Source organism: Oncorhynchus kisutch, linkage group LG18 (assembly GCF_002021735.2).
Source record: "Oncorhynchus kisutch isolate 150728-3 linkage group LG18, Okis_V2, whole genome shotgun sequence".
NCBI lineage: Eukaryota > Metazoa > Chordata > Actinopteri > Salmoniformes > Salmonidae > Oncorhynchus > Oncorhynchus kisutch.
Window position 1 is genome coordinate 39,748,701 of NC_034191.2, and position 71,114 is coordinate 39,819,814.

Below are 71,114 nucleotides of genomic sequence, written 5' to 3' on the forward strand. Positions count from 1 at the left end.
TGTGTAACAAGCTGTCATAACTGTTCCGCCCGCTAGGGACGTTTTACTTTATGAACGTAATTTGTAATCAAGTTATGATTAAATGTGTGTATGTGTAATTCTGTGTGATTAGTTAGGTATTTAGTAAATAAATAATTAAACCCAATTTTGTATTGCTGATTCAACTTGTTAGCCAGGGTTCGTGCAGATAACATTTTTTACAACTTTCAGATGAGACTGAATTATGCTATTGATGTAAAATATTACTAGGTCTTTAAGAGTTTATTTGGAAGATAACAGCTCTATAAATATTATTTTGTGGTGCCCGACTCTCTAGTTAATTATATTGACATGATTAGCTCAAACAGGTGATATTAATTACGGAGAAATAATTTTATAGAATAGCATGTCATATCACTTAATCCGGCATAGCCAAAGACACAACACTGCCATAAGCAAACAAGAAAACTCTCACCCAGAGACGGCGCACCTAGTAGTCAGGGACTTTAAATGCAGGGAAACTTAAATCAGTTTGACCAAATTTCGATCAACATGTTAAATGTTCCCCTCTTTCCACTGGGATTCTCTGCCTCTAACCCTATTACAGGGGCTGAGTCACTGGCTTACTGGTGCTCTTTCATGCCGTCCCTAGGAGGGGTGCGTCACTTGAGTGGGTTGAGTCACTGATGTGATCTTCCTGTCTGGGTTGGCGCCCCCCCCTTGGGTTGTGCCGTGGCGGAGATCTTTGTGGGCTATACTCGGCCTTGTCTCAGGATGGTAAGTTGGTGGTTGAAGATATCCCTCTAGTGGTGTGGGTGCTGTGCTTTGGCAAAGTGGGTGGGGTTATATTCTTCCTGTTTGGCCCTGTCCGGGGGTATCTTCGGATGGGGCCACAGTGTCTCCTGACCCCTCCTGTCTCAGCCTCCAGTATTTATGCTGCAGTAGTTTGTGTCGGGGGCTACGGTCAGTTTGTTATATCTGGAGTACTTCTACTGTCTTATCCGGTGTCCTGTGTGAACTTAAGTATACTCTAATTCTCTCTTTCTCTCTTTCTTCCTCTCTCTCGGAGGACCTGAGCCATAGGACCATGCCTCAGGACTACCTGGCATGATGACTCCTTGCTGTCCCCAGTACACCTGGCCGTGCTGCTGCTCCAGTTTCAACTGTTCTGCCTGCGGCTATGGAATCCTGACCTGTTCACCGGACGTGCTACCTGTCTCAGACCTATTATTTGACCATGCTGGTCATTTATGAACATTTGAACATCTTGGCCATGCTCTGTTATAATCTCCACCCGGCACAGCCAGAAGAGGACTGGCCACCCCTCATAGCCTGGTTCCTCTCTAGGTTTCTTCCTAGGTTTTGGACTTTCTAGGGAGTTTTTCCTAGCCAACGTGCTTCAACACCTGCATTGCTTGCTGTTTGGGGTTTTAGGCTGGGTTTCTGTACAGCACTTTGAGATAGCAGCTGATGTACGAAGGGCTATATAAATACATTTGATTTGAGAGGCAGTAGCAGCAGCAGCAGGAGGAGAAGTAGGAGCAGCAGAAGCAGGAGGAGAAGTAGGAGCAGCAGTAGCATGGGCAGGAGGAGAAGTAGGAGCAGCAGTAGCATGGGCAGGAGGAGAAGTAGGAGCAGCAGTAGCATGGGCAGGGAGAGGTAGGAGCAGCAGTAGCATGGGCAGGGAGAGGTAGGAGCAGCAGTAGCATGGGCAGGGAGAGGTAGGAGCAGCAGTAGCATGGGCAGGGAGAGGTAGGAGCAGCAGTAGCATGGGCAGGGAGAGGTAGGAGCAGCAGTAGCATGGGCAGGGAGAGGTAGGAGCAGCAGTAGCATGGGCAGGGAGAGGTAGGAGCAGCAGTAGCAGCGGCAGGAGGAGGAGGAGAAGTAGGAGCAGCAGTAGCAGCGGCAGGAGGAGGAAGAGAAGTAGGAGCAGCAGTAGCAGCGGCAGGAGGAGGAGGAGAAGTAGGAGCAGCAGTAGCAGCGGCAGGAGGAGGAGGAGAAGTAGGAGCAGCAGTAGCAGCGGCAGGAGGAGGAGGAGCGTCAGGGCAAAGAGAAGGAGGAAGTGATGGTGAGGGATGTGGTCAACCACAAGCAACTCAGTGCTCCCTCACAGTTCTGAGCCACAAGCCTCTGTCAAGAGACGAGTCCCACCCCAGAAACCAATTACTCTTTTCGAGAAATGGGGTCCTTGTTGTAGCAAGGAAGGCATCGGAGCGTCCACCATCAACACCACCCACCCAGGACCCTATCCACGCCCCTCTGGATGAGGACAAGCTTTTTTTTCCTTTTTTTAATGCTTCCCATCCATGAAAAGGCTGACCATTGTCAAAAAAGCAGCTGTCAGGTTCCACATCCATAGGATAATTTATTAAGCAGAGGCCAAGTAGGTGTGTGTGTGTGTGTGTGTCTGGCCCCTGACTATAAACTTCCGAAATTAAAACTTAAGAATCAATGATTTGAATGCTTACTGAAGGGAATGGAACAGAAGCAATGTTAGTTTAATGTAACGCTTGGCTACCTCGTGGTGATCACTCACTGTCTGAAATGTTCATTAAGGATTAAAAGGATACAATTATTGCACTGTAATACACTATAACCTGTTACAAGTTATTCTGCCTTTTTTTTTTGCAGTCTTCAATGCACATCTGGTGTGTATTATAAAAACAGATGGGGAACTGATGGAGGATACAGACATCTATGTTGACACAATAATAGAGAACTTATCTGCGAGTGGTCACTATCTGAGGGAGCTCAGGGAGCAGCACATAGCCAACAGCGTCTGCTTAGAGGTGATGAGACACTGCATAGAGGCATGGCAGCAGACTGGACGGGCCACTAAAGCACTACTGGAGTGAGGGAGCTTTAGTTGGCTGACCATGAGGCTCTTCTGTTACAGGGCACTAGGTTAGTGAGCTTTGAGCATGTGACGAGCAGCCCTCGGTTTCCCCAGAGCAACGGGAAGGTTTCCCCAGAGCAACGGGAAGGTTTCCCCAGAGCAACGGGAAGGTTTCCCCAGAGCAACGGGGAGGCTGAACGAGCCTGTCAGACGGTCACAAACCTGCTGAAGAAGGCTGCTGATCCAAATGACGGGGCACTTGACAAAAGTGCTATTTGTATTAGTTTTAATTCACTTTACACGCCCGTTACATGCAGTCAGAGCCGGGAAAATGGATCTTAAACGTCAACAGTGTATCATCATCGTCTTGTGCGTATCATCATGTCCTACCAAAACATAATCAAATATTTTGAGCTTGTTTAGAACATTCTCTATTTAGCCAGATTAATCTATTTTAATAGTACCAGAACATATATTTAGAGCTTGTTTAGAACATTCTCTATTTAGCCAGATTAATCTATTTTAATAGTTGATATGCTGTTGCAATCTACAGGAGGAGGCATTGAGGCAACACTTGCCTTTCTTTAGTTTTACACCCTATGCACCATTCTGGAAAGGTCTGTAACAACAACAACAACAACAACAACAATGTAACATTGTAACAGCTTCCACTATATTATAAACAATGTAACATTATCGTTCTGTTTTGATTAGGCCTGCCAAAGTATCCTTATTCTTGTACCATATCGGGGGTTTTGCAATGGGGTTGTGTTTCACGACTAAACAATACAAGTAATTCTAATCCATTCATTCATACACTACCTGCCCTCATGTCTAGCTAAATTCCTTATTAGCAATTGAGCTATTTTGTTCAGATCATTTGAAACCCAACAGGTTTTTTAAAACCAGAATATTGACTATCAATCACAGCTGGATTTAGCCTGGATTCAAACCCGGGACTGTAGTGTCACATCTTGCACTGAGTTGCAGTGCCTTAGACCACTGCGCCACTTGGGAGCCCCAAGTATGAATACCTTTGACATTTTGCCACAGCTTGTGTAAGAGGAAACTTAGAAGAAGCTGTTTTTTTCTCTCTTCATCAAGACAATGTTAACAATACTGTCATTCAGTTGCAATGTAAGTAGGCCTCTCTTATGTTCTACAAGTTAGGATAAAATACAGTTATTTACTGAACCGTGTAGAATATCATATAGCAAGACAATGATTACCCTTCCTCTGACGGGAATTGTAGGATGGTATACTGTCAGTGCAGGATATTTGTATGATAGCATTACTGTATACAAGATGCTACTTTATTGAGTAGACAGTAATAGCATGGGAAAACCTGTTGGGGGAGGAAGTAGTAGCCTCTGGCCCTCAGACAGGAACAGATCTGGAGAGAGCTCCAAGTTGTTTTCATAACATGTCTACTGTTCCAGGGTTGACGGAACACTGTGACCCTCCGGTTAAACTCAACATCTCCTGGTACCTAAGGAGCTCCCGCTGCTTCGACGAGGTGTTCGGTCTTGACGTGAGTTCCTCTCTCGTTTGGAAACTAACTGCACTCTGAATGGGCTCATTCATGCTGGACATTCACACTGTCCCTGTTGCATTCCATAAACTCCAGCATTTCCCTTTTTCAGCTAGTTCCTTGTCAATTTAACAACGGGCAATGAAAGATGTTGGGTCTCGATAGGGAGCGCAGTGTCATTCATGTTTTATGACTGTTTGTGAAAGACTTAAGTTTATCATACCTGTTTGATTTGCAGCCTCTGAAGGCAGGGAGCTACTTCAGGACGACAGATGTGAAACAGGAAGGAGGAAGTGGGTTCTATGTGTTCCACAAGTACCCTGCCATTGAGTGCAAACAGACCATGACCCACATTGAGGTACAGTATGTGGCAATGGAGGGTCTCATAAGAAAGCATGGTGGCACTTTATTTTACAGTACCTTACAGAAATATCCCGGGATTTACATGGTAAACTTTTATTTACACAGTAAAGCCAGACTCTACAGCAATGCCACATAATGCAATATTCAGAGCTGCATGTCTACATTCTGCAAGATTAATAACACATTAATGACCTATGCGTTAATGATTTGTTTCTAAATAACAGCACTTCGCTAGTAACTAACTTCCTATTAAATGGCAGGTAGAACCAGTGGAATAAGTACAGGGAAATAAAGTGTTGGAAAAAGCATACTGCAAATACCACAACCTCATTATGTGTTCCACCTCACTCTTTCATGTCGTCTTCCTCAGTGTGATGATTTGAAGTATTTTCGTACAATGCAGCTCATGGCGAGGCTATATTATGGAGGTGTTCATGGCGTATCATTGTCTAATTGTTGCTACTCTGCTTTGTTTTCTGTAACAGCTCTCTCTCAACAAGTTTGAGGAGCCGACTAGGCTTACTGAGCCAGTTCACGAACAGGTCAGTGGGCTAAAGCAAGACAGGTTTTGCATACAAATCCTTCTATATACATACATCTTTTATTAAAAATGAGATACAGGTGATCTGTTTTGTTAGATAAGTTGACAATAGAGCATGCGTGTGCGTATAGTAACACAGTAATTCACCAAGGTGTCATTTGAATGACTGTCTCTGGGATGAGGTAAGAAGCAGCGAGGAGGTAAATCAACAACTCAAACACCCTCTGATATCAAATTTACTGAGCAAAAATATAAACGCAACATGTAAAGTGTTGGTCCCACATTTCATGAACTGAAATAAAAGATCCCAGAAATGTTCCATACACACAAAAAGCTTATTTATCTGAAATTGTGTGCACAAATTTGTTCACATCACTGTAAATCTGCATTTCCCTTTTGCCAAGATAATCCATCCACCTGACAGGTGTGGCATATCAAGAAGCTGATTAAACAGTATGATCATTACACTTGTGTACCTTGTGCTGGGGACAATTAAAAAAGGCCACTTTAAAATGTGCCTTTTGTCACACAACACAATGCCACAGATATCTCAAGTTGAGGGAGTATGCAATTGGAATGCTGATTGCAGCAATGTCCACCAGAGCAGGGCCTAATGATTTATTTATTTTATTTCAATTGACTTATATGAACTGTAACTCGGTACAATCGTTGAAAGTGTTGCATGTTGCATTTATATTTTTGCTCACTATAAATAGATAAAGTGTTGATGCGATGGGTCAAGCTTAGAATTAGCAGTCAGAACTTAAGCCTACATCTACAAAGTGATAAACCCAGTTAAATTCCCCTCTAAACTTACCTTTAATTTATGAGTGATTGGGTTTGCCTTGACTTTGCCCACCAATCTTCAAGAACAGAGCACATCCGTCACCTGTTTATTCATTGATCTCCCCGGTCCCTCAGCATCATCGTTGAGATTCATGGTCTTTCAAGGTCCGCTCTGTCCCCAGTCGATGACATGCCCCGATCACCACCTACTCGCCGCTCTCTCGTTGCTCTCACATCATCAGTCGCTGTTCACTGTGCTTCTCCTTTTTCCCATGCAGTGCGCAAATAAATATACTAGGCAGCCAACATTAGGCTATTAGTCGGCAGAGGTGGAAGTCAAGAGTGGTGCTGATGAATAACTCAAATTTTATTGGTCACATACACATTAAAATAAAATTTGAAATTTGAAAATAAAATGGTTGACATTAATTGTTGACCAGTTGAAGAAGGATTTTATTGAAATGGATAACACGATTAAAGACAAAGGCACAGCTTTACAAATAGCTGTTAATGATGATGGCATATTCAATGAACTGATGAAAACTAACCAAGCGCTCCAGGACAAGTTGTCTACAGAAATAAAGGAACTTAAAATTAAGAAATTCAACAAAGACAAAAAAGACAAGGCCGAGGATAAAGTCTACTTCTGGAGAAACCCTGACAAGGGAGGTCCTGCTCCTCCTCTCCATGGCAGACGCAGGAGGGATGCCGCTTACTTCTATCCACCCCCGTCTGACCAACGCTCTACAACCAGCGCCTCATCGGCTTCCAGTGGTAGTTTTTTATTCAACGAGAGACTGGACGGACGGAAGGGCAGGGGTGGCCGCAGGCACGCGCATAGACGAGATGCCGCACCCGACGGGGTAAGAAGGAACGACTTTCAGAGGCAGAGGAGACCGTTCAAACAGTCCCAGAACCCACGGGACTGAGAGTCTTTAATTTATCAAGCACGATATTGAGCCCTGCCCATGTCTCTTTGCTTAAAAAAGGGTTATCTTTTGTGCCTACAACCCAGTGCAACGATTTTGATGTTAAGGTAGACATATTTAAGTTTTTTTTTTTTTGAAACATCCGTTTAAGGGAATACTTTAGCTCCCCTAATTCTGGCACTTCTATTGAACCAGTAGGTTGCTCTCCTGCACATACTCCGACTCCTTTTAGAAGCTAGAATTATTTTATACCTCCAGCCAATCGCAATCACTCTATCGAGAAATATTGCAGACTTGTGGAAAAAGATGTTGGACATCTCCTTAAGAATAAACAGGGGTCCAAATCTTTCCATAATTTACCTGATGAAAAACAAGCTTTGCTTGATTTACAATCCGATACGTCAGTCCTTATTCGTCCTGCTGATAAGGATGGGTCGGTTGTACTCATGGATAGGACAGTTTATGTAAATAAGTGTCGTAGACAGCTGCTTGACAACACCTTTTACAAGAAACTCAGAAGTGACCCCACTTCCCAATTTCAGAATAATATCTTTACTGTCCTAGATGGTTATTTAAGTTCTGGTCAGATAACCAAAGAAGAACATGACTTTCTGGCTATTCAATACCCTAAAATTGCCACTTTCTACACATTGCCGAAATTACAAAAGAATGTTACAAAACCTCCAGGGCGCCCTATTGTAGCGAGCATTGATGCAGTAACGGCCTCTCTATCTACTTTTGTTGACTTTTTTATTAGACCACTCGCAGAACAGCTCCCATCCTTTGTAAAGGACACAAGCAGTATGATCTCTATCATTGAATCTCTTGATGCTCTCCCTGAGAATACCTTGTTAGTTACTTTTGATGTTGAGTCGTTATACACAAATATTCCACACGAGGGCGGTATTGAAGCTATGGAACATTTTCTTCTGCAACGTGACCCTAAATGAACTATTTCATGTTTCTAAATTATTTCTTTATTCAGACGAAGGGTACTGCTATGGGATCCCCCATGGGTCCTAACTATGCTAAGTTGTATGTGGGTTACATTGAGAGTCTATTTTCAATCCTCTCAAAAATGTTCTTGTCTAACATCATTATTTGGAAACGGTATATTGAGGATATTTTTGTTCTATGGAGGGGTGATGCAAAACATCTCCAGGTATTCCATGCTTTTCTTTACTCCTGTTCTGATCATTTGAGATTTACTATGCAATCTTGATACACGTCAAATCACTTTTCTTGATCTTCTGATCTTGTGTGAAGATAATGTTCTTTTCACTGATCTTTACAGGAAGCCTACTGATCGTAACAGTTTGTTGAGGGCTGATAGTTGTCACCCACTTCCCTTGAAAAATAGTTTGCCCTTACAGCCAATTCTGTCGAATCAAAAGAATTTGCAAAAAACAATCAGATTTCGACAGAAATATGGCTGAGACCAAAAGAAAGTTCAAGGAGAGGGGCTACAAAAATGATCAGATTAATATTGCCATTGAGAAAATTCAAAAACGAGACATAACCTTTTTCAAGGTCAGTCTCGCAAAAAGACGCATTATTGTGTTCTAACTACCCGCTATTCAAAGCGTTCTGAACAAATTAAGGGAATCGTTCACAAACATTGGAACATTCTAAAATCCGATGAAAGTCTCGGTAATGTGTTTTCGGACCTTCCCTTGGTCGTATTCTCGCGGGGCAGAAATCTCAGAGACCAATTGGTACACTCTGATTTACCACCCCAAGATATTCCTGAACAACGCCCCTTGCGCCCCTACTGGATGGAAATTACAAAATGTTATGGCTGTGCTCAATGCAATGGCACTTATAAACGTAGATCCTTCAAACACCCACAAACAGGGAAATCGATCCCAATTAAAGGTGTTATTACGTGCTCCACTAAGGCAGTTATTTAAATTATAACTTGTCCTTGTGGTAAAAAATTATGTGGGTAAAACAAAGCGCGAATTAAAAGTACGTATCTCAGAGCATCGTAGCACCATTAGGTGTTAACTTTACTTACCAGTTGCGGCCCACTTCTTGGAGGCAGGCCACTCGATTTCGTCTCTGCGTTATATTAGCATCGAACATGTCACCCTCCCTAAGAGAGGGGGTGACCTTGATAATTTATTGTTAAAACGAGAGGCTGCCTGGATCTAACTTAAAGACCCTTGCTCCTTTCGGTCTCAACGTAGACTTTGATCTGAAGCCATTCTTGTGATTATTGTGACTTTGCCATTGTAATTGTTTGTAAGCTTGTGTAGTCGAAAATGAACTTATGATCGTATGCTATCCATTTGTTGTTTGTATGCCATTTTAATATTTGATCAATGATATTAGGCCAGTCTTGGCCATGATTACAGACACCTGTGTCTTTTGACACTATATAAACGAGTCATCCTGCAGTGTTTGATTAAACCCTGATGAAGACAGCTTGGCTGTCGAAACGTTGGTAATTACATTTTTGCATCCGAGCTCCTAGAGTGTGCGGCACTCTTTTATTTTCACATACACATGGTTAGCAGATGTTATTGCGAGTGTAGCGAAATGCTTGTGCTTCTAGTTCTGACAGTGCAGCAATATCTAACATGTAATCTAACAATTCCACAACTACCTAATACACACAAATCTAAGTAAAGGAATGGAATAAGAATATATACATATTTGGATGTGCAATGATAGCGCGGCATAGGCAAGATGCAATAAAATACAGTATATACAAATGAGATCAGTGGTGCAAGATATGTAAACATTAAAGTTAATTAGTGATACATTTTATTAAAGTGACCAATGATTTCGAGTCTGTATGTAAGCTGTAGACTCTGTTAGTGGTGGCTGTTTAACAGTCTGATGCCATTGAGATATAAGCTGTTTTTCCGGTCTCATCAGTCCCAGCTTTGATGCACCTGTACTGACCTCTCCTTCTGGATGGTAGCGGAGGGAACAGGCAGTGGCTCGGGTGGTTGTTGTCCTTGAGAACAATCAACTTTATTATTGACTTGGTTTTCAAAAGTCAGTCAAATAACCACAATACAACAAACATAATAAAGTAATCTTCAAACATGAGGTCAATTCTTTAATGAGCAAAAGCAGAAAATGTAGAAATGGTAATGAGACAGCTGCAAGTATTGCGTAACATTGGCCCTTTATTGAGCACTAGAATGTATATATTACATAGCAGTACAGAATGTTTGACCAAAAATGTGTTGCCAGACAAAAAGGAAAACAGAACTACCTTTTTATATTTTTTTTCCATTTGGACTAATGGAGAGAAATTAGATTTGTGCTTTTCCCGGTGTTGCTGCAAATGCTGCCATCTAGTGATGAATTTAATTAACATTCATGACTGAACGACAAATGAATGTTGGCAAACAATAACAATGGTACTTTGAAATAAAAATCTTCAGGAGAGAGAGAGAGAGAGATGAATGCAGACTTGTTGTAGGCTTTCCCCTGATGCTTTATGAGTGCATGGTCAACTGAAGCCACTGCGAAGAAAGCAAAACACAATACGAGGTGTGGTTATTTAGGTTTCATTTCAGTGTCTATATCCATTCATTAATCATAAAAATGGTCCCTAAAACACACTGTTTAATTGCAGAGGAAATAGTGAAAACTAATTTACCTCCTGGATGTTGACTTTGATCTTTCCATTGTTATCTTTGTCCAGAGTCTTGAAGGCTCCTGAAAATGCACAAAACACTATTACTGAAGGGTAATGAAAAGTAAATAGTCTGAAAACAAGAACATAATCGGACTGAGCAGGGGAATGTTGAGGATTCACTTACGACACATGGCGTCCAGTCTGACCAGGCACCCAATGAAGTTGTCAAAGTCCATGTTGCCCTGTTCATCACTGTACCTGCGGACGATCAACTGGAAGAGCTGGTCGTTGAGAGGGAAACCTGCACACGGACATAACAGGAGAGAGAGAGACAACAATGAGACCAAACACGTAAATGTAGGAAAAAAGCTAGCTTTCATCAGCATTTGTTGTCACTTATGACACTGTTATAAAGGCCTTATGATGACAACGAAATATGCAATTCCATGTTCCAGTTGTCATGATTTCTAAAGCCCACATGCAGATTTGAAGGCAGCGGACAGCTCTCGTGAGGAGATGACCCCTGAGCAGTCTGCGTCATTTGATATGTAGATGCCCTGCAACAGAGGCGGAAGTAAGGTCACACCGAGAGGTCAAAGTTAGCAGCACCTTTTATTAACATGACATTATAAAAACAACATTCTTACAGTAGTGGAGTAAGAGGACTATTGGAAGTTGTTTGGGGTGTTATATGAACGCCTTGCAAATACATGTAAATCAATTGTAGTTCAAGGTGCCGATTGTCAAAAATAGAACTGAAACTCACCTGCCATTTCTTGATGTTGTTCCATAAAAACTTGAACTCGTGGAAACCGAGCTTCCCTGTGCTGTCACTCTGTGTGCTCAGGGTTAAGGTAAACAAATAAAAATCAACTACTCTGATAGTATAGTGTAGTATAGTCCTCCATCCTAATACAAACACAGATGTGGAAGGATACGTCCATGACAGCCACCATGCCCCTGCATGACTCGATGCTAAAGCCGTCAGTCTTCAGGTCAGAACCTGAAATTAACACAGACAGACCACTGCTTCAATACAACAAAGTAAACCATTCCATGGAACCAGTCTTGTACAAGAGGAATCTAGATATGAGTAAAATGTGTGTGTGTGTGTGTGTGTGTGTACAGAGAGCACATAGATACAAAAAGGCATGCATAGACATGCTGTCGAACAAAAGGTACATGCAAACAGAGGTATAAATACTATAAAGAATGCAATGACAAGAATACTGTAGACACGCATGGTGTTTGTGTAAGAATAGGACTCACGTTTGCCAATGATCCTGTTGAGGATGTTCATCAGTTCAGTGGGGCTCACCTCCATGTCCTATAATACACAAAGAGATCCACAGGTAAATATGCCTACATGTATTTGCGTCACAACTCAGCTCACAAAAGGACACTGAAACAAAATGTTTTTATTGAACCTTTATTTAACTAGGCAAGTCAGTTAAGAACAAATTCTTATTTACAACGACGGCCTAGGATCAGTGGGTTAACTGCCTTGTTCAGGGGCAGAATGACCGATTTTTATCATGAAGTAATAAATGATAAGTCATTTCCACAGGTGTTTTATGGGTACAATCATGGACCAAATGCATAGTTCTCTGTATTTGTGTGTTTACGTGACATATCAGAACAACCAAAGTGATGGTAACAACTTCAAAACTTTGGCAGATACATTTGCAGCAGGTACAGCATGTCTTTAGGTTTCATTCCACATGCAGCGTGTGTTCCCTCCCCTTATGAGTAAAGCCTCAATGAGGTCGGCTAGTCATCAATTTAAAAAGTCAATCGTTACCAGCTGACCATACCAGTAGAACATGTCTATGATTCACACAATCTACACCCCACCCCATCCACACAAAACTAACCAGGCAGGAGAGCCGCCATGTCAGACAATGGTAGGAGGCACATAGCGGAAGAACCAGTCCCACTTCCTGTCCATGGAATAAACCAGGGTTGGGTTGTCATCAAAACTCCCCCACTGCCTGATCCAACAGCAGTGAATCATTGTGAGTATAGCTGTAGAGAAGGGGATTGTCTGTGGAGCCCTGGGCTTAAATCACCATAACCAATGGGGTGGAATCAATGATTTAAGCCAACTGGAGCTCTTTACTGTACTCTTCCAAAAGGCTTCTATTGGTTGGCAGCAGTGCAATGACAGAGAGCACATTTGAAGCCTGAAATTCACCATGTCTGAATAGATGGATGAATCACATTCTGAAGACCGGCTCCAGATGAAGCAGGGTGAACGGGTGGAGGGAAGGGTTTGGAATGCAAACAAGACTTAACTGGGATACAGGGTTTCACAGATTGTGCCAGTGTACCATCAGCCAATAAATGAAATGACCATCCATGCCATGGCTATTTGGCTGCGCCTACTTCAAAAGACAATACACCACACACACACACACACACACACACACACACACACACACACACACACACACACACACACACACACACACACACACACACACACACACACACACACACACACACACACACACACACACACACACACACACTACGGTAACTTCATTTCCACTGGTTGTTGTTCTGCACTCCATTACACTAAACCACTAACGGTGGGTTAATGGACATTATTTTAACAACTGTGTGTTGTCCTTGTGGATATCCACATAATGAAAACAGCCTCTTTAAAACATTCAACAAGTTGCCCAATTAAACAAATGACACACGTATAGCACTGTATTTGATGGCCAAAAGCCTAAGATGAATATCTCTCAATGACTCATAGTTAGAATCAAGCATGAGAGGCATTGTTGACTTGACTTATCTGGGCTCGTCTCTGAACAGGATAGGAAAGGTCAGTAGGTTCAGAGGTGAATAGATATGAGAGTAGTAGGAGGGAGTATGTTGAAAAACAATAAGTACTTACATCCCCAGCGAGTTGCTGGAACACCTTGCGAAACTGTCTCTCCTCGTCATTTTCATTCTGCTCCGCGTAGGCCAGAGGTCTGCGTGGTGGGGGCTAGGACACAAACACAGAACGGGTTCTGTTAGCACGAACACACATCCCTCTTCACTGCAGTCTGGCACACACACACACACACACACACACACACACACACACACACACACACACACACACACACACACACACACACACACGGCTAATTTGTTCAAAAGAGTAGTTTTACTTCTAAAATGTTCACAAGACTATGATGTTCTGAACTTGTGATGAAAGAAAATAGGCACTAAAAGGTTTTACTCACAGGATCTGATGGCACAAATTGACTGGGGTCGATGTTGCTGTTGGAGAATACAAGGACCTATTTCTATTTAATGAAAACTGTGTGCAAAGTCATGAATGAAGTCAGTATGCTGACTGTATGTGTGTGTGTCAAAAGGAGTTTTGTTAGTGCAAACAGAACCTGTAGTGCCTACCTCACAACATCCAGGATGCCACCAATGAGTTTTTTAGCCAGAAACATCTTGATGAGGGACAGCGGGGGGAAATCTACAAAAGTCAAGAGAGAAAAAAAATCATCAAACATCTAATCGATTAAACAAAAAAGGCGACAACAGAGAAAGCAAGCTATAATACGGTATGTCCGGCTGAAAAAAAAATGTGCTATTGGTTTTGGTGCTCCCTCTGAAAACTTTCTCACTGGCCTGTATTGGCAAGCAGCACAAACAGACAAAACACAGACAAAACAAACCAACATGAAACAGTTAGATAAACGTATGAAGGAAATCAGATTGCCTTAATTTGAGAAGAATACTTACAGGGATCAAATGCTTCGCTGAAGTCGGCAGAGACTGACGTGATGGCACTCCTATTGGGTACAAAAAAAACTGTTTTGCAAGGAGTTCTTTTTCAATGCATCAGAACTCCACACCCCTGCCCAGTAGAGAAGTGCGCACCATAGGGAGAGACAGTTCGGGAATGGCTCTGGGTCCTATAACCCGTAGCGCGATGTCAAGAATTACTGTCATTTCCCTATTGATGACATTACGGATGAGACTTATTCTGTACATTTTAAGGACACTTTTATTATGTTTGATTCCCATAGATGTAACACAATGATGAAATGAGGGAACATCGGCCTAATGTTCAGTGCATTAACTGATGCTGTTTTACACACATATTTCATGTAGGATTTCATGCCGTATTAAATGTTAGCTAGAATGGAATTTTTCCATTCGATACATAGACCGATTGGCATAACCTACAAATTGCATGCAATGTAGATGTCTGAAACGAGGGGAAACGTTTGGGGGAAAAAATAAGCTACACTGTGTTCTCCCGTTTGGTGTCCACGGAAGACCGCCTACATGGTTATGTCAGACCAAGGACCGATGCAGGAAGGAGGAAGCAGGGGCGAAGTTGTCGTGTGGCTGCTTCCTGGTACAAATGGCGAGCGCCATGAAAACAGGGTTATTGACATGGGACTTGACAAAAGTGCTATTCTTATTCATTTGTATTCACTTTACACGCCCGTTAAATGCAGTGTCAGAGCCGGGGAAATGGACCTTGACCGCCAACAGTGTAAGTTGTCTTGTGCGTATTGTATCATGCTATCAAAGCATTATCGGTAGCCTAGAGACCCTATGATATCTTGTTAAGAACATTGTTTAGTTCAGCCAGATGAAACTATTACAACAGTTGATATACTGTCGCAATCTTCGGAAGGCATTGAGACGACGCTTGCCTCAGTTTGACGTTTTATGCACGGTTCTGGCGATTACAACAATATAACATTGGAACCGCTTCCACTGTATTATAAACAATGTAACACTGTATCATTCTCACTTGATTAGGCCGGTCAAATGATCCGTATTATTTGACCTTATCCGTGTTAGTCAACATGGTGTTGTTTAGAACTAGTCAATACAAGTATTAATAAGTGATCTGATCCATTGATTCATAGACTACCTGCCCCTGGGCAAATATGACGTATTGGCTCACCATCACGCCTACCTACATATCTTAATAAACTATTCAGCTATTTTGTTCAGATCATTTAAAACCCAACAGCTTTTTAAAATCAGAATATTGACTATCTAAATGTTGTCAAAATCTATTGCAGTACTCAGATGTTTGACATTTTGTCACCGCTTGTGTTACAGGAAACTACAAAGAAGCAGAGCTTTTTCCTCTTCACCAAGACTATGTTTAACAATACTAGCATTCAGCTGAAATGTAAGTAGGCTATAACCTCTTATGTTCTGCAAGTTAGGATAAAACTCCGATATTTACTGAACCTTTTAGAATATCATATTGCAGGAACATGATTGCCCTTCCTCTGACTAGTATTGTAGGATGGTATTCTGTCAATACAGGATATTTGTATGGTAACATTACTTTATACAATATGCTACTTTATTGTGTATACAGTAAGAGCGTGGGAAAACCTGTTGGAGGAGGAAGTAGTAGTGGGAGGAAGTAGTAGCCTCTGGCCCTCAGACAGGAACAGATCTGGAGAGAGCTCCAAGTTGTTTTCATAACATGTCTACTGTTCCAGGGTTGACGGAACACTGTGACCCTCCGGTTAAACTCAACATCTCCTGGTACCTAAGGAGCTCCCGCTGCTTCGACGAGGTGTTCGGTCTCGACGTGAGTTCCTCTCTCTCTCGTCTGGAAACTAACTGCACTCTGAATGGGCTCATTCAGGCTGGACTAAATGTACCTGTTGTATTCCATAAACTCTCTGGCTTTTCCTTTTTTCAGCTAGTTTGATGTTCTCAATTTAACAACCGGCCATAGTGTCTTGATGGGGGGGGGGGGGTGTCATTCGCTTTTTATGATTTGTTTTATGACTGCATAGACAGTGTGGTTTGTGCAAATACTTAGTAACTTATTAAGTTTATCATACCTGTTTGATTTGCAGCCTCTGAAGGCAGGGAGCTACTTCAGGACGACAGATGTGAAACAGGAAGGAGGAAGTGGCTTCTATGTGTTCCACCAATACCCTGTCATTGAGTGCAAACAGACCATGACCCACATTGAGGTACAGTATGTGGCAATGGAGGGTCTCATAAGAAAGCATGGTGGCACTTTATTTTACAGTACCTTACAGAAATATCCCGGGATTTACATGGTAAACTTTTATTTACACAGTAAAGCCAGACTCTACAGCAATGCCACATAATGCAATATTCAGAGCTGCATGTCTACATTCTGCAAGATTAATAACACATTAATGACCTATGCATTACTTCTTTGTTTTTAAATAACAGCACTTCGCTAGTAACTAACTTCCTATTAAATGGCAGGTAGAACCAGTGGAATCAGTACAGGGAAATAAAGTGTTGGAAAAAGCATTATGTGTTCCACCTCACTCTTTCATGTTGTCTTCCTGAGTTTGTTTGTTCACTAAAGTGTGACCTGAATATACAGCTTGTAACTGATCATTAGGAAGTGTTTGTAATTCTGAGTAAGTGTGTTCGTATACAATGCAGCTCATGGCGAGGCTATATTATGGAGGTGTTCATGGCGTATCATTGTCTAATTGTTGCTACTCTGCTTTGTTTTCTGTAACAGCTCTCTCTCAACAAGTTTGAGGAGCCGACTAGGCTTACTGAGCCAGTTCACGAACAGGTCAGTGGGCTAAAGCAAGACAGGTTTTGCATACAAATAGAGCATGCAGGTGCATATAGTAACACAGTAATTCACCAAGGTGTCATTTGAATGACTGTCTCTGTATCCCCCTGTTTTAGCCTGTCACTGACAAGGACCAAGCGATAAGGAAAAGGAGCAATGAGGATCCAAAGGAGGTAAATCCATAATTCAAACACAATCTGATATCATAATCAAATACAGTGCTCAAAAAAATAAAGGGAACACTTAAACAACACAATGTAACTCCAAGTCAATCACACTTCTGTGAAATCAAACTGTCCACTAAGGAAGCAACACTGATTGACAATACATTTCACATGCTGTTGTGCAAATGGAATAGACAACAGGTGGAAATTATAGGCAATTAGCAAGACACCCCCAATAAAGGAGTGGTTCTGCAGGTGGTGACCACAGACCACTTCTCAGTTCCTATGCTTCCTGGCTGATGTTTTGGTCACTTTTGAATGCTGGCGGTGCTTTCACTCTAGTGGTAGCATGAGACGGAGTCTACAACCCACACAAGTGGCTCAGGTAGTGCAACTCATCCAGGATGGCACATCAATGCGAGCTGTGGCAAGAAGGTTTGCTGTGTCTGTCGGCGTAGTGTCCAGAGCATGGAGGCGCTACCAGGAGACAAGCCAGTACATCAGGAGATGTGGAGGAGGCCGTAGGAGGGCAACAACCCAGCAGCAGGACCGATACCTCCGCCTTTGTGCAAGGAGGAGCAGGAGGAGCACTGCCAGAGCCCTGCAAAATGACCTCCAGCAGGCCACAAATGTGCATGTGTCTGCTCAAACGGTCAGAAACAGACTCCATGAGGGTGGTATGAGGGCCCGACGTCCACAGGTGGGGGTTGTGCTTACAGCCCAACACCGTGCAGGGTGTTTGGCATTTGCCAGACAACACCAAGATTGGCAAATTTGCCACTGGCCCCCTGTGCTCTTCACAGATGAAAGCAGGTTCACACTGAGCACATGTGACAGATGTGACAGAGTCTGGAGACGCCGTGGAGAACGTTCTGCTGCCTGCAACATCCTCCAGCATGACCGGTTTGGCGGTGGGTCAGTCATGGTGTGGGGTGGCATTTCTTTGGGGGGCCGCACAGCCCTCCATGTGCTCGCCAGAGGTAGCCTGACTGCCATTAGGTACCAAGATGAGATCCTCAGACCCCTTGTGAGACCATATGCTGGTGCGGTTGGCCCTGGGTTCCTCCTAATGCAAGACAATACTAGACCTCATGTGGCTGGAGTGTGTCAGCAGTTCCTGAAAGAGGAAGGCATTGATGCTATGGACTGGCCCACCCGTTCCCCAGACCTGAATCCAATTGAGCACATCTGGGACATCATGTCTCGCTCCATCCACCAACACCACGTTGCACCACAGACTCTCCAGGAGTTGGTGGATGCTTTAGTCCAGGTCTGGGAGGTGATCCCTCAGGAGACCATCCGCCACCTCATCAGGAGCATGCCCAGGCGTTGTAGGGAGGTCATACAGGCACGTGGAGGCCACACACACTACAGAGCCTCATTTTGACTTGTTTTAAGGACATTACATCAAAGTTGGATCAGCCTGTAGTGTGGTTTTCCACTTTAATTTTGAGTGTGACTCCAAATCCAGACCTCCATGGGTTGATAAATTTGATTTCCATTGATAATTTTTGTGTGATTTTGTTGTCAGCACATTCAACTATGTAAAGAAAAAAGTATTTCATAAGAATATTTCATTCATTCAGATCTAGGATGTGTTCCCTTTTATTTTTTTGAGCAGTGTATATACAAAATGTATGAAAATGTAATGTAGATGCATTTGAGTAAGGTAATCGGGTGCTGTGATTTCTCAGCCTAGCAAAAGGCCTCCATATCGGGGAAATCAGGTGAACCACTATATTTTTCTCTTTTAGGCACTTGCTGAGAAAAATGCCCCCGTCAAAGCAGAGGCAACTGTGGCCACGGGGAAAGCCCCAGCCCCCGCTGCAAAGAAAGAAGTGGTGAGTGTTTCCATGCCAGAATGAAGTTATGTATGGCTTACATACCTGTTTTCTAAACAAACAGCATGCCTGGATATTGATATACTAACACACTTTCTTTCATTGTCTTTCTTAATTTCTTGTACCGCTGGGGAAACATTTGTTCAGCTAGCTACTTCCTAATGTTCTTTGACTCATCTGCCTGTTTCTCCAAGACATAGAGATCCTATAATGTAACTCTATGCTCCTAAACTCCCCAGCACCACTTTCAGGGATGCAAACTAGTCACCTTTCGGCGAAATTCGTAGTTTTAAATCCAAAATACAGTGGGGCAAAAAAGTATTTAGTCAGCCACCAATTGTGCAAGTTCTCCCACTTAAAAAGATGAGACGGGCCTGTAATTTTCATCATAGGTACACTTCAACTATGACAGACAAAATGAGAGAAAAAAAATCAAGAAAATCACATTGTAGGATTTTTAATGAATTTATTTGCAAATTTGGTGGAAAATGAAGTATTTGGTCACCTACAAACAAGCAAGATTTCTGGCTCTCACAGACCTGTAACTTCTTCTTTAAGAGGCTCCTCTGTCCTCCACTCGTTACCTGTATTAATGGCACATGTTTGAACTTGTTATCAGTATAAAAGACACCTGTCCACAACCTCACAGTCACACTCCAAACTCCACTATGGCCAAGACCAAAGAGCTGTCAAAGGACACCAGAAACAAAATTGTAGACCTGCACCAGGCTGGGAAGACTGAATCTGCAATAGGTAAGCAGCTTGGTTTGAAGAAATCAACTGTGGGAGCAATTATTGGGAAATGGAAGACATACAAGACCACTGATAATCCCCCTCGATCTGGGGCTCCACGCAAGATCTCACCCCATGGGATCAAAATTATCACAAGAACGGTGAGCAAAAATCCCAGAACCACACGGGGGGACCTAGTGAATGACCTGCAGAGAGCTGGGACCAAAGTAACAAAGCCTACCATCAGTAACACACTACGCCGCCAGGGACTCAAATCCTGCAGTGCCAGACGTGTCCCCCTGCTTAAGCCAGTACATGTCCAGGCCTGTCTGAAGTTTGCTAGAGAGCATTTGGATGATCCAGAAGAAGATTGGGAGAATGTCATATGGTCAGATGAAACCAAAATATAACTTTTTGGTAAAAACTCAATGCTGAGTTGCATCCAAAGAACACCATACCTACTGTGAAGCATGGGGTGGAAACATCATGCTTTGGGGCTGTTTTTCTGCAAAGGGACAAGGACGACTGATCCTTGTAAAGGAAAGAATGAATGGGACCATGTATCGTGAGATTTTGAGTGAAAACCTCCTTCCATCAGCAAGGGCATTGAATATGAAACGTGGCTGGGTCTTTCAGCATGACAATGATCCCAAACACACCGCCCGGGCAACGAAGGAGTGGCTTCGTAAGAAGCATTTCAAGGTCCTGGAGTGGCCTAGCCAGTCTCCAGATCTCAACCCCATAGAAAATCTTTGGAGGGAGTTGAAAGTCCGTGTTGCCCAGCAACAGCCCCAAAATATCACTGCTCTAGAGGAGATCTGCATGGAGGAATGGGCCAAAATACCAGCAACAGTGTGTGAAAACCTTGTGAAGACTTACAGAAAACGTTTGACCTCTGTCATTGTCAACAAAGGGTATATAACAAAGTATTGAGATAAACTGTTGTTATTGACCAAATACTTATTTTCCACCATAATTTGCAAATAAATTCATTAAAAATCCTACAATGTGATTTGCTGGATTTTTTTTCTAATTTTGTCTGTCATAGTTGAAGTGTACCTATGATGAAAATTACAGGCCTCTCTCATCTTTTTAAGTGGGAGAACTTGCACAATTGGTGGCTGACTAAATACTTTTTTTTTGCCCCACTGTATGTGACTTACGTGGTTCGTGTAGATCCGATGAGAAAAGTTTTGTGGGAGGGTTTGATCACTAGCTGTAAGCGAACGAGTTATGCGCGTTTGGAGCAATACTGGCTGTATCCAAGGCTCAGCCAATCGTTCACATAACAACAGAATGTAGCACACGACTGAAGAGAGAAGAGAGACAGGGGTGAGAAGGTGATGAAGCTTACTTCATGAGCTGTAACCGAAAAACAACTGGCATTTGGAAAGTTTGAGGTGAGGGAGAAAGTGTGGTGGAACAAGTAAAGTCAACTCACCCCATTCCGTACAAATGTGCGCAATCGCAACATTCAAACGAGGCTGCAAAGAAAACTAATGGGACTGTTATGACTGTGTTGACGTCAAAATCGGGGGTGTGAACTAGGTTTCTATTCAAGTGTTGATCGATATGGTAATGGCTCTATAGTATTGGAGAAAAGTTGAAAAAACGGACCCTCCGTTACATCTTGACGTGTCATGTCGTAACGTACAGCACGCATAAAGCAACTATTTCTGTCTTACAATCTATCTCCACCAGGTGTAGCACTTCTATCATCCTTTTAAAAACAAGAAATGGACAGTGACGGGGGTACGGGGATACCTAGTCATTTTTTTTGTCATCATTGCATGCGATCATCATTCTCAAAGCCCCTGTTAACTTATAAGATCACTTTAGCACCGCCCCAAAAACCCGATTTCAAATTCGACACAAACCTTCAAATAGGTATGTAATGACACATTATATAAACTCTTTATAGTATTTTATTTACATTTTAAGAGGTGATAAGTTGGACAGATCGAGTGGGGAAAAAAACAATTTCCCCACACAACATTTTTGAAAAGACCCGATTATGCAGAAACGGGCAGCGTTTATGTCATGTAATTGATTCTGTTGGAAAGGGGAGAAATGTTGCTTTACAATGGTATTGACATTACAGTTTATCTGGAAGTATTACGTTTTTGGAGCGCTAAAAAATAAGGGCAATTGTACGGACCAAGGCGATGTACGAGTTTACGTTATCTGTTGCTTTTATACATGTCTTACTACTCAAAAGTCGTCTTAATTCTCACTCAAAAAACTCCCATGGTTTATTTTTCAAATTGGCATGTTTTGTTTTTAAATGTCTGCGCAAGAGTGAAAGTTGTACTTTTGCACATGTAACACACTGCGGCTGAGGAAAGGCATTACTCCCAATATAAGTGAACCCCAAAACAATGTAGTTCTCATATTTGCGCCTCTTCGATGGTCCAACATCCCTGTCTGTTGTTCAGTGCTTTCCCGGGTAAGGGGGCAGTAGCTCTTCAGCTGCATCCGGTTTACAACTGTCAGTGTCCATGCTAGCTGTGCTAACAATGTAGAATTACTGATGCTAGCATTGGATGTGCTCGTGGAAGCAGAGCAACTTGTGTCGTCGACAGGTGCAGGTGTAGTACTGCTGGTAGTAGCAGTACCAGTAGAGCTGGTATGTGTCTCTTGCTTTTTTAAAACCATTTATCCATTTTCGAGCAAACGGAATGAGCATCAGCTACATATGGACCAGTAGTGGAATTCCCGCAAGAGAGTAACGTTATTAGCATTGTTAAGTATCTCGCTAGCTGGATCGAATTTTTCGTTAGCCAGCCACATTAGCCAACTTATCTGATCAAAATTGAGTTTATGGTGTGAAAATGTGCTTGCTAATAAAGTCAGACAACTAACGTTAGCTAGCTAACATTACAACATCAGCTGAGCTAACATTAGTAACCTAACCAATTCGCTGTAGTATTAACTGGTATACGACTCCTTGCCGCTCCTCAAGTTTTAACGCGTTAGTTGCTTACTGGACCCTGGCACTCTGTGTGAAATATTGACTAGTTAACTAAGATAACGAATCAAATCAAAATCAAATCAAATTTATTTATATAGCCCTTCGTACATCAGCTGATATCTCAAAGTGCTGTACAGAAACCCAGCCTAAAACCCCAAACAGCAAGCAATGCAGGTGTAGAAGCACGGTGGCTAGGAAAAACTCCCTAGAAAGGCCAAAACCTAGGAAGAAACCTAGAGAGGAACCAGGCTATGTGGGGTGGCCAGTCCTCTTCTGGCTGTGCCGGGTGGAGATTATAACAGAACATGGCCAAGATGTTCAAATGTTCATAAATGACCAGCATGTTCAAATAATAAGAAGGCAGAACAGTTGAAACTGGAGCAGCAGCACGGCCAGGTGGACTGGGGACAGCAAGGAGTCATCATGTCAGGTAATCCTGGGGCATGGTCCTAGGGCTCAGGTCCTCCGAGAGAGAGAAAGAAGGAGAGAATTAGAGAACGCACACTTAGATTCACACAGGACACCGAATAGGACAGGAGAAGTACTCCAGATATAACAAACTGACCCTAGGCCCCGACACAAACTACTGCAGCATAAATACTGGAGGCTGAGACAGGAGGTGTCAGGAGACACTGTGGACCCATCCGAGGACACCCCCGGACAGGGCCAAACAGGAAGGATATAACCCCACCCACTTTGCCAAAGCACAGCCCCCACACCACTAGAGTGATATCTTCAACCACCAACTTACCATCCTGAGACAGGGCCGAGTATAGCCCACAAAGATCTCCGCCATGGCACAACCCAAGGGGGGGCGCCAACCCAGACAGGATGACCACATCAGTGAATCAACCCACTCAGGTGACGCACCCCTTCCAGGGACGGCATGAGAGAGCCCCAGTAAGCCAGTGACTCAGCCCCTGTAATAGGGTTAGAGGCAGAGAATCCCAGTGGAAAGAGGGGAACCGGCCAGGCAGAGACAGCAAGGGCGGTTAGTTGCTCCAGAGCCTTTCCGTTCACCTTCCCACTCCTGGGCCAGACTACACTCAATCATATGACCCACTGAAGAGATGAGTCTTCAGTAAAGACTTAAAGGTCGACACCGAGTTTGCGTCTCTGACATGGGTAGGCAGACCGTTCCATAAAAATGGAGCTCTATAGGAGAAAGCCCTGCCTCCAGCTGTTTGAACGAACTAACCACTATCTATTAACTAATGTTTTCCCTCTACAGAATATGGATAATTTTCAGAATGAGAGAATTAGGTGACAATGAGGCGTCGCTTGGTAGACAAGTGGATTCAGGGATCAAGTGTAGCTGGAGCTGGGCCTGGCTTAAGCTGGATGCCACTATAGATGTGGAAGGAACACCACACACTTTCCTTCTTTCTCACTTTTACTGGCACATTGTAGAACAGATGTCCACAGGCAGAAAGTGTACAATGTAATAATATACAGTGTAGCCCAAATATATTGTTTTTGTTGTGTTGAACATGACAGTAACGTGTGTGTGTGTGTGTGAGGGGGATTATACTTTTTTGTACTCAGTAAATGTTACTTTTGCACACATGTAGCCTTGTGCACTTGATCGACGTCTATAGTGGCCATTAATGATAGAGCAAAACTAGAATGCCTGTTTGTTTCATGCTATTTCTACTTTAAGATATTTTTTTCCCCAAGTGCAATATTTATGTGTGTGGTCACAAGCGTTCTATTATAAAGGCTGTCATGGCTAACTGCAATATTAGTGTATTGTTTGCAGTAAAGTCTAGGCAGCAGATAACATTGGGTTGCTTTCTTTACATTTTTTTTTAGCTGTGAGTTAGGTTCACATTAACCACTTTTTTTTATTTTACACACAGAGACTGATCATGTAGATCATGTTATTTTGTTATTTAATTTGTTAAAACCAGCATTTCCCCCCGAGCAGGGATTTTTTTTGTGCATGTTTCAGTGCAACAAAAAAAAAAGTCACGTTTTTTGGGCCCTCAGCAGTTTGCATCCCAGCACTTTGATGCAGTGGCCCAGACCTGGGATGATGGCCCTTACATGTTCATCGTCCACATCCAAGAGATCAAGAAGAGCAGCGCTGCCACTGACTCTGTCCCAACACAGAACTGCAACATCCAACGTAAGGATCTCCACCACTCACATGAATCCTGAGTCCAATACTTTAAAACTACATTAGCTAATGTTACTGTTATGTTCTTCACCCCCTGCAGTGCAAGTCAGTATGAAAGGACCCCATGACTACATCTCAGCTTCGGAATGGCCTCTTATGATCGTAAGTAAATTCTGCCATGATAAGTTGTCTACATGGAAAACACTCTACATTACAGCTTCATTACATGTAGTATGATACATACACATAGCATCTAAGCTGTGTGCCTGTAGGACATAGCTTATCAGACACTACAGACTCTCTAGTTCCTTGCCAGCTCAACTAACTGTCCCTTTTGCAGTTCTACATGGTGATGTGTGTCATCTATGTGTTGCTGGGCCTTCTGTGGTTGGGCCTGTCAGCCTGCTACTGGAGAGAGCTGCTCAGGATTCAGTTCTGGATCGGCGGGGTCATCTTCCTGGGCATGCTGGAGAAGGCTGTGTACTACGCCGAGTTCCAGAGCATCCGCTACGACGGCCTCTCAGGTCAGGAGGCGGAGACACACACCCGTACAGAAAATCCCACATGATTTCACATGTGGAAGAAAGTGTTTTTGGAACACTTCACATGTGATCATGTGAAATTAATGTGGTTTTTCTGTACAGGCAGGGGGGGGGGGACATATTTGTCTGTACTGGGCCTTTTAAGGGAGTCTACGTGTGGTTTAAGTGCACATTTTTCATGGACACACCTAAGCACACATCTATGCTTTTCTAGCTAAATCCTCCTGGTGGGCATGGTTGGAATTGGGTAAGGCGCAGTAGATCCTAGTGTGGTGCTAAAAGTGCTGTTGTACTCTGTTAATAAGCATTATTTGTGTTCTGTGTCTTCCCAACAGTCCAGGGGGCAGTAGTGTTTGCGGAGGTCCTATCAGCAGTGAAGAGGACCCTGGCCCGTGTGCTCGTCATCATCGCCAGTCTTGGTTATGGAATTGTCAAGTGAGTCAGTCCCTTCATAACAAGTCAAGAAGACTATGGAGAGTGTTAAACTCTATTGCCAATTCTCTCCCTCTCTCTTTCTCTCTTGCTGTCTATGTCTGTCTGTCTCTCTCTCTCTCTGCCTGCCTGCCTCTCTCTCTCTCTCTTTCTCTCTCCCTAGGCCAAGGCTTGGTGCATTGTTACACAGGGTGGTTGGGGTGGGACTGCTCTACCTTATATTCTCTGTTGTCGAGGGAATCCTGAGGGTCAATTCGGTAAGTCTGGTCTCTCTCCTTTCTGATCAATAGGCTATCTCCAGTATTCCCCCAAAATATATAGTCCACCTGCACTATCTGTAACTAGACTCTTCAACCACGTTGGTAAGTTTTTGATATGGAGCTAAACCAAACAATGCCATGATGCCCTTTGTTGAATATCTTCATCTTTGGTCAAAGGATGCCAGGAATCTTGTGTGTGTAGTAGTACCGTCATTCCACTGTCAGTGTTTGCCTGTCTTTCTCACAGGGTCAAGGGGGCAGTAGCAGACTACTGTGTGACATTGTTCTGGCGTTCACTGACTCGTGTGTTGTGTGGTGGATATCCTTTTGGAGTGGTCAGCCATTACCGGAGGCCTTCAGTCTTGCCTGTCTGGCAGTCAGCTAGTTAGTCTAGTAGTCACTGTATGTAGTTAGTCTGTCAGTATTAAGAGCTCTTTTTTTCAGACTCTTTTTTTGTTGTTTCTCTCTCTCTGGGCATGCTTGTATTGAGTTGTGTTTCTAAAGCTTACTCTGATATCCTCCCTTTTACCAGTGTCTCTCATAATTGATCAAACCAGTTTTATCCCAACCCTCTTTGAGCAGCAGTTTGGTTCTACACCTTTTGGTGTTTATCTATCTGCATGGCTGCCTGAAGAGTATGTGATGGTGATCCCTCCCTCTGCCACTCCCTCCTTTTCTGCTGCCCCGCTGTGTGTTTCCGTTCCTCTCCCTGTCCCTTTCAGGTTGAAGATGATCTGGTGCTACTGGCTGCTATTCCTTTGGCTGTGCTCGACACTACCCTCTGCTGGTGGATATCCTGTACTGTACCCCTCTGCACAGCTCTCTCCATCCCCCTCTGCCTTCCTCTCCCAGCACTCTCACTTCTTGTAATCCCTGTGCGCGCCAGTGCCTTGGTGGTAGTTGGCGTTAACCTTTCTCCTTCTATTTTCGCCTGCCTTTGTATCAAAGAAGGGAATAACCCAGAAGGGAATATTTCCACAAAATATGCTCCGCCTCACAAAGACTAATTTAGACATCAGAGGGAGCCATAGTCGCATGGATTAATTACATTTTTAATTACAGGGCCACTTATATCAAGGCTATCAATAACTTCATTGTTTTATTCTCACCGACGATAATTTTCTCCTGCAGTTTGACAGAACAGTATTTTAGTGGATTCAGTTAGTTAGCCAGAAAACCAGTTAGTATAGCGATGACTAAGACCATACCAGGTTTTCCAGCCGTGCTTAACCTGGCTATAGAGGGCAGAGGGGAGCTCAACTCCTGAGTAATGAGATAATGGCTGACTACCCTCAGACACTTACACCCTTACAACCTGATTAGCTTGGGGTTACGTTAGGGTATATCAGCTCAGTTGACAAGGTAGGCAAACTCTTCTGTGTTGGTTATGTTGACAGTCAATGGAAGAAGACTGGTATTATTGGGTAAACTGTTTCTGTTGAGAATTGTATTTCAAAGGTGGGCTGTTTGTTAGTGGGGTGTGTCCTGGGGTTATGTTGGAGTCCTTGACAGCCAATCACATCTTTATCAGCCTGGCTCAGACCATGAAGCTCCTTCGCCTCCGAAGAAACGTGGTCAAGCTCTCCTTGTATCGCCACTTTACCAACACCCTCATATTCGCCGTTATTGGTAAGGAGCTGTCTGCGGCTGTGCTACTGCAACCACTTAACAGAGACATTTCATGCATCATGTACTATACACCCTGGTGTGCCCATGATTACAAACATTCACTAATATATTTGGCCTGTCACTGTTTTACTCTGCAGCCTCAGTCATTTTCATTATCTGGACGACAAAGACCTTCAAGTTTTCAAAGTGCCAGTCGGTGAGTCATGTTTGTTTACTACATTACTTAATAAGCCACGGGTGTCTGACATAAGGCCCGCATCCAGCCTGTGTGTGGCTTCAGTAAAAATAATAAACTAAATATACTTAAAAATGTCTAAAACCAAAATCGAAACTGGGTAGAAAGGATAATGGACCTACTTTGTCCAGCTCGCTAACAATCACTGAAATGAAAGCTAGACAGACAGGGAGTATCGAAAATGATATTTTTTCTTGCACATTTTGATGGCGAGGAAATGTAACCAATTTTCTGTGCCCCGTTGGTAGACCAAATCCGAGAGGCTAGCGTACATACACACAGTTGACCTCTAGTGAACTGGTATTTGGCATTCGGAAGATCGTCTTTCTCTTCCTATCTCTCTCTTATTCACTCTCTCTGCTTATCTCTCTAGGACTGGAAGGAGCTGTGGATAGAAGATGCCTTCTGGCGGTTCCTCTTCTCCACCATCCTTCTGGTCATCATGTTCCTGTGGAGGCCTTCGGCCAACAACCAGAGGTTAGAGGTCACAGCTAAACAGTTCAACAAATCAACACACGGCCAAAACCCTCTCAACCCTGTCACAAACCAAAGTCGTGTTTGATTTCGAATCTAGGGATTGAGGCACTGGCTAGGATCCTTCAGTGTGTCACCAGAGACATCTGTAGCAAAGTTAGGTTCAATTCAGGACATGAAATTGCAATCGAATGGAGAAATCCGATGTCCAAATCAACTCAAATGAATTGAGATGGCGTTGAGCCCAAGTGGACCATGTTGTCGAACGTTGCCAATAGGAATCCCATGAATAGAGCCGACGTGATTCCTTCTTCTGTATATCAGAGAAGAATGTTTGTTCTGCATAGAAATATGCTATCTGAACGTTCCAACAACGTTGTGTCCTGTTGAACATGCCCCTGATCTGTGATGTCATATCCTGTTCCCCTTTAGATATGCCTTCAGCCCCCTAGTGGACGATGAGAGTGACGACGAGGAAAAGGAACAGCTGATGAATGATACATTTGGTAAGGGTCACTGCTGTATTAGGCTGTTTTGGTATTTCACCCACAGGAACACAAGTTGATACTACGTATGGTTAATTGGAGGAGGAAATACAGTATCATACTCTATGGCTTGATACTTAGCTAGAGTTCTTTGGCCTAGTTGTGACACTTCCATAGTGTGTTGATAATCTATGGGATGAATGAATGTACCTTGGTTCTCTCTCCCAGCAACCAATTTTGGATAGAACGCAATTTGACTCGGCCAACAGTAATCTGTGATTCTGATCCTGTCCTAATTCTGTGTACTTCCAGAGGGGGTGAAGATGAGGGGTCTGAAGTCCGAGGCAAATGGAACAGCCAAGCCCAACAAAGTGGTAAGGGCCTTCTCCGTACCACAGGGTACCACCCATGCTAAGAATATAGGATATAAATTACATTTTATGGCTCAGAGAAAGTTGTCTTGGTGATAGGAAATGCTTCCCCCCCCCCTCCCTCCCTCCCCAGGATGAGGATCTGAAATGGGTCGAAGAGAATATCCCCTCTTCAATGTCAGATGTGTAAGTGCAAGCAAATTGAAGTTGCAGAAATGTTAGTAACATTAACCATTATTGACAGTGATATTATAATCATTTTGACGAGACATGTATTACATGGTGGTTATTACATGGTAAGAACATTGAAACTCTCAAGCTATGAAATCAGTTTACATTCTATGACGATGTGTGAAACAAGCACAGAAAGGAGTTAGTTGATTTTCTGATGAGAAGTCGTTGTAAATGAATCGAGCATGTTTTCCTTTCTGTTCCAGTGCACTCCCACCTCTGCTGGACTCTGATGAGGTAAGACAATGTGTTATTCCTGGCGTGAACTGCAGGGGGTGCCAGCTCCGTGCTTATTAAAGAGCAGTGGCTCGTCATGTTCACATCAGCCTGTTTATACCTCCACCCTGTTTTCTTTCTGGCTTGAACAATGAGAGGTTGCGGAAAGGGTGGTGTTTTGGTGGAGCTTTTTCTGTCTTGCTTTTTCTTCACCCCCACGTCAAATAAAGCTAGTAGGAGTGTCGATGGAAGGGATATTTTCCGATGATGATTATTTCATATTTTAGAGAAGATAACAAGATAACACTCATGTCCCTTTTTGGAAAGTCATTCCAACTATGCCGTTATGTCCCCCCACAGGAGACCATAACAACCAAATTTGAGATGTCCAAAATGGAATAGACGCAAGGGAGACGATGCCTACTGCAGACAAGAGACAGTGCAGCACGTTGGACAACCTTACGTCTGTGTATGAAGGATATTGTTATCCCTTCCTTATGAGCTTTGTAAGCAGCGGTTGTAAATACGATGGGATAAACTATGACGTAATGAGCAGACTACTTTTCTTTCTCTTTTTGTATGCCTTTTTATTTATATTTTCATGGATATGTTTATTTTATTTTTTTCATTCGAGATTATTTACTACAAATGGTATCTTGCCTTTCACTGTTTACGTAGCTAAAGTGCAGAATGTGATTTAAATGTGATTTCCGCAATGTTCTTTCTCCAATATGCAGCACAATCATACACACTCCCTTACAACACTCCCCACACACACACTCATTCTTTTGATCTCTCTGACTGTCTGTCTGTCTCTCTTTCACTGTTACACACACTGCACTTCTACAAAAAAAATGGCCATTAGTGACATCTCACTGTTCTGTTTCCTCATACAGCAGCCTTTTAGAGTGACCGTTATCTAAGCGGGTGTAATTCTCCAGACATAGTCAACACACAGTGGACTTGCCTGAGGGCAGAGCAGCGTCACTGCAGGACTGTTTTATTGTGTCTGTTCCCACTGATAACAACCAACTATCTGGTCAGCACATCCAATAATGATGGTGTTTTTCTTACAGCTGCCACTTTGTATTAGTTGTTATATTGCCAAAAATACATTTTAAGTCATATTGTGAGCTTTTGTTTGTTAATAAATGAACCGCTAACACGCATACGAAAACAACAATATCACCTTTATTTGTCCTGATTGATTGATTTGCCATTTGGCAGAACAGGAATGGAATGATCCATGTCATGAACACCTTTTTAGGTGAATGAGGTCTACATTCCTTGGATGGCTGTGGCTTGTGGGTAACATCCCATGTCAATGATGCCACCCTGTATTTGTCGGTCACTGCAGGTTACCATTTTATGCACATTCCGTGTATGTTTAGCTAGCCAATAACGTCACATAACATGTAGCTATTATCTTGGATTAATGTCTGTTTTATAATATGCTCTTGTCTGTCATCTCTAATAACTTAATCCCAGAGATTTAGTTTTTTACAGACAACAGTATGGTGGTGATTTCATGGATAGTTCTGTATTGAGTGCATTTACAGAACGGTAACAGAGATGTCCCTCAACTGCCAGGGCAGTGACAGACTATAGCAGACATGACTTTCTGAAACAAGTCATTTACTCGTGAGTGAGCACATCACTTGACGCTATTCAATGTGAAATTGAAGTACTCCAGCTAATACATCATGTACAAACCTGCTATTAGGTAAAAGGATGTAGGATTATCATAAAGATGAATGACCAATAGCATTTCCATAATGCCTTCCTAAGTGTATATATAAGCAGCCATTTATTGTACGTCAACATTTTATGCATAAATAGCCTCCGCAATTAAGGTTCTTTAGTTGTGCGACTTTCATCTTTTATTGTTCTAGATTTTGACAATTTGCTAGCGAACATGTGACATCATTGATCAACAAAACATATCAATACTGCGTTACAGTGAGAAGATGTGTTTTGAAAAAACAAAACAATTTTTGACTTAATATTTTATGGTGGTTTATTCATGTACACAACAGTCTAAAAACAACACAGAAAGAGATTAGAACACATTACTTCATTAATCCACATTGGGGGGGCAATCATTTCAAATGTGTTCTCTCGGGTGCACTTTGAAATATCTATTGACAAAACTACAAATAAAATGGCAATTGATATAAAACTAAGTCTTTTTTTTCTTCTCTTCTGGAATGAGAGATTAACATTTGACAAGGATGTAACATTTTCCTTTTTTTGACAATATAAAATCTCACTAGTAGAGGACAAGCAAAACATTTACATTGATAATGGAATGGTAAGCAAGAACTGCACTGATTGATGACTGAATTATTGCTTTGGAGTATTTTTTTCATCTATATGGATTGCATCGCTCTCACCATGGTGAATTGTGGCGTAAACATGTGATTATTCCGGTTTTGGGGGGAGGGAGGGGGGGGGGGGAATCAAAGCTCCTCGCTGAACGAATCCCATGCAGATCTAATCCTCTTTGTGTGTCGTCACACGTTTCCCGCCTTTTTTTCTGGTGAATGATAACAGAAAAGATTGAATATATTAAAATATATATTTAAATCATAACATTCAAAGAAAACGTTTAATTAGTAGCAGACAACGTGCTGACAGATAATCTTAGGTTTTAAGTGTTAGTATTAGTCAAGACTATTGGACACAGATTCACAGCATATTCTACTTACTCCATAGGGTAAATAACAATATTGTAGACATGGTCGCTGACTGAAAACTGTGAATCAAACATGTGAGGTAAAAACTACTTTCATCGATAAACTGGTACCTCAGGGAGAAAGGTGCTTAATCTTGTTCCTGGACAGCCCAAGTGACACTTAAAAAAAAAACGTACTAATCCTTTGATTGACAAAACATTGATGTCAGTTGACCCGCTTTCCCTACCATATTGAAGATACCTTGTTATACACAGTGACCTTTCTATTGTGTGCTGTGACATGGATACCTATGAGTATAATCCTTAAGTTCAGTAGTTCTTTTGCTGACTATTTACATGCTTCATGTTACCTACTGCAGCGTTGAGTGTCCTTAAAGTGATTTCAGCGTGTTGCATCAAAGTAGGTGAATGGATTTCAGTATCACATAACTACACTACGCTTCACCCAGCACCATAACTGGGGGGGAACCCTGCTCAATGAGTAAAAGCTCAATGACGAAATCTGGGGTAATTCCCATTATTGGCAGAATGAGAACACGTCAGACCATTGTCCAGGAAGTTCTTCTCATTCTCTATCTGTTGAGTGGCCGCTGACATAACTGTCTGTATGATGGATGCAGCAGCCTCATAGAGCATCCTCTTCCGTGCTTCCTCTTGGTCATGTGGCTCAGCATTGGTCTCCCCTGACTCAGAATGGGACCCTCCATTTTGAGAAGGTCCCTCCCCCCCGGCCTCTAACTCAAAGCTAGTCCCTAGTTCTAATTTGCACTCTGTCATCATGTTAGCTCCATTTTGCTGGAGATCATCACCACAGTCTATTTCTGCTGCAAACTCACCGCTTTGGGCTACTGCATTTCCTGTGCCGTGGTTCAGGATCTTGGTGTCCATCGACGAGTTGGTGTTTTCTTGTTTGGCCTCGTCTGTTGGTCCATCCTTTTTCAGGGTCGTTTCATGATTGTGTGTGGCGTCTTCTTCGGGCGTGCCGTTCGAGCAACCATTCTCACAGTTGGTTTTCACTTCTGCCGCAGGTTCTGCCGGTGCTGCAGGCTCAGCTGAGTTGGCCTTCTCTGGCTCAGGACCAGACGGTGTGCTCGTTGCGGGCTCCTTTGCCTCTCCATCGGCGACTGTGTGCTCATTGGCCAACTGAGCCTCTCCTTTGTCGTTGCTCTCACCCTGGGCAGCGTCAGCTTCTCCCTGCTGACTGTCAGACGTGCCAGCCGGGGCAGCCGTGTCCTCTGTGTCGTTCGCCTCCCCGTCTGCCGCCTGCTGACTGTCAGACGTGCCAGCTGGGGCAGCCTCGTCCTCTGTGTCTTTCGCCTCCCCATCTGCCGCCTCCTTACCCTCCTTCGGAGCTCCGTCTCCCTGTTCCACGCTGGTGCTCTTCCCCTTTCGCATGATGAAGTTTTTCAGCGAAACGGCGCGGTTAAAGTGTGTTCGCTTGGCCTTGGCCAACTTGGCCTGCTCTTTGCCTGCCTCTTCCGTCTGCTCGGCCGGTTCAGATGCGGCAGCACCTTCCTCCTCCCCGCTGGCAGCCACCGTGTCTGCTGACCGCTTGGACTTGGGGATCACGCGTTTCTTGAAGGAGGTCCAAATGTCATCTGCGTGTTGGTTCATTGATTTGTGTGGGGCGGCGGTGGCTCCCTTTTCCTCCTCTCCGTCTGTGTTTGTCTTCTCCTGTGTTTCGCCGTCTACCTGTGCCTTGGCTTCGTCTGTTTCAGGCGCAGCCGCTTCATCGTTCTCTGTGGCATTTTCCTCAACTTCCGCCTTCTCACCCGTAGCGGCTTTGCTGATGCCTACGACTGACGGGTCTCTTTTCAGTCCCTGGAATGTCCATGACCTTTTCAGTTTCCACCGTTTCTGGCCACTGGATTCTGAAGCCTTGGAGTCCAGTGTACTTGAGTCACCAGGCGTGCCCCCAGATGCACCCTCACTACCTTCAGCCTCCTTAGACTCTTCTGTGCTCTTCTTGTGACTCTTCTGGGCCATAAGCTTCTTAAAGGAATGCCAGCGTTTAATGTGTTTGGTCGCTGCACTAGATGCAGGCTTCTCTGATCCTTCTGCTGCCGGGGCATCTTCCAGTTGGTCCACTGTGGCATTGAGGGCCCCAGGGTCCTCTAACCTGTCCAAGGATTTGGATCGGACCTTCACCTGGTTCTCCGGAGCTTTCTCAATGGCCTGATCCTCAGCCGCTGCCTCTGTGCCATTGGCTGCCGGCTCCTCTGCTTGGTCAGAGGCCTTTTTCTGCTCTATGTTGCCCTCTCCATTAGCCTCCACAGCCTCTGTGCTCTGCTCCTTCTTCTTCTTCCCTCCCATGACTTTTCCCAGCCCACTCTTATTCAGGAAGGAAGAGAAAATATTCTCAGAGGCCTGTTTAGCTTTGCCATCGGCCGGGTGCTCTGTGCTCTGTTTGGTCTCCCCGGCTGGATGTGCCTCTTCGGGTGGAGACGTGACAGCCTCCGTGACAGCCTCTGTGACAGTCTCTGAGATTTTGGGCTCCACCTCTGTTTTAGTCTCGGTGGTGGTGGTGCCATCTTCCTGTACAGGCGCTGAACATGCATCTGTCGCCGCCATATCCGCAAAAAGATGTCTGTGTCGTTATATCCCCACTTTTTCTTCAGTAGTTCAGGTTAGTTCCTTTAGTGATTGAATGGACTGAGTTCATTGATCACGAGCTGACACGTATGGCAGTATTCCCATCCAACTTCCCTTTGGAGAGGAGGGCCTCTGCATCATATTCTGTAGTGAGAATGAGGGCCACTAACCTGGTGGAAATTAAATGAGAAGGGATTAAATGTATAAATCAACAACACAGACAGTCCACTACTTAGTCTTGGATACTCCAGACAGAGCTGATAGAATACACAGTGCATCTCTACAACAGCAAAGGCCTGCTCAAATGGTTTTAAAGCCAATGCATCCAAGCACAAACCAACATAATGTAACGTGGCAAATGCTATGTGAGGGGTGATGGCCATTTTGAAGAATGAGGAAATGACATGAATGGCCCGGAGCAGTCATAGGGGAATAAACACATGGCATAACATGCTCCAGATAATCTCATGTTGCCACAAGGGTCTGACTCCTGTCACCTAGATGCTAGAGAGCATTGCTGTTTAGAAAATAGGATCTGTGGTTTTGTTTACAATTCAGCACTATTTGAAGAGTTTATGTCTGGGCTTTAGTATCCAGGAAAAACAAGCTGACATCCTAGTAAGGTTGAACAATAACATGCAATGACAGCCAAGGCGAGTGAAAAATAGAACATCTAAAGCAAATCTCCATAAAGGACAATGACAAAGAAACAGAGCTTGGATTTCTTGTATTTTGTTCTACACGAGGCATAGCTAATTTTAACATTTATAGACATAATAAGCCACCGTGATAATGTTTATCAGGGAAATGGTTCAAGTCTATAGAAAATCATGGCCAGAGAAAATAGGGCATTTGTTACTTTCTGTGTTGCCTATAACCTTTACTGATGTTATGATGCAATTATAAACCATTTCCCTGATAAACATTATCACGGTGGCTTATTATGTCTATAAATGTTAAAATTAGCTATGCCTCGTGTAGAATAAAATACAAGTCTATAGAAAATCATGGCCAGAGAAAATAGGGCATTTGTTACTTTCTGTGTTGCCTATAACCTTTACTGATGTTATGATGCAATTATAAATGTTAAAATTAGCTATGCATAATTAGCTAGACATAATAAGCCACCGTGATAATGTTTATCAGGGAAATTGTTTATAATTGCATCATAACATCAGTAAAGGTTATAGGCAACACAGAAAGTAACAAATGCCCTATTTTCTCTGGCCATGATTTTCTATAGACTTGAGTCCCCCCTCCCCCCTTTCAACCACAGACAACCCCTTTATCTCCCATCATGTGCTGTGGAGTGCTGACCTTGTTTTCCAGTCGGCAGTGGGTTATTTTGTAACGTAGCTATGTCATCTATGGTTATACTATTTTTATAGATTAGTACAGATTTCTATAAATCATCCAGCTGAGAATTTGAACGAATCTATTTCGTCTCCAATCTAAAACACCAGAGGGGCACCTGCTGATGTAAACCAGTCACATACTTTGGAATATTCGATTAATCAAACGGACCCTATGGATGCATGTGACGTAAAATGAGTAGAGTAACATACATTGTAATACAACTGTCTTGTATTTTGAGAGAAGCACGATGCCAATAACACATTTTAATCGGATTTCCGATTTAGGATACTACTGCGTGAAAAGGAACGAGCGTCTGTGGGGGGAGTGGAGACCACGCTTACATGTCCTGCCACAAGGACAATCGCGCGCTTTAGCCTTTTTGTCCCGTTTTCATCTGAGCACTCTTCTCCCTTTGTTACGTTAAACCAGCAGTGAGCGCGAGGGGGTTTAGACGCTGCGATTGAGTTTAGCTGTGAGCTCCAATCATGCGCTGCCGAAATAGAAGATCATTCTAATGAGAGAGGGGGTGGGGTGCCACCAGTGTGTCGTGAACAACATTAACGTGAGCAACAATAGTGGCATCGGAGGTTCCCATTCAAAATAAAAGTCCCCCATTATAAAATGAAGCAAACGGATAAAAAAAAAAAATCATTCCACAGTTGGAACTAGATAATGTTTTTATTTTTAGGAATGTGGTTATATAAAGTAAACAAAAATGCAATTATTAATTTGCCCCCCCCCCCCCCCCCCCCAAAAAAAAAAATATGAAAGATATATATATATTGAAATCGCACTGCATAGCCTACTTATAGCAGTGGTGTATTTATACTTTACTTTACTATTTTACGTGTTGTCATCCATACTGCCGCCGATCTGGCGGACTCACTAAATACAAATACTGTGATTGTAAATTATGTCTGGATGTTGGAGTAAGCCCTTGTCTGTCCGTTAATTTAAAAAACATTTGGCTTCCTTAATATAAGACATTTTACTCAAGTTTGACAACTGAGTACTTTTCCCACCATTGCTACTTCAGTGGAGGCTCCTTAGAGGAGGAAGGGGAGGACCATCCTCCTCAGTAAATTTCATAAAAATAAAAATAGTGAAAAAAGTTAGGATTTTTAGATAAAACTATACTACATATATTCACGTCACCAAATAATGGATTAAAACACAATTTTACAATGAAATTCTACAGTAGAAAAGCAGCACTCTATAGGATAGTGCCATTGTGTAGCCGGAGGACAGCTAGCTTCTGTCCTTGCCCTGGTACATTGACTTCAATACAAAACCTAGGAGGCTGACGGTTCTCACCCCATTCCATAGACTTACCCAGTAATTATGACAACTTCTGGAGGACGTCCTCCAACCTATCAGAGCTGTTGCAGCATGAACTGACATGTTGTCCACCTAATCAAAGGATCAGAGAATGAATCTAGCATTGAAAGCATAAGCTACAGCTAGCTAGCACTGCAGTGCATAAAATGTGGTGTGTAGTTGACTCAAAGGGAGAAAAAGACAATAATTGAATAGTTTTGAACAAATTAAATTATTCCAAAATTAAGGAGAAGCCAAGTGAGAGAGAGCAAGAGAGAGGGAGCTAGCTAGCTACATTCGGTTGTATTTTCAAACTTTCACTTAGCTAGTGAATACAGCTAGCTAGTTTAACCTACTCAAAACCTGGCTCAAACAGAGAGGGATGCTATGTTAGCTAGCTGGCCATGGCTATCCAACAATGAAACTCTTCCAAGTCAAGGTAAGCGTTTGGTTTAATTAATTTATTGTCACCGGGCCCGTAACTGCTAAACTGCTTAATGATTGTATACTGTACTGCATGATTGTAGCAGGTTTACAAACACGTTAGTCCTCGTAGCTATGTTGACTACATGTTAGCTAATATGGTGACCACGATGTAGACTGTGTGTAGCGGTTAGCAGTCATGATATGAAGGTTTGGCTTGGAAAGGTTTTCTCGCCTGGTCAAAGACAGCTGCAACTGTATTAAAAACAAAAAACGGAAATATCACATTTACATTAGTATTTAGACCCTTTACTCAGTACTTTGTTGAAGCACCTTTGGCAGCAATTACAGCCTTGATTCTTCTTGGGTATGACACTACAAGCTTGGCACACCTGTATTTGGGGAGTTTCTCCCATTCCTCTCTGCAGATCCTCTCAAGCTCTGTCAGGTTGGATGGGGAGCATTGCTGCACAGCTATTGTCAGGTATCTCCAGAGATGTTCGATCGGATTCACGTCCGGGCCCCTCAAGGACATTCAGACCTGTCCAGAAGCCACTCCTACTTTGTCTTGGCTATGTGCTTAGGTTTGTTGTCCTGTTGGAAGGTGAACCTTTGCCCCAGTCTGAAGTCCTGAGTGCTCTGGAGCAGGTTTTCATCAAGGGTCTCTCTGTTGGGTTCTTTGTCACCTCCCTGACCAAGGCCCTTCTCCCCCGATTGCTCAGTTTGATTGGGTGGCCCGCTCCAGGAAGAGACTTGGTAGTTCCAAGCTTCTTCCATTTAAGAATGATGGTGGCCACTGCATTCTTGGGGACCTTCAATGATGCAGACATTTTTTGGTACCCTTCCCCAGATCTGTGTCTCGACACAATCCTGTCTTGGAGCTCTACGGACAATCCCTTAGACCTCATGGCTTGGTTTTTGCTCTGACATGCACTGTCAACTGTGGGACCTTATATAGACAGGTGTGTGCCTTTCCAAATCATGTCCAATCAATTGAATTTACCACAGGTGGACTCCAAAGAAGTTGTAGAAACATCTCAAGGATGATCAATGGAAACAGGATGCACCTGAGCTCAATTTCGAGTCTCATAGCAAAGGGTTAGAATACTTATGTAAATAAGGTATTTCTGTGTTTTTTTTTTTTTAATACATTTTCTAAAAAATCTAAAATCTAAAAACTGAGAATTGTTTTTTTAAAACCAATTTTAGAATAAGGCTGTAATGTAACAAACTGTGGGAAAAGTCAAGGGGTTTAAATACTTTCTGTAGGAACCGTATTCAGCGAGCAAAGTAATCATGATGTTTTGATGTCCCTTCTACGAAAGTGATCTGTGTTTGCGTGTGATCAAGGGTGTATTCATTCTGCCGATTCTGTTGAAAAACGCTTCTTCAACAGAAGCAAATGGAAGGAAACCGGGACATAGCTAAATTTGTCCAACAGAAACTCATTTGCAACTGTTGGACTATTGATTACACCCTAGATCAGCTAGATGTGCACCTACATTGTAAACTTTCATTCATAGACTAGGTTGTAGCAACCTCATGATGGGTACAGGGAAAAGTTGAGTATCATGTAGTAGGCTAAACCTATCAATGTTACATTGAGCTGGGTGAATGGAATATGAATGACAGTCATCCAATATGCTGTAATATAAATTAGGACATGCTACAAAAAAAGCATCCTCCCTCATCTTAAATGGCACCGACCGCCATATACACTGTACTGTACAACCTATTGATTGTGCATCCATGAAACGGGGTATCTGCCTACTCAGTGACACCCGCAGAACATAACTCTGTAGAGTTTACATACATATTAGCATCTTAGTTCTTATTGCGGGACTTTGACTGTGGAAAATCACCTACTATTTTTTTTAAACCATTATTTAACTAGTTTATTATGAGTATTGAATATTCATAATGCACCCTACAGCCTAACCTATGGATTGCATACCCATGAAATGGGGTATCAGCCTACTCAGTGACACCCATGTAGAGTTCACACAAATATGAGCTAGTATTGCGCATAACAAACTAACTTGGGAGATGACTTTCCAAGTCTACTTCCCACGGCTGTGTATCTAGTCGAACTTGAATACGTTTCAATTGGGGGACTTTTATTTTGAAGGCGAACCACCGATTCCACTACTGTTGCTCACGCTAATGTTGTCCACGGACCACTGGTGAAAAAGCCAATGCAAATGCTCGAGACAGCAGGTGCCCGTCCTATTCAAACGCTCATTTGCATTGCTAACGTGATTCACAAATCCCCCCCCCCCCCCCCCCATTGTGTGTAGGCTAGCCTAAAAATAAGCGTCTATCGAAATGTTTTTACTGATAGTTTCCTCTCGAAATGTTTGAGCTATATAGTCTATGTAAGGGAATTCAACATGTTAATTAAACCACAACTACAGAAATGGTTTCCAAGTTGCTGCCAAGACGCATTCAGAACAATAGATGGGCTTGCCTATTGATAAAGCTGGGCCGCCTTATAATGCGTAAATGCATCATCATAGACAAAAGTCATGTCGGGAGAAAAAAAAAGATTTATAGCCATCTTTTCGATGAATGAAGCGATATTACATTCAGAGAATTCTTGAAGCAACACAGACGTGATTAATATAATATGAAATCCTCAGAGGAAAACAACTCAAGCGCCAAATTCCCAGCAAATGCAGCGCTTGTCTGTTGTGGTGAAACTGATAGACTAGACTACACATTCTCGAAACCTCCATCCCAAGCGCCAGTTTTTCCCTCTCCTGAGAGATTACATTTGTATGTTGGAATTGAGGTCCTACTTAGCCCCGTTTAAATTCACACTTGAATGCGTTTAATTATAATGTGTGAGGGGGCAGTCTGTCTTATAATGTGTGAGGGGGCAGTCTGTCTTATAATGTGTGAGGGGGCAGTCTAGCGAATGGCGTGGAAGTTGATTGAATGAGGAGCCTCAGGGACTCAGGCACTAAATTACATTGTTTTTGAGCGCACAATTGTCTTCCCAAACAAATGGTTAAACAAAGCAATGCCAGAAAGAAAACATTTAATTTATGTAGGCTATCTTATGTACCCAGAGTTGATATGCGTAGAGCGAGCATGTATCAGCCATCAACAGCCTGTTCAGTCCCTTAACGTTGAGATCCTCCAACAAAAACCAAGATGAGCTCCCCATCCAAGAGTTTCATCAACAATAGCCATATTGTATGACTATAAAGGTTAATTAAACGGTAAATGGAAATTACAGGAGTTAATCATTATATGCATTTAATACCGCGTTTAACAAACACTATAATAGACTACAAGAAAAAAACGAATAATATATACAAACCTTGTTTCGTGTGTCTAAATCCGTTTCTGTGTGCGGGAGAAAGGTAATAATCTGCTCCAGACGGTAAAAGACACTGAAACTAAATCCCCGCTTGCATCCTCATGCCTTGAAGCAGCCAACCCAGTGTTGAGAATTGCGCGGGGACGTGAGGGTCGCGTTGGTATTAACAGACGCGCAGCTGCGGCTCCGCAAATGCACACCATCTATCTCACCCCGTTGCCCTTAGCAACCATGGATATCACCCCACCCCCACTGCTAAGAGGGTTAGAGTACGGTTCGGAAATTGTTTCCCGCAGTAATTTGCCCAGTCAGAGCTCAGAGCCACTTGCATTTGATTTGTGTAAATCTGTGCGATTTAAAGCCCATTGTTTTGAATCTTTGTCTTGAACTCATGTGACTTGGCAACAATGACATTTCAAGCACATGAAGAAGAATTGACACCAGGACTGTCCACCAATTGACTGTCCATTGAAATGCCAATGCATTTCATCTAACACAATGTCCGCCACCAATGAAATACACAGAGGACAATCCCTTTTTATTACAGCATATTTTTTTCTCTTCTGGAAACCACCTCTTGATTCCACACTATGTGACAGCCTTCATCTCACCAAGCAGCGTTATTCAGTGAGTCGGCCATGTTGGAGAGCCAAGTGGCCATGTGCTTGCCATACAGTGAGACTGCAAAACAGAAGACAAATGAAGGTGTATGGAGAGAAATAGCCTATCACAAATATTCCATCAGTGGGCCTGGGGCGCCAGAGCAGACGGAGGATGCAGCGGAACATTATGTTGTGTGCTCAGGCAGTCTGTATTTGTATGTATTATGGATCCCCATCAGCTACGCTTCCTGGGGTCCGGCAAAATTAAGGCAGTTATACAATAAAAAAAACATTACAATACATCCATTACAGAATTCACAACACACTAAGTGTGTGCCCTCAGGCCCATACTCCACTACGACATGTCTACAATGCAAAATCCATATGTACGTGTGTGTATAGTGTGTATGTTATCATGTGTGTGTATACATGTGTCTGTGCCTATGTTTTTGTTAATTCACAGTCCCCGCTGTTCCATAAGGTGTATTTTTACCTGCTTTTTAAATCTGATTCTACTGCTGGCATCAGTGACCTGATGTGGAATAGAGTTCCATGTAGTCATGGCTCTATGTAGTACTGTGCGCCTCCCATCGTCTGTTATGGGCTTGGGGACTGTGATGAGACCTCTGGTGGCATGTCTTGTGGGGTATGCATGGGTGTCCGAGCTGTGTGCTAGTATTTCAAACAGACCTTTCAGCTTATCTACACCTCTTACAAGAACAAGTAGTGAGGAAGTCAGTCTCTCTTCCACTCTTCCACATGCATGTCATTCATGTTAGCTCTCCATGTACTTTTAAGGGCCAGCTGTGCTGCCCTGTTCTGAGCCAACTGCAATTTTCCCAAGTCCCTCTTTGTGGCACCTGACCACACAACTGAACAGTGGACCAGGTGCGACAAAACCAGGGCCTGTAGGACCTGCCTCGTTGATAGTGTTAAGAAGGCAGAGCAGCGCTTTATTATGGACAGACTTCTCCCCATCTTAGCTACTGTTGTATCAATATGTTTTGACCATGACAGTTTACAATCCAGAATTACTCCAAGCAGTTTAGTCACATCAACTTGCTCAATTTCCACATTACGAGATGTAGTTGAGGTTTAGGGTTTAGTGAATGATTTGTCCCAAATACAATGCTTTTCATTTAGGAAATATTTAGGACTAACTTATTCCTTGCTACCCATTCCGAAACAAACTGCAGCTCTTTGTTAAGTGTTGCAGTCATTTCAGTCGCTGCCATGTATAGTGTTGTCGTCCGCATACATATGTAACTGAATTGAAATAGCTAGCTAGTTAGCGGTGGAGCGCGCTAAATAGCGTTTCAATCGGTGGCGTCACTTGCTCTGAGACCTTGAAGTAGTGGTTCCCCTTGCTCTGCAAGGGCCGTGGCTTTTGTGGAGCGATGGGTAACGATGCTTCGTGGGTGACTGTTGTTGATGTGTGCAGAGGGTCCCTGGTTTGGGCGAGGGGACGGTGTAAAGTTATACTGTTACACATAGGCACACTGGCCTTATTCAAAGCCAGTGACATGTCGTTCGTAACAATTGCTTTTAACAAAGGGCCTAAACAGCTACCCTGGGGAATTCCTGCTTCTATCTGGATTATGTTTGAGAGGCTTCCATTAAAGAACACCCTCTGTGTTCTGTTAGACAAGTAACTCTTTATCCACGTTATAGCAGAGGGTGTAAAGCCATAACACAAACGTTTTTTCCAGCTGCAGACTATGATCGATAATGTCAAAAGCTGCACTGAATTCTAACAAAACAGGCCCCACAATCATATCATCAATTTCTCTCAGCCAATCATTGGTCATTTGTGTAAGTGCTGTGCTTGTTGAGTATCCTTCCCTACATGCGTGCCGAAAGTCTGTTGTCAATTTGTTTACTGTGAAATAGCATTGTATCTGGTCAAACACAGTTTTTTCCAGAAGTTTACTAAGGGTTGGTAACAGGCTGATTGGTCGGCTATTTGAGCCAGTAAAGGGGGCTTTACTATTCTTGGGAAGCGGAATGACTTCAGCTTCCCTCTATGCATGAGGGAACACACTTTCCAGTAGGCTTAAATTGAAGATGTGGCAAATAGGAGTGGCAATATCATCTGATATTATCCTCGGTAATTTTCCATCCAGATTGTCAGACCCCGGTGGCTTGACATTGTTGATAGACAACAATAATTTTTTCACCGCTTCCACACAGACACAGTACAATTCTTGTCTTTCATAATTTGGTCAGATATACTTGGATGTGTAGTGTCAGCGTTTGTTGCTGGCATGTTATCTTGCCAATGAAAAGTAATTAAAGTAGTTGGCAATATCAGTGGGTTTTGTGATAAATGAACCATCTGATTCAAAGAATGATGGAGCCGAGTTGGCTTTTTTCCCAAAAATGTCATTTAAGGTGCTCCAAACCTTTTTTACTATCATTCTTTATATCGTTTATCTTTGTTTCATAGTATAGTACATTTTTATTTTTATTTATCTTAGTCACATGATTTCTTAATTTGCAGTATGTTTGCCAATCAGTTGGGCTGCCAGACTTAATTGTCATACCTTTTGCCTCATCCCTCTCAACCATACAATTTTTCAATTCCTCATCAATCCAAGGGGATTTAACTCTTTTTACAGTCATTTTCTTAATGGTTGTGTACTTATTAGTAAATGGAATAAGCAATTTCATAAATATGTCAAGTGCAGTGTCTGGTTGCTCCTCATTACACACCACAGACCAGCAAATATTCTCTACATCATCAACATATGGATGCCAACATCATATTTGTCTGTGCCTCTCAGTTTTAATATTGGACTAAATGTGTCCCCTGGATAGAGTAAATTGTCTGCTGCACTGGAAAAGCATTGCTGTGTGATTAATATTTCATAAGACAGTGCATCTGCTAGGACTTGGTCTCTTTCGCTCCCTGAGCCTTCATTTCCTTGTGGAGGATGCCAGCGTGTCTGTCTGAGCAGGTTCGGCTACACCGCTGGCTTTGAGTCAGCTAGGCATCCGTTTTATGATTGAGGGCACAGGAGGCCACAGTGCAGCTGTGTCATGCATGAATCCATGGGAAATCATCTCCTTATATGGAGGGGGAGGGTGTTGCATGGTGCATCAAGGGGTTTAAGAAAGGTGCATACATTAACTGAAGCAGGAATTCAGAATGTCACCAAAGTTCTGCTCAATAAATCATTTGGTGGGCTTAGCTTGGGAGGGTGGATGGATGGCTCCTCTGTTACACTCGGTGGAGTTTCTACACTCTAGTCTACCCAGACCATCCATGCTTCCTCAACAACAACAACAACAACAACACAGTGAGTGGGCTCTCCCCAGTAACCCTAAGTTAGCTGTTCTTTTGGGCGTGGCCAATTAGCCCCAGAGTGGGGTGTTTGCCTTTTGTGTGGGATCACCAGCTAGAACGGCTGGCTTTGCCATGCCTCTGACCAGTTTAGGCAGGCTGGAGCCAACGTGCCTGAAATATTTCATCATTCCTTCCCCTCCACCACTGGCTGATCCAATCAGAGAATACATTATTTTCACCTGCTATCTGAGTGAGTGAAACCCAATGTCATTTGGATGTCACAGACAGGTAGAGGGAAAGCTGTCTGTGCCTGGAGAGGCTTTCGCAGCCTCTGATGAAGTGTGTGTAGGGTAATGATATATTTGCCATTCAAGGGCTTGATCATAAATAACACCCATTCAGATACACCATTACATTTCAGTCATTTAGCAGACACTCTTATCCAGAATGACTTAAAGGAGCAATTAGGGTTAAGTGCCTTGCTCAAGGGCGACCAACAGATTTTTCATCTAGTCGGCTCAGGGATTCGAACCATTGACCTTTCGGTTACCGGCCCACCGCTATTAACCGCTATGCTACCTGCCACCATCACAGACAGTATGAATTAAGTGCCAACCTACAAGGGATGGGAGCTTTGAACAGTGTCATATTAATGGCTTTAGTTTTTGGCATTCTGCATTGGATGTCTCTCAGCTCTCAGACCCAGACATCCCACAGCCAGCAGAGTCCCTCTACAGGGACTGAAACATAAAATCGAATGTACCCCAAGCAGTGGAGGGATTTCAGTGTCAACACATTTAAGTGAAGCTGCGAGGGCGTTGTGAATGACATAGGCAGAGCTCACAAGGTGTTTGTCTCTGCCTCCCTAACGCCTGGCAACAGCGTGTGCGTGTTTGTATTTGAGCGTACACGCCTGCTGTGCGCGTCAGGAAGCAAGTGTGTGTGTGGGGGTGTTGGGTGCCTCAGCTCTGGCAGGCTCAGCTGAAGGCCGTGTCTGGCTCACGACACTACCTGTCAACTCCAGTTCCCGCTTTCTTGTCCAGGGCGACAAGGTCTTATTTTAAGAAGCCGGTTCCTGCAGCCTGATGACCAGCACGTGCTCTGACACGCAGCCGTAAACACAGGCGCTGGCAACCAATCGAATTGCATCTGCAGCCACTCCATTTACTGCACATAGATTTACAATAGGCCGACACCACTGTCTATAAATGTGTGGGGTTACAGAAGGATTAAGCCTTCCATTTAATCAATGTGGACTGCAGAAACAATGACGAAGAATAGGAAGACCATGGAGGAGGAGTCAGGGTTAAAGAGAGGGGGGGAGGGGGAACTTTTCAATGCCTGTGCTTTGATGCATGCCTCAAATCAAATCAAATTGTATTTGTCACATACACATGATTAGCAGATGTTAATGCGAGTGTAGCGAAATGCTTGTGCTTCTAGTTCCGACAATGCAGTAATAACCAACGAGTAATCTAACCTAACAATTCACAACAACTACCTTATGCACACAAGTGTAAAGGGATGAAGAATATGTACATAAAGATATTTGAATGAGTGATGGTACAGAATGGCATAGGCAAGATGCAGTAGATGGTATCGAGTACAGTATATACATATGAGATGAGTAATGTAGGGTATGTAAACATATAAAAGTGGCATTGTGTAAAGAGGCTAGTGATACATGTATTACATAAAGATGGCAAGATGCAGTAGATGGTATAGAGTACAGTATATACATATGAGAAGGGTAATGTAGGCAACATTATATTAAGTGGCCTCAGCCAGCCCCCAAATATTTCTCAATACGAATTAAAACAGAGTGGAGGCTATAGGGAGGGGGACGTCATCTGGGCTTATAATCATTGTCAACTGAGGTAGCCTGTGCACTGGAATTAAATAGTGCTCGAAAATCTTATCTGACTCAGGAGAGAGCAAGGCACCGCGAAGATATATCTGTGTATTTTAATCTGGCTGATTTGAGACATCCATTAGCATTTAGACTGAAAATGTTGGGGTTTTGATGTGCGCAGTCTCACTCTCTTTTTCTGGGTCCATTTAGGTAATGTCACATTCCACGGGACATTAATCTGTGTAATTAGGTTTGAGCCACACTCTCCTCTGAAGCAGATCGTGACTGGCTAGAGTACCTTGCTTTTTTTTGTTGCACTTTCTGCCCTGGAGGAAAACAGGTGTAATGCATTATTTTCTCTTGTCTACTTTCTTTCTTATCGTCTGAATTCAGTGCTCATCGAGAGCAGGGAGGAAGCAATGGAGTACATGAACGTTTGACAATGGTGACTCGCTGATGTACTGTGATTCACTGAGGCAAATATGGAACACGCCTCTGGTTAGCTATGAAAATGAGGGAGGTTGTTTGCTTGCTGTGTGTTGTCAGACCATCCCAAACTACCTTCCTATGACCAAACAAACCAATGATTGGGTAAACCATAGACTGTCATCCCATACCTAATCCAACTGCCAGTTCAAAGTTCATCCGCCCCAAAATGGATGCCATGACTGTGCCTTCACATGTCCATCCATCCCCACCTGTAGGTGATTTATGGGCACTTTCCCCAAATCTGTGTTCACAATGCATTTAGATACTTCCACACACAGCACAGCACGTTGACCTTTCTAGATGTGCTGATTAGTTCATGTGTTGCTCACGGCAGAGTCCACGTCGACGCCAACCCCTCTGCTCATGCGTGGGAGACCTATGAGTTGCAGCTGTCGTAGCCACCCAATAGTGCAACACTCCTGTCCTGAAGTGATGCTTTACCAGGGATTTCTCTATAATCTGGTTATGTGTGCCCAACCTGTCAATCTCAATCACGTTTGTTGCTGTGCCAGCCTCCCGCTGGGCCAATGGTGATCCATTCTGTCGATTAGCTGTATGCTATCTCATTATCATCTCCCCCCCCCCACCAGTGCTATGCAGAGGGCATAGATAGGATAGGGACCGGCCATGGGTTTCTCCATTTTGACACAGGGGAGGGGACCTGTCACAGAATATCTATGGAACAACAGAGCTACACAACTGTGAAACACACCATTTTGTTTGTCAGTCCCTCTGCCAACCCTAGTGGATGTGAAAAACCTCTTTCCACAGATGAGGAAAATGCCAATCCTGCGCTCTAAATCTCAGGAGGTAAACAAGTGCATATTCCTCCAACGCTGGGCATTTTCATTAGCTTAGCTGTAACCCACTTGGTGTAGTACAGAAAGCAGGCTTAAGGAGTTACTCTCACTAAGTATCACAACGACTAGCCAAGTGAGCTAGCATGACAACACTCACTCACTACCTTCCATATCAGGTCACAGTCCTGATATATAGGGAGATTTTCTGGATTCATACTATAAAAAAAATGTACACGTAGATGTATAAATATTTTCTATGATGAATATGTTATTATGAGATTAGAAAGTTAATATGCTACTTTTATTGCTGATTATTCATCAGCCATAAAATTCAAGGCAAATGATGCAGTAAAGTAAAGGATTAGAATCAGAAAGCCCAAAGGCTTCTGTGGTTTGGTTTGTGTTGTAATTCAATTAACTTGTTTTTCTTATTTACAGCGCTAACAAGGCCTCCTTGTTAGAGCTTTGTTGGCTACCTAGTTCAAGAGGGCAGTAAGAGATCATCTTCACAATAACTTACAAATTTTTTTTTTGCTTCTCTTAAAGTTGAGGTAGGATTTACCTTCTGATAAAAACACTCTCAAAGTATTTGGTGATGCCGTGTGTGATTTCTAGTGGGAAAACTTCAGGCAAGGCCCCTATTGAGCGCTGAGATATGTGGTACGGTCGGTATCAATGCACTCGCTCCTTCTGCAAAGACTATTGCTCCTTCTGGAGTCCAAACCTCGATAGCCAGCCTGATCAAATCAAATCAAATCAAATTTATTTGTCACATACACATGGTTAGCAGATGTTATTGCGAGTGTAGCGAAATGCTTGTGCTTCTAGTTCCGACAATGCAGTAATAACGAACAAGTAATCTAACTAACAATTCCCAAAAAAAACTACTGTCTTATACAGAGTGTAAGGGGATAAAGAATATGTACATAAGGATATATGAATGAGTGATGGTACAGAGCAGCATAGGCAAGATACAGTAGATGATATCGAGTACAGTATATACATATGAGATGAGTATGTAAACCAAGTGGCATAGTTAAAGTGGCTAGTGATACATGTATTACATAAGGATGCAGTCGATGATATAGAGTACAGTATCTACGTATGCATATGAGATGAATAATGTAGGGTAAGTAACATTATATAAGGTAGCATTGTTTAAAGTGGCTAGTGATATATTTACATCATTTCCCGTCAATTCCCATGATTAAAGTGGCTGGAGTAGAGTCAGTGGCATTGACAGTGTGTTGGCAGTAGCCACTCAATGTTAGTGGTGGCTGTTTAACAGTCTGATGGCCTTGAGATAGAAGCTGTTTTTCAGTCTCTCGGTCCCAGCTTTGATGCACCTGTACTGACCTCGCCTTCTGGATGACAGCGGGGTGAACAGGCAGTGGCTCGGGTGGTTGATGTCCTTGATGATCTTTATGGCCTTCCTGTAGCATCGGGTGGTGTAGGTGTCCTGGAGGGCAGGTAGTTTGCCCCCGGTGATGCGTTGTGCAGACCTCACTACCCTCTGGAGAGCCTTACGGTTGAGGGCGGTGCAGTTGCCATACCAGGCGGTGATACAGCCCGCCAGGATGCTCTCGATTGTGCATCTGTAGAAGTTTGTGAGTGCTTTTGGTGACAAGCCGAATTTCTTCAGCCTCCTGAGGTTGAAGAGGCGCTGCTGCGCCTTCTTCACGATGCTGTCTGTGTGAGTGGACCAATTCAGTTTGTCTGTGATGTGTATGCCGAGGAACTTAAAACTTGCTACCCTCTCCACTACTGTTCCATCGATGTGGATGGGGGGGGTGTTCCCTCTGCTGTTTCCTGAAGTCCACAATCATCTCCTTAGTTTTGTTGACGTTGAGTGTGAGGTTATTTTCCTGACACCACACTCCGAGGGCCCTCACCTCCTCCCTGTAGGCCGTCTCGTCGTTGTTGGTAATCAAGCCTACCACTGTTGTGTCGTCCGCAAACTTGATGATTGAGTTGGAGGCGTGCGTGGCCACGCAGTCGTGGGTGAACAGGGAGTACAGGAGAGGGCTCAGAACGCACCCTTGTGGGGCCCCAGTGTTGAGGATCAGCGGGGAGGAGATGTTGTTGCCTACCCTCACCACCTGGGGGCGGCCCGTCAGGAAGTCCAGTACCCAGTTGCACAGGGCGGGGTCGAGACTCAGGGTCTCGAGCTTGATGACGAGCTTGGAGGGTACTATGGTGTTGAATGCCGAGCTGTAGTCGATGAACAGCATTCTCACATAGGTATTCCTCTTGTCCAGATGGGTTAGGGCAGTGTGCAGAGTGGTTGAGATTGCATCGTCTGTGGACCTATTTGGGCGGTAAGCAAATTGGAGTGGGTCAAGGGTGTCAGGTAGGGTGGAGGTGATATGGTCCTTGACTAGTCTCTCAAAGCACTTCATGATGACGGATGTGAGTGCTACGGGGCGGTAGTCGTTTAGCTCGGTTACCTTAGCTTTCTTGGGAACAGGAACAATGGTGGCCCTCTTGAAGCATGTGGGAACAGCAGACTGGTATAGGGATTGGTTGAATATGTCCGTAAACACACCGGCCAGCTGGTCTGCGCATGCTCTGAGGGCGCGGCTGGGGATGCCGTCTGGGCCTGCAGCCTTGCGAGGGTTAACACGTTTAAATGTCTTACTCACTTCGGCTGCAGTGAAGGAGAGACCGCATGTTTTCGTTGCAGGCCGTGTCAGTGGCACTGTATTGTCCTCAAAGCGGGCAAAAAAGTTGTTTAGTCTGCCTGGGAGCAAGACATCCTGGTCCGTGACTGGGCTGGGTTTCTTCCTGTAGTCCGTGATTGACTGTAGACCCTGCCACATGCCTCTTGTGTCTGAGCCGTTGAATTGAGATTCTACTTTGTCTCTGTACTGGCGCTTAGCTTGTTTGATAGCCTTGCGGAGGGAATAGCTGCGCTGTTTGTATTCAGTCATGTTACCAGACACCTTGCCCTGATTAAAAGCAGTGGTTCGCGCCTTCAGTTCCACAGGAATGCTGCCATCAATCCACGGTTTCTGGTTGGGGAATGTTTTAATCGTTGCTATGGGAACGACATCTTCAACGCACGTTCTAATGAACTCGCACATCGAATCAGCGTATTCGTCAATGTTGTTGGCTGACGCAATACGAAACATCTCCCAGTCCACGTGATGGAAGCAGTCTTGGAGTGTGGAGTCAGCTTGGTCGGACCAGCGTTGGACAGACCTCAGCGTGGGAGCTTCTTGTTTTAGTTTCTGTCTGTAGGCAGGGATCAACAAAATGGGGTCGTGGTCAGCTTTTCCGAAAGGGGGGCGGGGCAGGGCCTTATATGCGTCGCGGAAGTTAGAGTAACAATGATCCAGGGTCTTTCCACCCCTGGTTGCGCAATCGATATGCTGATAAAATTTAGGGAGATCATTAGCAGTCCTCCTGAACTTAGTTAGCGATGGTAACTAATGTGAGTCAGGCTAGTTTTATACATTGTTTTGGCTCCGAGCCTGTGAAATGAACTGCGGGTGCTTTAGCAGGAATATAGCAAAACAAATCACTTTGCTTCAGAGAAACATATCCACACCGAAACACAAAAACAGGCCCTTTCATCTCAGGTTTGACTAGATTGGTCTAAAAACATTGGCCAGTACTGTACAGTTAGAGAAGGATTCTGGCTTAAATCTAAAATACAGGGGAATGGAGCAGACATTCTTCACACTGGTCCTTACAGTATGCACACTTGCTGTGCAAGAGGTACATCAGCGTGTCAGTGCCTCAGCTGGAAAGGTCTGTTTACTCAGAATGTCTCGGGGGACAAGTCTCATTTACTCAGCCGCCTGAGCAGACACCCGTTTCTCCCCTGGGCCCGCAATGCTTGTCTTTCAAGGGAAAATGGCAGCATTTTTTTTTTTTTTTTTTAAACAGTCATTTGGCTGGTGGCACCAGATACCCAGCAGTATATCACTGTCCAGAGTCTAATCTAGTGCTCCATGCCCTTCAGTCTCTACGCAGGTCCTAAAATGTATTAGCAGTTGTGCCAAACGCACACAAACAGGCAATTCGCGCTCTATAAATCGACTCCCCCTCTGCGAGTCATTGGAAAAACAGGACAAACAACAGATTAAATACACTGCAATGCGCCTTATTAGCATGGGTGAACTGAGTGGCCCTGTTAGTCAAGACCTATCAGACTATGGTCTCCTCTTTAGCCATACAACCCTGAATCTCTGGCCCTATGCATCAGGATCCACTTCCACTGGCAAGCCATGGTGTTGAAAGGCCATCCCCAAATTCTTCCAACATTAACTTATTTGCGTACCAATTGAATTTGAAACATTCTTGGGTGCGTTTTTTGTTGTTGTTGTTGTTGCATGCGCCAGTACAAAACCCCCTTTCAGTTAACCCACTAGCCCAGATTCTTGCAAGCCATCCCGAAATCAGAATCACATGACATACCATTCCACACACATTCCAGAGAAGGAGAAGATCTATACCCCTCTGTTCTCACACTGTTCCTTTATTTCATGATGCATGTACAGGTCTGGAACTCCACGTTTAAAAAAAACTGACATCCTCTCCTCTGTATAAAGCAGAAGATTAAAAATCCTCCATTAATGCAAGAAGCTGAGGCATCTGACTTGTTACATTTCGACAACATTTCCACTCCGATACACACTGGACGGTCTGTGCAATCCCTCCCCCACAAACACACACCCAAGCACAAGGCAGACATACTCCAACATTTCCAGATGAGGTGCATGTACCTCGTAATATTATGGAGTAGAAATGTATTTGACTTTCTTTTTTTTTTTCACTTCTCAGACTTTGACATTACATTTGTGACGTTGTATAGATGAGACCCAGGATTGCATCCACTGTGTCAAAACAGAAGCACGGACCATAAACCATTACATAACACATACATTATGTTTAGAGGCTTACACTGTCTTCACTGGCCTCAGATGCATTGGCTTTTGGCTGATTGTTTCCCAGCTGGACCCTGTTGGCATCGCAACAGATGTAAAATACATTTATTGAGTATATACTAACAACCCTCACACACGCAAACAAGATCACACACATGCAGCAGTACAAAATGACTGCTAATTTATCCTACTGTAAGTGCATTAGCCAGGTCACCTATCCCATTGACCTACAAATTACTTACACATGGGGTATTTCCGCACGTCTCCCTAGTAAATCCGAACTCGGGCATTCAGTATCATTCATTTGCAGAAATCCCATGAGAAATCGAGAGCTTGGGACTATAATGATCTATTTGTTAAAATATAATTCTGAGATAATTGGCTTTAAAAGTTCCTGAACCTGCATTGGTTTGAATGGCGTTAGCAATGTTATCTTGCACTCTTTTGAACTTAACATAAATTGGGGTATTTAAAGTACTGTATAGGTAGAGAACATTGAACAGAACAAGGCTATGTCAATAACTCAATTTTGACAAAAATGCAGATAGAACCGGATAAATTCGAAAGCTCTCTTTAGGTTTGACATAATAAATATTGATATGCAGATAAATGTGTACTTTGTCTCATCAAATGCCCAAAGAGAAATGCTCAAAGCATTTGCCGTTATTAAGTCTTCCATATAGATTCTAAATCACCCACATAAATAAAGTTACAAAACCATCATGACAGACCAATCAACAAAAGTGCTACTCTGGCATAGTAAGACACATTATGAATGCCATTAGAGATCATTACAAATCAGGCCCATTAAGTCATGGGCCACTTCTGCCAGCAGGTTGGTGGAGGGATTCAGATAAATACCAAGCCCACATTTTGATTGGGCCAAACAGTTCTTAATTTCTCGTTTTTCTCATACGGCCTCCTTGTTAATGCATTACGCAAGGCTCTGAAATGCAAAGGCATTCTGGGACTGTCCGACCCCTGAATCAGGTGTGTTCCAGGCTCACCAGGGGTGTGTTGTGCTCCCTCTGTGACACTTTTGTCCCTCGGGTTGGCGGGGGCCCGTTGACGTAGCTCAGGGCCAGTTGGAAGGAGAGAGCCAGGGAGTTGGAGCGGTGGCACTCTGGGTCCATGAGGAGTGCTATAGGCAAGACCAGCAGGGCTAGGAACACAGCCAGCAGGACGACCAGGAACACTGGGCTCCTCAGAGTCTTTAGTACCCACACGGCCCCCAGGGGCCAAAAGCGGAACTGTGTTTGTCTGTTAGGGCACTCATCTGGCCTACAGGAGAAGCGTGGATAGAAGGAGCGTGATTATAATTCTAAGTCTCAGCATCGTTTAAGTCCGGGGTTGTTATTGACCTTGGGGACTGGGAGTGTGTGCTTTTTTTAATGTCAATAAATCACATGGAGGAGTGAGATTTGCTATCACTGTCTAATTGGTATTGATTGGAATATCAAATGTGAAATGTCACAACAGGTATTTGCAGTGTTGTTATTATATATAGATACACTCAAATACGCTTATAAGTAAAAACTATGATAGTACAGTACTATAAATTTAACCAAAGCATTGAATATTAAAACATATAGGCTGCGTTTACGCAGGCAGACTAATTCAGATTTTTTTGCCCAATTATGGGCAAAAGATCTGATTGGTCAAAATATAAACAATTGGGCAAAAGATCAGAATTGGTTTGCCTGTTTAAAGGCGGCCATAGTTTCCACGTGAATAAGACTTTACTCACCGTTGCTCACTATGGACCACCTCCCATGAGGCATTGCAGTGTGGCTCTTCCTCTGGAGACTGGCAGAGAAAGAGGAATCAACAGAGAGAGGGATTGTGTACACACACACACACACAGCTAACCCGACAGGGGATGCATTCATTGTGGCCTCTGCACTGTAGGCCTAGCTATACAACTTTTTACAAGGCAGCTGGCAAAGATACTATTATTATATATTTTTTTTACTTCTACTGTGATCTGCATACAACCTGTCATCTTCAGTACATTGCTGTACATTTTGAAGACAACAGGTGAATTAACTTGATCTTACAAGCTGCCATTAACTGTCACGGCAATAATAAATCATGTGATACTGTTACCTGTCTTACAAGCCATCCTATCAGACTTGAGCTGGAGGTCACATGACTGTAAGGTGTAGGGGGTCAAACACAGCTCCTGGGGGCATGTCTGTACCTGAGACTGTGGCTTCCCTCAGAGCAACCAGCACACTGTCACACATTCAAAAAGCAGTTTGGGTTATGGCACAGGCTAGACTCATTCTACATGACAGTGTTTATATGCAACAAAGGCCAATTGTAAATCAAAAGAGACTCATAGATGCGGCCCAATAAGGTTGCCACACACACACACTCTCATGGGACCAACCCATCAGCCCCTTGTCCGACGCTCTCTCTCTATCCCCTCACTGGGTTTTGACTAACGCTCGTGGCCTATGGTGTGTCTGGTCTTTATCCGCTCGCCTGCAATTACGACAGACATTAAAAAGCCAGTTAACGCCAGAGCTCTCCTCCGTCCCTGTAAAGCAGCCAATTAAGCCTCGAGCGTAGAGACATTAAAGGAGCCCCTTTGAAATGGAAATGGTTCCTCCGCAAGGTTTGAGGCTTTGCAGTGAAATCAGGCTTTCCATCAGTACAGCGATTCACTTTCTTACGGACGTGTCCCCCTCTGACAAACAGAATGCTTTAATCAGGCTGGGCTTCAGACAGCTTAATTAGAAAGAAAAAAGACTCCTCTCCCAATAAACGGAAGGGGAAATATTCCTGGGCGGTTTCTGTTTTCGTGACACTTAAAAAACATAGCCTCTGCTACGCCGATGCATTTATAAAACACCATCTTATTGATTTGTTTACGGGAAAGACGAGGTATAAAATAGACACTTTGTAGGCGATGTGACACACCCAAAATAGCGGGCAATGAATTTAAATCTACATGCAATAACACAAAACACTGAGTTGTCGATTCACATGATTCAATGAATATTTACTTTTTTGTGATTTCACCAGTGTGAAATTCTCCATGCATTTTTTTAAAATAGTGCATGGGAAAGTCAATTCCTAGAGCTCTTTGCAGTAAAAGTGAGCCTTTTCCAACATACAGGTCTGCATATAACCAAACACCTTTGCGTGCATGTCTCACTGTACAGTACACGCTCCTCTCTGGACCACAAGCAGAACCTAATCAGCGTGGAAGGTCAGGAGTCTCGTGGAGGCTCCAGGGCACATTTCTCTGCCATTCCAGAAAGCTAGAGGATGCTCATGGGATGCAATATGTTGCTCAATGAAAGGTACTGTTGCTAGCACCTCATTCCTCCAACTTCACTCGGTTCAGACTGCGCCGGCTGTTCTTTTTTTGGGTGTGTGCCAAGTTGAATGTCCTCAAAAGGATCAGAGGGTTTCTGTCTAAGACAGTGTTTTCACTCTAATTTGGAGGCGATATTATGGTTCGGGGGGGGGGCACTGGATCAGTCTGTTAAAAGGCTTAGGAGTTTTACTGGGTTTAAGGTGTACCTTCCAAGTACTGTCGGTCTGGACAACCTTGGAGCAGGCTCTGTGCTGTTGGACCGAGGGGGTTTTAGAGGGGACGGTGTGTCCGTGCGTCTGTCCCAGCCAGGCGCTGATGTGGTCAGGGTCAAAGCTCACAGGCTCCTGGGAGGGTCCATCGGGCATGGAGGTCATCCAGTGGCCAGAGAGTAGAGGTTTGCCATCTCTGACACTCTGGATTGTGGGAGGTGAGAGCACCACTGGGCCTGCATACTCAAACCTCCTCTCCGGCCTCTGGAAATACCAGCCACAAGTGAGGATAGATAGTTCATTCCAGGTCAAATTGACACAAACATTTCATTGAGATTTTTGGTTTTAATATGCAAAAACCCTGAGGAGTCTTTGAAGTCTTTATATTTCTGGCTTAAATCAGATGCTAAAATCATACCTACATTTCTGCATCTTCCACTGTAAAATCCAATGGGTTTGGTTATGAGTTCAACACAATCAGTATTATTAGTCACACCAGCAAAACAAAGCTTCTCTGTACTGACACCGATGATCATGGAAGTATTGGCTTTAGGCTTAACAAAAAAAAAAGCTATGTTAGCTTTTTCCTCACATACACATACTCTACCCCTCTTGTACACACAATAACTCCTTGTTAATTGAAGTGAAGAACAACATTGTGTGTCATTTCAATGGATCATTATTTGTTTCACACATACTTCAGTATTCACTGTCCAGTGCATTATTCAAATTCCTTTGCCGGTTGAACACAAGTTTACATTCCTGATAATATTGCAAAAACATGTTGACCTGCGTGTGCCTCTGAGCCTAAGGGAACAGTGGTCGAGCGAAGAGCCAAAATAAAGATCAGTAGGAGGAGGTCGGTCTACGCACCATTTCCTCTGCTGCTCGGTAATTTATATCAGACTGAGAGCCTATGTAGCTGAGGTAACTCCGCCTTTTTACACCATCTCGGGCCAATGGCTTTTCTCGATCTGTTTGAATGAAACAAGCACACCTCAAATCTGGTGCCAAGCCTCACCGACACATATCGAAAACATTGACAGCGTTAATCATTTAAAAATGTTCTCATGGCACCCCAATGGATGAGGATAGAACAAGTGGATTATTCTATCAGCGTCATTAACCTTTCTTTAAATCGCCTACCTGTGTTGGCGCTGAAATATGACAAGTCGGCGTTGGATTGGGAGACGGGGCCCCAGATGTCGACGGAGGGGTCCCACTCCAGCACCATGTGGTCCAGGTTGGGGGGGGGTTCTGCTGGTCTGGGGCGCTGCTCTTCTCAAACACACCATCCTGCTCCAACAGGACCTCAGACGGACAGCCGGAGTCAGAGGCTTGAGTCAGTACACAGTCATCCTCAAACACCTGACAAAGGAAAGAGGGAGGGAGAAAGATAGAGGGAGGGAGAAAGATAGAGGGAGGGAGAGGGAGGAAGGATAGGGAGAGGGAGGAAAGATAGAGGGAGGGAGAGGGAGGAAGGATAGGGAGAGGGAGGAAGGATAGGGAGAGGGAGGAAGGATAGGGAGAGGGAGGAAAGGAGGACATATAAATGGAAGAGAACTACTACAGGATGCTATAAAACACACTAAATGGTAGAGTTGTTCTCAGTTTGGCCTGGAACAGCATGGGCATATTCCACAACCCCAAATCCCCTCTCCTTCCTTCACTAGCTTCCTTTGACCCATATAGGCCTTTCAGAACCGTGGACAGAAGCTTAGAAGAAGAGAAGAAATCGTGCAGAAAAGCAGGGCCTTAGAGTGGCTGGTGCAGTTAAAGATACAGGTTAAGCGTAGCCTACCAGTCTCATGCTGAGCAGGCGTGTGTGCAGACGGCCCACTCCCTCAAATACGTGGGCAGAGTAGAGCAGCAGCTCCTGCAGCCCCGCCTCGATGTCTTGGGCGTCCTCTGGCTCGCTCTTCTGGATCAGCGCCTCGCTCCGCTCCAGGAGACCGTTCAGACGCCCCGCAGTCTCCCCCACCGCCTCCTGGAAGCTCTGAGGCCAAACACACACACAGAACATCAGGGAGGAGACATTTACTACCGGAAGGGCCGTAAGAATTGGTACTGGAATCAGGTAGAAGCATATCAGGCACATCCGGGACAGTTCATGGGAATCACAGATAAATGACCAGGTAAAGCAGATGCAAAATGTTGTTAGGCAAAAGTGAGGACCACTGATTGCGTGGTCAGATTACTTGGCAGGTCAGTCCTAGGCCATGTCCTTTACCTGCAGCTCCCACATCTTGTCACAGGTGTCCCATCCAGAGAAGTGTTCCACCTCGGTCAGCCTAAGGTCCATGTCAGCAAGCCACACGGCCATCTCCTCCCGCTGGCCCTCAAACTCCTCCCGCTGGGACACACGGTGCTAGGGGAGGGGCAGGAGGAGACGGGGTAGGAAAGAGAGCACGTGAAGCGAGGGGAGGGGAAATATAACATTGTAGGCCAAGAGAGGTGGAGGTATAGCAATATAGATACAGAATAATAGTCTAGTCCAATGCTGGCATCTGAATACATTTGGGAGGAGTCAGATGTAGCTCGAAAAAGAAAACGTCCCCCTGCCTTAGACATCTGTGTGATGAAGGAAGGGGTATCTTGCACCTCTTACCTTGAGTCTGCGGCAAACACTCTCAATGGTCCCATGTAGGCGGTCCCAGCGTTGACCACAGTCCCTGGCCATGCCCAACAGGCGTGACCGCATGGCCCCATCAAAGAGCCTGGTCAGGGTCCTGTTCCTAAGAGTCAGACTGTCCAGCTGCACCACCTGAGCCCCAGCCTGGGTCCTCAGGCTCTGGGAGGGGAGAGCACAACAACTGGGGGTTTAGATCGAACAGTAGAGAGATACTCGTTATATTATACAGGTGAACGAAACAGTTCTGAAAGAACATCTCTATTAAATCTGTAATAACAATGACAGTGTCTCTACGCAATGACTGAGGACATAAACACCAACATGGGGCTGTAGATGGCCATTAGATGGTCTGATCTGGTCTCCTACCTCAACCTTCTCGAGCTCCTCCTTGGCAGTGACAAAAAGCACACGGGCAGATCTGGGGGAGTCGGCAGCCTTCTCCGCCAATCGGAGCCAATTGCTGAGAGATGAATGAACTCATGCCATAGCACCCATTTTCTTTCCAACCTTTGAGATACATAAACAAACAAAGGGCAGACTGGTAAATGGAAAAGCACATTAATTAGGGTAGTGTGGTTCACTGCAGTTGATCAATATAATCTACTATCCATTAATTAACTGTCCACATTAATTAGGACTTAATCCTTCAATCAGCAAATACACTTGAGAAAACCCCATTGGGGTCAGAAGAGAAGACAAAATGTGTTGAGTTGGGAAACACTCACTGGATACATCCATCCAGAGATGGCCTTCCATCTTGGATCAAGCAGGTTCCCAGTGGCAGACAGTCTTGGGGCTCCTCATTGAGCTCTAGTAGAGGCAAGAAGTGGTATTCGGGAAGTAGGGGCTCAGTGTGTTGTAGGATCAGGTCCAATCCCAAGGGGCTGTTCATAGACTTGGTAGCGACTCGACGTTCATCCTCTTCCGACATTATGTCACTTCTTGTGGTGCAGGGACAATGGTATCCATGACTACCGGCTGGGAGTGGCACTCCCACAGGCATCTTGGGCTCCACCTGTCACCTGGGTGGCTCCACCTGTTTGGCGTGCGAAAGTGTCACTGCATTACATCACTCCGAAATGAGGTGACAATTAACACATACTTCCAAATGAACTGCGTTGAGTGTATTTTTCACAGTAACATAATGTCTATAGTATGTTATCAGATGGAACCTACATGCTTTCAATGCACCCAGTAAAGGTGCCATCTTTGAAAAAACTATTGTAAAAGGGGGGGGGGGGGGGGTCTTTGAGTACACTCAGTGTTGGGTGAGTACCTGAGTTCACCCTGATGGGTTATTCATATAAGTCATTACAAATAGAGTTCTGAATGACTGCCCAGGAATTGAGAGAGACAGCGCAGATGGCGAGTAGCTGAATGCCTCTCCCAAAGTGAGGCAAGTACCCGAATGGCCAAGCGGTTATTTTCTGGGCCATCTAATCGTTTTGCAGTAGCAATCCCTCTTATGAATTATGACTCAGCAGTTCCACACTTCAGACCATTCTAAAGGGGGTTAGGAGCTGAAAACAGAACGTTTTCACATTACGGACTGTTGAATAGGAAATGATAACAGTAGAGTAGTCTTTTGGTCCCATCGATATTGACATTATCCATTGCTGCCTACCTTTAGAAAAATCCTACAACAAAAGATGAGGATGTGTAATGAAACTCGTCTGAAACATGCACTTGTCTGATCCCGTCTGTTCAATCCTGGTTGTTTGTCTGTCATCTCTACAGTAGAGTTTCTCTCTTTCCTCCTTTCTCTCGCTTTTATTTAGTGACTGGGCAGCACACGGGACAGCACACGGAACAGCACACTGGACAGCACACTGGACAGCACACGGGACAGCACACGGGACAGCACACGGGACAGCACACGGGACAGCACACTGGGCAGCACACTGGGCAGCACACTGGGCAGCACACTGGTCAGCACACTGGTCAGCACACTGGGCAGCACATTGGGCAGCACATTGGTCAGCACACTGGGCAGCACACTGGGCAGCACACGGGACAGCACACTGGACAGCACACTGGGCAGCACACGGGACAGCACACGGGACAGCACATTGGGCAGCACACTGGGCAGCACATTGGGCAGCACATTGGGCAGCACACTGGGCAGCAGCCTGTCAGATAACGTTTCAGTGTGGGCACAGGTTTGAGGCGGTCAGATCTTTGATAAACATTAGTCTTTTTGCTGGTCTTTTCAGTTTATCTAAATACCATTTAGAGCAGCGGCATTCAATTTTGGGGTTTTGACCCCTAGTAGGGTCGGGGGGGGGGACTTCAGTGGGGTCGCCAAAAACTAAACAAAGATTTAGTATGGGACAATATACAAACTTTTTGAGAAAGATATCATATTTGTATTTATTGGTTTCTTTTCATTTTGATGTAATGAATTGAAGGTTATTTTTTTGATGCAGTCATTCCTTAAAAAGTAATTCCATGTTGCCGTGCTTCAGTGCGGAAGGCATGTCGTTATGTGAAAAGGAATGACAGCTCCTTCCTGGGTAAGTAGAACAGTGTGGAGGATGTTTCCAATACACATCACTGGAAAGCTACAATCCCACCTGTGAGAGTCCATCGGCCCAACTATCTATACCTAATATTCCTTTCATATCCCTCCTGAGGAACATTCAGGATTGCAGAAGTTCTTGAGTCAACGCACAGATTTCACAATCAAGTTGGAACTCTTGGCAAACGTCTTTATGTCGTTCTCGGTTGGTTCATTTGTGTGGCACAATGCCGCGAGATACTTTCCATTTCAGCCAATCTCTGAGAGTGACATGCCCACAGCTCTAATGACTAAACTGAAGTCCATAGGTCACAGCGACTGCCAAGATAAACTTTATGCAGGGCAGATGTGAGGCCAGGCTGTCGGTGGAGTCTGATAACTGTATCACACATGATGATAGCAGTTAAAGGACCACATCAAAAAAAGGGGATGATTTTATCATCCCCAATGTAATTAGTGCTTATCTCACGGAGACAGCAAACAGGGGGCACTAGGTTCACATGGTTACCATGGCATTATGCCAACCCAATCTGCTCACATTACTAGTGTTGTCAATCAAAAGTCCCGTAAACAACTTAATTGAGATGCCCTGGAGACTCAAAACTTCACAACAAGTTAACACAGGAGTGTTCTTTTCCATGGCAGTTTTTTATTTATTTTTTATGCAGAGTTAAATACAAATCCTGACAGTGGAAGTAGCCTGTAGGCTTTAATTCTTTAAGAATTCCCTCAGCCTTGGAGGCCGATAAATCACTTCACACTTGTGCCCAGAAGAGTTATGAGGGCACCACTCTGGCCCTGGCAGAAGAAAATGCCAAATAGATTTCCCCCGGTCCCTTACCTGCTGAATGCGCCATGGAAGGTCGGCTACTCTGCTACCGGGGGCCTATTGTTAATCATCGGCAAGTCAACGAACCCCTCTGGGCTAATGTCACACTTGATAATCCAGCACAGCAGACGGACTTCTGCAGCACCGACCGGCCTGAGATTGACCTCTGCCCTTAGACTAATGAGACAGGGAATAACAGTACCAACAAGACACAGATTTATCAACAGCCATCTTCTCCTCTTCATATTCCGATAGAAGAGAAAGCAGGGTTTTCAAAATGGCTGCTAGCCAGCCATTAGTTAAATATGAATAACATGAAACGTCCTTTTCTTTTTACTCATGAGAGCAGCGTCAGTCAGATCTCAACATTCATAAGCACGTGTGGCTGACTGCTCCATCACAAGAGGGCACGGAGTCACTGCATTGGACCTCGAGGCGGTGGAGTTGAAAATCGAAAGCAGTTTTATTACTGTTAGGGGAGCTCACCCAATAATGGAACCTGCAGATGTCACAGCTTCGAAAGGGCACTCGTGTAATTTCTGCGTGCTGGGACGGAGAGAGAGAGAGGGTTGGGTAGGTTTCAGTCCCCCCTAGACAGCACAAAGGACAGGGGGCTTCACTGGCTGCAGGTGATGATACTGTCCCAATAGGCTTCTTCTCAATGACAGTACATTTACTCTGTTAAACCTTGCTCTTTAGAGTATGGCAAAGGCCAGCAGTGTATATAGTATAGTGCAGTCCAAAGAGACTGGATATCAAGTCACCATTTCAGCACAGATTAGTGCAACTACTTGCCCATGAATACATGAATAGGGATATGACAAGTAAACTAATGCCAGCTTACGCCCACAATGTGCATGCGTCATTTTGCTGTCGGGGTAGGGGTGGAGCAAAGCAGGTGCATCTTGGTAGTTTTCCATAACAATACCCGCATTTGAATAAGTGAGACGGAGCTGAATGAAGCCAAACAGTGAAAGTGCTTGTCTGCTATGGAAGAAAAAACAAAAACTCTCTGGCTCAGACAAAAGGTGAGCTGCTGACGTCGTCAGCCAGTTATGGCCCGGACGAGCCCTGCTGCTGTACGAGACAAACGAAAAATAATGACATCGTCAACACAGCCATTAAAGTGTGATTGGCCAGTTGACATTTCCTTGCCTTGATGGATGCTTCGTCAACTGACACCGGTAGCATCCTGGATCCACCTGACGGACAGGCTGGGAGCGGGAACATTACCAGGGAAAAGAGGATCGTTAACCTATGGAGTCAGTCTGCTATTCAGTCCTTGACAGAACGTATTAACTGTCATTTGCCTACCATTGACTCAACCTCCAGCTCACGTACTCCTGGCTACATGCTCTAGCAGGCCTGGGGAAATCCAGTCCTCGCGTGCCTGATTGGTGTCACTTTTCCTCCATCCCTAGCAAACGCACCTGATTTAAACTAATTGCATTTAACTGAAGATCATGATTAGTTGATTATTGGAGTCGGGTGTGTTAGCTGGGGCAAAAGTGTGACACCAATCAGACCCCCTGAGGACTGGAGTTGCCCAGGCCTGCATCTAGTGGGACAGCGTCCGGGGACAATAATTGGCAATTGCATCCCTTTAGCCGTCTGATTTGCGGTGGACACTAAACATTTATAGGCAGCTGGGACAAATCATTCTTTGTCTGGGTGTGGGAAGGCAGCTCCTCTCCTCATGGTGAAGAAAAAAAAAAAACTGTTATTGGTATGCAGGTCCAATGCCTGGAGCAGAGGCTCAGGGCTGAACAGACCGAGGCACCACACCGCTGCATGAATCACATTTATCTGTCTGGATAGTATTAGATGGGCTCTACAGCACCTCCAGTGACCACACAGTTGGTCTTGCACAACAAACCTTAACTTCAGCATTTTTTAGTCCATGCCAACTAGTTCAGTATTTCGACAACTCTGAGGGCAAATGCAATCCGATTAAAGGTACCAGGCACAGTACGCAAAATTAAACAAATAGCAAGCACACAAGAGAATTGTGAAAAGTGACAACCGTGCACGTCACCATAGCTGAAATAATGACATCTTTACAAAACACCTACATCTACTCTCATCCCAACATTTACCGTGCCTATTGACACGTCCACAGTGCCCGTCTATGTTTTGCAGCGTGCCTGCCCACTCCTTTCTATGCCACAACGCGGGCAGAGTCAGGAGCAGCAGCCGTGGGGGACATCTGTGTTTCCAGTGACAGGTTGGCGGGACAGCCAGCGAGGAGGAGAGAAAAATGGAGCGTGGCTTCACGTCTTCTGCTGCTCCCTACCCATCCCCCTCAAACTCTCTGTGCTCCCGAGACTGCGGCCATTGTGTCGGGAGCACAAAAGACTCAAAGTGAACAAATGTGCCTTTCTGCTGTCCGGATGGAGTGCGAAAGACAGGCCAGGGACACCTGATCTATCCCACTTTCTGCACAGAGATAGAGGCAGCCAGGGAGAGAATATCCCCCAATCAGTCACCCCGAACTGATCCAAGATCAGAACACTTAACACGGTCAGTTGTGCGGGAGAAACGGAGCAGGTCCGGGCCGGGAGAGAGATCTGGTGACCCTGGATGGAAACTTTCTTTCACCATTAACTAGGTTGTTCCTAAATTGAGGGAGACAGAGAAAGAAATGGCAGAGACAAAATGGAGGGCGAAGCAGAAGTGAGAGAGAAGAGAAACAGATTGAAAGGCCGGGAGGGACAGATAGGAGAAATCATGATAGAGTGAGTGAGTTGTGTACTGTAGTATCGAGATAACACTCTGGCAAGATGTGTGCCGCAAGTCTCTGGGACAATGCCCTCAGTGACTGAAAGACAAATATTACTTTCTACCACTACTGCACTCTAATAAAAACATGGGGAAACATCAAATACACTACAAAAGCTCTCATCCTTCATAGGCTGCTAGAATTACCAAGCATTTCTTACTAATATTAACTAAAAAGGTGTGTTTGGAATACAATGCTAAGTTGGTGAAATCCGACTAGATGTTTCCAACAGCAATACCTCAGTCTGTAGATTTCAAGCGTCTGTACAGTGTATACAGGCCTAAAGTAGGTGATGAGTACAAGACAACAAGGACAGAAAACAGAGAAATTATGTGAACACAAAGGAATAAGAGGCTGGGCTGGGAACAGGCAGAGATTGTGTGGCCAAGTACAATTTAGGTTACACAGATTATCCTTGGTGTCAGATACACCCCTTATTAAAGAGATTATATCTAAAATGTAGTGCTTGATCAGGCATGGGAAACTGGTGCTCTGGATATCAGGGGCAATACTATTGCTAAGAGAAAGAGAGAAAAAAAACAATCACAAAGAGAGCCCAGCACTGTAGAGTACAATGGCTTTGTGGGGATCATCTTTGTCCAAATGCAGAACACATTCCTCCATTAGTGACCGCACCTCTCTTTAGGGTGAGCATCATGCATCCACACACAATGCAGTATACATGTATATAGGACATGGGAATGGAACTCAATTCTTAGAGGGTTGGGAGCCCTCACTCAATTAGACTCAGTGGCTTACAATGTTCCTTGTGTTATACAATTCCTATATTCGACGTTATCAGGGGAAATGAACAGAATTAAATGTGTTTGGCTAAATAACTAAGAGAGCAAGCTAATGAATGCAACGGAAATTGACTGGAATGAAAGCCAACACACACACACAACCTTTTGGGAAACAATTTAGAGGCCTGCAATGGAAGTCTGCAAGCGGGGCATTGACGGACAGATAGACAGACTTAATCAAAACGGATGTCTGGATGGAATCAAAAAATAATCACAACATTGAAAAGTTCCTGTTACACAATAAATGTTGCTTATAGGAGACCATCAGGTAAATAAATCTGAACCTTAATCCGATTCAGAAATCCTTTTCCTGTCCATTTTCCCTCTCAGCTCTTCAGTGGGCTTGGAGAGATACTCTCTTGCCAGATGCTCTTCTTGAGGACCTGAGCCCCCGAAGAGGGGACATTGTGTGACTATGATTTATAATCCTGAATGATGAGAGGGTATCATATCAATACCGACATGAGAAAGGCCTGCGATTCTCATTCTGATTATTGTCACACCCTTTATCTCTGGTCAGGGATAGTAAAGTAGGTAGTTATCCAAGATATCCTGATTCATGACTGCTCACAAACTCATGAGTTGGGTTTCACAGCCTGTTGTCAGTCTTCTTGATCCAAGGCCTGGCACTTGTCCAAGGCATGTTGCTGACTGATTCAGTAGTTAATTAGCTGACACCAAGTTCTTCTGGTCAAGCATTGCTCAAAAGAGCAGAATCATTTGATCTAATTACTGGTCACTGATGAAAAAAAGGACTGTCAAAGAGCTGTGAAGATACACTGTTATTCCCATTAGGTTCATTCATTGGCATTACTGGGTTTTTAGACATCGGCCCTCAAAAGTGAAGTGCATTTTGTTGTGTAAAAGTGCTTTCTAGCTTGTGGAAAAGAACACCATTTGTCAGTGAAATGTAGACGGCTGAGGAGCATTTGGTTCCAATAGGAGTTGTAGGTGCAGCAGTAAGGCTATTGATGCCACATCCTTCAAAAGAAATAACCTCAAGGCACGACAGGGAATCCACCTGTAACAATGAGTCATGCATACTGTATAACACAGCTGCCAGACATACAGTAACCGGTTCCTGTTGAAAACGATTTACGTGGAAATGGCACTTTAGGCCTACAAGTTGGTACTTCCGGAGATAAACACCTCCCATGTTCTTGGATATAGTAATAACATTGACGAAATGTTGAATGTTTTGTTAATGACCCACTTTGCGGTCTCTCGACAAAACAAAACCTGAATGAAATAACATGTACTTTTATATTTTAATAGGCCTGCTCGAAAGTTTACTTTATGTTGACGTCAAAATCATCAATACCATTGAGACTGGGAAATAAACAGGTAATTTGCGATTCTGCTTGGTCCGGATTCACAGGCGGGATTCATGCAAGCTGGGAGGTCTTGACACTTGGGAGCCCCATTTCGCTCGATGCCTAAATATGATAAACACCTACTCGAAATTCGGAGGGAATATGTGCACGTTTGAATCATCAACCATAGGATGTCATTTGTGAGGTTTATCCGCATTCTCTGGTTAAACGTAATCACTATCGGAAGAGCACGCCGTTTTTTAGAATGTACCCGGTGACTTGACCTGTCACAGGTAGTTTGAAACCACACCCCTCAAAAGCATACAGTACTCACCTGCGTTAAACTTCCGTCTACCGAAATGTGTCACGTACTCACAATTCTCAACAAAAAATCCTTTCTTAAATCACTTAAAGATGCAGTGGACAATTAAATTGAAGATTATTTTAATTATATTAAAAATTAAAAATTAAATATCTTCATCAAAGGTTATTTCGAGAGTGTAATAAAAAAAACATCTATGAGATGTCTGGATCATTTGAAATAACTGCAAATGTTTATATGAATTATACAGGCTGTGTGCATGGCTCATCTGCCCCCTGTATGTTATTATTCAAATTAAGGCATATTGTAGGCCAGTTACATAAGGATGGCATAAAAAGAGGTTGAAGGGAATTGCATCAGATATTCATTCTAAACTGCAGTCACCGTATACTCATATGAGTATACTATCATTTTCACCCCAGTTGTCTTGAACACAGAGAATATCAGGCCTCCAGAAATAGTGGATTGACTAATATAAAGAAGTGACTCATAAACCCTGTGGTTTAGAGTAGACCCTGTGGCTTTAGGGGACAGTGAAAGAAGATGGGATCTATACAGATTCAGGGTGCATTGTAATTGTATTTGTGTCATAATAGAAGGCACAGCAGATTAACTCACACTGTACTAATAGGCAGCCCCTCCCCCCTCCCCAAGGAGACCCTTTGTTGTTGATTACAGTGAAACAAAGGAGAGGCATCAGCAAGGCAAACTTTTTTTATTTTTGTATTTAACTAGGCAAGTCAGACAAATTCTTAACGGGCAAATTGTGTGCCTCCCTATGGGACTCCCAATCACAGCCTGGATTCAAACCAGGGTGTCTGTAGTGAAGCCACTAGCACCGAGATGCAGTGTCTTAGACCGCTGTGCCACTCGGGAGCCCTTCACCCCACTGTAGTCACATATACAAGATACAGAGCCTCAGTGTGGAGCGAGACACAGCACAAGGGAGAGAGAGAGAGAGAGAGAGAGAGAGAGAGGGGGAGAGGGAGAGAGAGAGATTCAGGCTTGCACATCAGAATCTGAGATGATGGCTTCACTCTCTCAGCTCATGTCTTAGAGGGGGCTCAGTCAGATGATTTTCGTTTGTGCTTCAGCAGGAACAGGGGGAGTGAGTGAGAGAGATTATATGCTTACCGTGTTCCCGCTCTCCAACCGAAGCTAACGTCAAATCTCTTTTTTAAAAAGGGGAGGGGGGAGATGGGGGAAGGGAAGAAGGCGTGCGAGATAACTCAGTGAGCACGTCTGAATGGATTACCCACTCTGCTAATTATGAACAAAAAACACTGTAATTATGTATCAGAGTGGTTTTACTCTCCGTCCTCTCTGTTTTAATTATGCATTGGAGTGGGAAGGGAAGTGGGCTCTCCAATTGGCCTTTCCGGGGTAGCAAAAAAGCACAGAGCCACTGAGGCGGAAAGGTGAGGCTTCATTTCATTTCGACAGGGTGCAGGGATGAGGTTCGTCATCAGAGCTCCACAGACCGAATGGCATGGCATCTCAGTAGTCAATAGAGAGGGTTTACAGCCCTGACTAGATAATATTTCTACCTGATTTGAGACAGAAGGAAGAAACCTAGTCTTCTGTGGTCAACTTAATTAATTCCATTGAGATATGTCATGTACAGATAGTATCAGGAACTGGACCACAGCGTTGCCTCGGGTGACATGGCATACAATATATAGAGTGGGAGCAAGGTTGGTAGTCAATGGCAGAGTAGATGGGACACTCATTTCCCTTCCAGCGGATCCCTTCCATTTACGGAGAGCCCTCCCAGGAGGGCACAAAATGTCCGTCCCTGGTTTGGCCTATTAACCTAGCATGAAATGGTGCCCCTATTCTGTTGATGTTTATGCTAATTGGGCTCTCCAATGTAAGTCACAGCCTTAATCTTTGTGACTGACTTTGTCTGGTGCCTTTGTTAGACTTAGCACATCTATAGGAGTTCTCTAAAGCATGGAATGTTATGTAATGGCTGTGGAAGTATTATAATTTTGGGGCATGTGTATTGCCTCCTACTGCCCATAGCTTGCACTACACAAGACAGATAGTCTTTGATCATCTTTGATAAGTCAAATCATTATGTAAGTGGTCTGGCAAATTGAGCTGCTTTTCAATGCATACTTGATGCTATACTCATATAATATTCACATTCCTTGTATGGTGACGAATTGAAGATAAATTATGATTAAGTCATCGGCATTGATTTGTAGAGCTCAAAACATGAGACAAATACTATCATTACTGAGCCATTACAAAGATATTACCTGTGTGAGACACAATTTACAGAATGTAAGCTATTCGTCAGGCATTACGATTGTTTTCAAGGTCCAGGTTTAACAAGTCACATCATCGCAATAACCCCAAGTGGCTATAATTTCCACAAATTAAACCCAATTGTAAACACAAAAAAAGTATCTCTGTTACATGAACCCTCCCTCCTTATTGTAGAGTTTCGTACTCCCATTGGAAAAAGCTGCAGTTGTCAGCTCCGGTCTTCATCTCAGACAAGAGTAAATATTTTAGCATTACACTTAGTGGGAGCAGGGCAGGTAGAAGCCTTGGTTAGCATCCTAGCTGATTGAATCTTAGAAGAGTCAATGATTTTTTTTTAAACACGTCAATGCTGCTCTTTGTCAGGGAGGAATGCTGATGCTGACCAGTGATGTTTCTCAATTTGCCACACAAACAGACTATGTATGACTGATAGATTGGTGCAGAGGCATATCGTCGGGAAGAAAGACTCCCTGTATTTTGATTATTCAGTTTAACGAGATTGACCCTGATGGTAGCATATTGCACAATAAGCACATTTTATTTCTGTATTTCATGTAGGTCGTCTTTATGAGAATTAGGTCATTTCTGGGTTAAAGCCCAAAACTTTAGAATTGTAAACTTTCAGTGCATGTAGACAGG

General features: G+C 43.8%; 3 protein-coding genes, 1 long non-coding RNA gene and 1 pseudogene across 7 annotated transcripts; 1 reads left to right on the plus strand and 4 right to left on the minus strand.

The window, feature by feature from the left end:
* Window positions 1-10,004: 10,004 nt before the first annotated feature.
* Window positions 10,005-16,065, minus strand: LOC109909534 (calpain small subunit 1-like). 2 transcript variants are annotated; one of them, XM_020508550.2, is made up of 12 exons: window positions 15,949-16,065; window positions 14,320-14,369; window positions 13,978-14,050; window positions 13,806-13,842; window positions 13,469-13,561; window positions 11,833-11,890; window positions 11,502-11,566; window positions 11,330-11,398; window positions 11,042-11,120; window positions 10,748-10,864; window positions 10,585-10,643; window positions 10,005-10,447 (listed from the first exon to the last, which is right to left on the minus strand). In XM_020508550.2, the coding sequence occupies exons 3-12, from the start codon at window positions 14,022-14,024 to the stop codon at window positions 10,421-10,423; spliced, it is 651 nt and encodes a 216-aa protein (XP_020364139.1). In that variant the 5' UTR covers window positions 14,025-14,050; window positions 14,320-14,369; window positions 15,949-16,065; the 3' UTR covers window positions 10,005-10,420. The 2 variants fall into 2 exon arrangements, with proteins under 2 accessions (XP_020364139.1, XP_031651894.1); XM_031796034.1 differs by lacking the exon at window positions 15,949-16,065 and having other exon boundaries at window positions 13,806-13,862; window positions 14,320-14,439.
* On the plus strand, window positions 14,880-31,944 carry zgc:162698 (Lung_7-TM_R domain-containing protein). 3 transcript variants are annotated; one of them, XM_031796033.1, is made up of 21 exons: window positions 14,880-15,082; window positions 15,664-15,736; window positions 16,059-16,150; window positions 16,425-16,544; window positions 17,078-17,134; window positions 17,254-17,310; window positions 19,056-19,142; window positions 24,835-24,973; window positions 25,065-25,126; window positions 25,305-25,488; window positions 25,842-25,941; window positions 26,102-26,195; window positions 26,921-26,989; window positions 27,719-27,827; window positions 27,965-28,023; window positions 28,436-28,539; window positions 28,969-29,042; window positions 29,334-29,395; window positions 29,526-29,578; window positions 29,830-29,860; window positions 30,200-31,944. In XM_031796033.1, exons 1-21 carry the CDS (start codon window positions 14,948-14,950, stop codon window positions 30,239-30,241), a joined length of 1,803 nt encoding a protein of 600 aa, XP_031651893.1. In that variant the 5' UTR covers window positions 14,880-14,947; the 3' UTR covers window positions 30,242-31,944. The 3 variants fall into 3 exon arrangements, with proteins under 3 accessions (XP_031651893.1, XP_031651891.1, XP_031651892.1); XM_031796031.1 differs by lacking the exon at window positions 26,921-26,989 and adding an exon at window positions 26,446-26,517 and having other exon boundaries at window positions 14,882-15,082; XM_031796032.1 differs by lacking the exon at window positions 26,921-26,989 and adding an exon at window positions 26,446-26,517 and having other exon boundaries at window positions 14,882-15,082; window positions 24,838-24,973.
* LOC109909362 (A-kinase anchor protein 12-like) lies at window positions 30,779-41,780 on the minus strand. Its single transcript, XM_020508424.2, has 3 exons — window positions 41,548-41,780; window positions 33,371-35,296; window positions 30,779-32,375 (listed from the first exon to the last, which is right to left on the minus strand). The coding sequence occupies exons 2-3, from the start codon at window positions 35,103-35,105 to the stop codon at window positions 32,353-32,355; spliced, it is 1,758 nt and encodes a 585-aa protein (XP_020364013.2). The 5' UTR covers window positions 35,106-35,296; window positions 41,548-41,780; the 3' UTR covers window positions 30,779-32,352.
* Window positions 41,781-53,047: 11,267 nt separating this feature from the next.
* LOC116352899 (uncharacterized) lies at window positions 53,048-57,332 on the minus strand. Its single transcript, XR_004203983.1, has 4 exons — window positions 57,003-57,332; window positions 55,575-55,703; window positions 55,216-55,274; window positions 53,048-54,749 (listed from the first exon to the last, which is right to left on the minus strand). It is a non-coding gene; the product is annotated as an uncharacterized LOC116352899 (long non-coding RNA).
* Window positions 57,333-57,639: 307 nt separating this feature from the next.
* Window positions 57,640-60,568, minus strand: LOC109909361 (nesprin-2-like; annotated as a pseudogene).
* Between the last annotated feature and the right edge of the window lie 10,546 nt (window positions 60,569-71,114).

Excerpts from the sequence above, each read along its gene's own strand:
- zgc:162698 (XM_031796031.1), top strand. The coding sequence starts at position 14,948 with ATGGCGAGCGCCATGAAAACAGGGTTATTGACATGGGACTTGACAAAA. Across the intron at positions 27,828-27,964 it reads CCTCATATTCGCCGTTATTG|CCTCAGTCATTTTCATTATC; the intron begins GTAAGGAGCTGT and ends TTTACTCTGCAG. Across the intron at positions 29,043-29,333 it reads GCTGATGAATGATACATTTG|AGGGGGTGAAGATGAGGGGT; the intron begins GTAAGGGTCACT and ends GTGTACTTCCAG.
- LOC109909362 (XM_020508424.2), bottom strand. The coding sequence starts at position 35,105 with ATGGCGGCGACAGATGCATGTTCAGCGCCTGTACAGGAAGATGGCACC. Across the intron at positions 32,376-33,370 it reads AAATGCAGTAGCCCAAAGCG|AAAAAAAGGCGGGAAACGTG; the intron begins GTGAGTTTGCAG and ends ATCATTCACCAG.
- LOC109909534 (XM_020508550.2), bottom strand. The coding sequence starts at position 14,024 with ATGTTTCTGGCTAAAAAACTCATTGGTGGCATCCTGGATGTTGTGAG. Across the intron at positions 11,121-11,329 it reads ACAACATCAAGAAATGGCAG|GGCATCTACATATCAAATGA; the intron begins GTGAGTTTCAGT and ends CCTCTGTTGCAG. Across the intron at positions 10,448-10,584 it reads TCAAAGTCAACATCCAGGAG|TGGCTTCAGTTGACCATGCA; the intron begins GTAAATTAGTTT and ends CTTTCTTCGCAG.